The 72,089-nt window shown below is 35.0% G+C and overlaps 1 pseudogene; it reads left to right on the forward strand.

The window, feature by feature from the left end:
• Positions 1-14,797: 14,797 nt before the first annotated feature.
• On the forward strand, positions 14,798-58,951 carry LOC100979823 (piggyBac transposable element-derived protein 3-like; annotated as a pseudogene).
• Positions 58,952-72,089: the final 13,138 nt, after the last annotated feature.

Consider the following 72,089-nt stretch of genomic DNA (forward strand, 5'->3'; position numbering starts at 1 on the left):
CTCACATAGTTTTTCTCTAAAATATAACCTCCTGATAGTTTATCTGATGACAGACTTTTAATCACATGCTTACACCTTAAAATAATCTGGAGAATAATTATTCTAAATTCTATCTGGGGAAAGTGAGACTCAGAATGTGTTAAATCATCAAGGTATGAGAAAGTTATTAATATTTATAAGATTAATCACTAAAAATTTCGATGCAGATATTTCATGACTAATTGTTTTTAATTTCTCATGTGCTTTTTTAAATTTTAAAGGGAGTTTATCTTTATTCAGAAGAAATTCAATTAAATATAAATAAATCTCAATTCATAGAAGAGCATAGTAATGTTAAACAGAAAATGTCATGAATAATTCTAATGTATAAATTATTAAACTAATATGAATGGATTAAATTTCTTTCTTAAAAGAACAAGAATTATATCAAATTTAAAACAACTAATTTCACTACAATAAAACAAAACAAACCCAAATACGGGCTCTTTAAAAGGAATAAACTTCAATTCATATGTCTGCACATATGGTTGCAAACAAAGATACAGAAAAAGATAAATCAGGCAAACACTAACGAAAGAAGAAAAGAAGAGGGACTCTTTATATCAAAGTAGAATTTTAAAAAGAGAGAGTGAATATTAAATGATGAAACAACTGCTATTAAAAATTATATTACTCTATTCTAAAATTATATTCCAGCTCTTCTAAAAGCTACATTTCAGCAAGGTGAAACAAGAAGGTCTTTATAATTTAGGTAATCTAAGAAAATACCATATCTTTAATATTTAGAAAGCAAAAACAATCAGATGCAAAGATAATTATTGAAAGTTCTATTTTAAAAAGGCAATGTGAAGGTATTATTATTTATTTCCCATCTTTTGAAATTCACCAGTAAGAACAGAAACAAAATGGCCAGGTGTGCTGGCTCATGCCTGTAATTCCAGCACTGAACTAAAAATAAAAAAATAATTAGGTGAGCACCTGTAGTCCCAGCTACTCAGGAGGCTGAGGCAGGAGAATCGCTTGAGCCCGGGAGGTGGAGGTTGCAATGAGTGGAGATTGTGTCACTACACTCCAGTCTGGACAAGTGACCAAGAACCTGTCTTAAAAAAAAAAAAGCAACAAAACTAGCTTCTGAAAAATGTCTTTTAAGGCAAATAAGTGAATAGAAATCATGGACAAATGGTGTGTTATCAGAAAAAGGCAAAGTAAAGTCCAATACATGTATAAAATGTTCTGTCCAGGTAATAAAGACATGTAGTTTGAAACAATAACAAGGTACTTTTATGTATCTCATAGGTATTGGTAAATTATGAATATACTCTGCAAGAGAGTGAAAAAATATGCACTCTCATTAACTTTTAGTGGAAGTGTAAATTTGTTTAGATTTTTGGAGAGCAAAACCACAATATCTATTATGATTGTTAAAAATATCTATACCATTGTCCTCTAAAATTCCCCTAGAAATTTCAGTACCATTGAAATTTCAATGTGGAAAACATGTAAACAGAAAATATAATTGGTGGCATTGTATGATTGTAAAAATAATCTATTAAAAGGGCAAGGGTTAATAAAATTATCTATGAGATACAATTATAGGAAAGTGTGGAAATATTATTGGCATGGAAAAATCATCAAAATATGGAACAGCCACTTTACTGAATAATACCAAAGGGCAATTATTTGCATTGTATAAATTGAGGACAACATGGTAGCTGTACTTTCTATATAGAAAAGAAAACATAATCCAACTCCTTTAAAACTTATCATATGTACTTGAGTTGAAATTGCAACTATTACTTAAAGTAGCAAAATCTATCATAGCACTTCAACTATTACTAGGATGTTTTGGGATAAGAAGTTCATTCTGTTTCTAATTTGATTTTTTTATACTCTCAAAAGCACACATGGTAATTGTCAACCAGAGGCAATGTCAGGCAACCGTAGATGTAAGTATGTCAGCACTAGACACTAAAAACATAAATGATATCAGAACCTTTATATTTTCCCCTTAGGTAAATTTCACTCTATGTCTTAATATATTTTGCTCATAAAAAGCTCTGATGTATCTTGGCTTACAGGTACAGTGCCTTTAAAATGTTGTCAATTTTTAAAAATAAGTTAACACTATTTTCTGGTCACTTAAAATGAAGACTTAGAAAACTGCAAAACACCAAGAGTATAGAGACTCTTTTTTTAAAAAAATACCATTTAGATAAGCATGCATACCTCAAGCTATCTGAAATATTTTAAGCTTGAAAACCGGGGGAGATGGCAGTTAACAATTACCATTAAAAAGATAAAACACAATAGTTTAGAAAACTTTATAGGTAAGTATGTTTGAAGTATATTTTATTGTATGCATTTTATTGTCCAACCTCAAAAAAGTTGGAATATGTTTTTGGATTTGGATTTAAGTCTTAATTAAAAAGGAAGCAGAATGTCTTTTCATATGTATTTACAGGTGCTACGAACAAATTCAAAATCTTGTGTATGAACAGAGAGTCAAACCTTGATAACAAGAGGAAGTCAGAGGGTAAAACCTTGATAACAAGAGGAAGTATTTTTCTTTACGTTATGCCAAAATTGATTTAAATATTTTTATATATTCACTTCTAATTTATATTATTTTAATAATACTTAATTATCATCCTTAACAGGTAGATAATATGTGAAAACAATTTTTTGACCATTATTTTAATATTATTTAAAGATATTTATGATTAATTTGCTGTGGAAGATAGTTTTTACTTCCCTACCAGAATTTTTTTAATGTTGACATGAAAATTAATTCATTAATTCATTAAATTAATTTATCAAAGCCAAATCTAGTTTTTTAATAGTTATAATTTGTATATAATTTGCTAAATGAAGTAAATTATATCTAACTCATTTATTAAATGTCAGAAGGTCTAATTAATAGCCATGAAGCTAGGGTTGCCATTGACCAAATGTTTCTTATTGACCTTTCTATTCCCCATGGCCTGTCTACCATTGCCATCTATGCCTGTGCATCTGGTGACTTTGTCCATTTCTTCCCATTTTTACTTCTCATGTGTTAACAACTGACTTTTCCCTTATGCTTTTAGGTGTCAACTCTTAATTGCATATCTAAATACAATGTAATTATCTAACTTTTTATTCCTCACCTCACTTAATTCATTTCAGACACTTTTAAAAGCTAGTTCAGTTTAACACCCATCAGACATATTAGTACAGAATATTTTATGTAAAATTCCTTCATTTAGGCTTTTGAGATTACCTAATTTTAGTAACTATTTTTTCAAAATGTATGTCACTCTTTTTGGTAATTTCTTAAGCAATATTTGATATTTGATAAGTTTGAAGAGTTTGTAGGTCTAAGCATATTTCATTTTTAAAAGAAAAGTACATAGTACTATAATATGTTAAGTGGTCTATAAAATGCTTATGTGTCACTGGATAGGGAATGTTTGATAAGAGTTGTTATGCAAAACAGATGTAGATATGGACATATATATAAAATATACCTATTAGTATATAAGATAAATGAAACAATCATATTCAATTGGCCTTAAAAATTAGTAGCATTATTTTCTTTTTTAAATTTGTGGGTACATAGTAGGTGTCCATATTGGTCATATTTTAAGCATACGAAAATTAATAAGCAAAAGGGGAGCTGGAAGTAGTCTAGCAGCTCTCACTTTTCTAGTAGAAATGTTGATGGAATTGATAATACTTAAGGAAATATTAATATTGCCTAAGATGGAAATGGCAATGTAAGTTAAAGGAGTAAACATGACAAACCACAGTTAGAAAAAAGGATGAAATGTTTCCAACAAACAAAAATAGTAAATACTCAAGGTAATACCCTGAAAACTCTGACTTGATTATTACCTATTTTATGCATGTAACAAAATATCACATGTACCCCATAGAAATGTACAAATATTATGTATCAATAAAAAGTACTTTGTAGATAAAGAAGATTAAGGATATGATTTATTAATATTTATATTTTTGATTTTTATTTAAAATAATCAACTACTATTGGAAGAAAAAGGCTGCTTTTCCATAATTAAAAATATGGTTTTAAAAAAAATCACTTATGTACTTGAGAGATAAGGAACAAAGGCAAGCAATAATTGATATCTATTCATTTTTCTTTCAACTAACATTACTGAGCACCAGCAGTAAACCAGCTACTGACAGAGGCATGGAACATATAAAATGAATATTATTCCACCACTACTATTAAATAATTTACAGCTCATGAACAGAGGAGAACAGAATATCAAAATAACTGAAGTCATGGATACTGGAGGTTTATTTGTTTAATCACTCATGATAGCCATGTTACTTAACTTGTTTTGCTGAGTTTTCATGTTTGTAAAATAATGACTTCAGTAGGCACTTTATTATATGTTTTCAGATGTATGCACTTAAAATAATTCCTGACATTTCATAGATCCCCAACAAATAATGACTACTTTTATAAACAGAAGAAGCAAAACATTGCAATTAAACAGCTTAGTGATATAACAAGGGATTGAAGAAGTACAAAAAAATAAAGCAACTTCCTTGGGGGTTTTAGACAAGGCCTCCATGCAAGCTAATTTTTGGATAAGAAAACAAGAGTATGATGTACACAGGGGCACAAGATGAGTAAAAATTGTGAACGATCTCCAAGTGTCCATGAAGTCATGAGAAATCCTGCATTAAACCTTTCTTTTTTTTAAATCTAATTTAAGATTAATCTACTCTTTCAATCCACTCTCATCTTTCTTAGTAGTAGATTTTTCCCTAATTCAGAGGGAAAACATAGATAATCTTGTAGGACAGTTTCAACTGTCCATTCCCAAACTTACAAATATATATGTTATATATACATTGACTTTCTTTCTTCCATTCTTAGAAGAGACTTTTCTTTTTCAAAGTCCAACTTTCTAGTTGATATTTGGATCAAATTTCCTTGCTACCTTGTCTAAGATAATATTTAATTAATCATTTTCTATTTTCTGCATATTTTTAATTTTTAGGTTACAACTGGCTCTTAGTGCATGTCATAATTATCATCAAACATGTCCATTTAAAACAAAATGAACAGCAATAATTCTCTCTTTTATATCTCACTGTCACTTTAATTCATGAAAAGGATCCCCAAAAGTAAAATAATATTTTAAAAACCCCAACTATTTCTTTACTTTCTATTTACTCTTTAACCTACCAGATACCACACCCACAACCCCAGTGAAATTGTTCTGAATATTTCTAATGACCTTTCTATTGCCATTTTCAATGAATGTTTTTATTCCTTATCTTATTTTCTTTCATTGTTGACCACTTCCTTCGTGAACATCTTTTGCTCTTGCCTTCCGAGACATCACCCTCTCTTTGTTCTTCTCATTGGTACTCTTAACTCTTTCTTCTCATTCTGAATTTTGTTAGTTCCTTAGTCTCTGTCCTGATCACAGTTGCTGATGTTTCCCATGGTGCCCTTTGTTCTCTTCTCTGTTAACTCAATGTGCTCTTGGTGAGCACTCAGATTTTTTACATGTTTTTAACTACCACTTTTAATTAATAATTCTGAAAAACACATCTGTACCATAAAACGAATCCCTGAGCTCCAGATCCAAATGTTAAATTTTTTAGATGCTTTAGCATATCTTCCCATAGAAAACTAATAATATTCAACTTGTTTCAAAATGAATAAGCTATTTTGAGTCCAAATTTGGTTATTCTCTTGAATCTCATATTTTAAAGAGCAGCATCACTATTTATTCAACCAGCCAAACAAGAAGCTAGAGAGGCTTCAAATTCCTTCCCCACCCTTTAATCTTTTCCCATATCTCGATTTAATCAATCTCTAAATCTTCTAATGTTTTTTTCTTAACATCTCTTATTTTCTACCGAAGCAGCTGTAACTGTAACTTGTGATTCTTGGCTTTGGTTTATTATATCAATAAACAGCCTCTTTACCGTGCACCATTGCTTAAACACGAATGTGTGGGAAATTATATAAGGCCTGACATGAACAAATCTTTGACTATTTATCTATTTTCTCTACTCACTGAAGAAAGAAGTAGGAATTTAGAGATGAGGAAAATAGATGATATAGGAAGAAATTGTAATAGTTAATATGAAAGTTAATAAAGCTTGAACTAGGCAGTAGCATTATGAATGGAAAACAAATAGTGGCATTCAAGAGACCCCTTTGAAGTAGCATTGAGATGCTTTGAGTATCACAAAAAGGGTAAGTTGATATCATCTCCTTGAGATGAAGGCCTGCTTAGCAATAAAATAATAAAAAAACATAGACTACAGACCTATCTGAAAGTATTGCCTTTGGGATTACGCTAATGATATCAGCTCAAGCTATATATTTTCAGGGTTTTTCTACTTAGGAATTAAAAGGTAAATGTCACTGAGAAAAAAGTAGCATGACAGACAATGATCTTAATATTTAGCAAATATATTATGCATTAAATAGAATGGAATTTGAAAAGTAGAGTCTAGAGTCTATAGATGTGGTTCAGAAACTGGAAAATATTTCCGTGCAGAACTGTGACAAATCAAGGTGTTATAGAATCACATCATTTCATCTTAGTTTCTGCAAACATGGAATACTGAGTAGTATACTTACACAAAAGTCAAATAGTATCAAGTTTTCCCAATTCACCAATACAGAAAAAATGAAAACAAATGTTAATGAAATTTCTCAGTTTTAAGTTTCCCTGCTCAATAAAAGGAAAAGTTTTCTTTTTCAACTTTTGATATCTACTACTGTTTCCTAACAGGAAACAGAATAAATTTTTAAAAAGCTAAATAATATTAATGTAAATGTCAGAAATGTGATCATAAGAAAATCTTGGATGTATTAGTTTTTAGTTGCAGGGGCTTACTTACATATATTCATGTACTTTTTTAGTAATGTTATTTCACAGAAAAAAAACTATACAAATTATCATGAAATTTTTCAAACAACTCTCTAACAATTGTGAGTCACAGCTAGGAAGTTCCCTTGAAAAGAGCAAGCAGGGACTGAAATGTAGAAATTGTCAAAAACAAGGTAGGAAAGGCAAGGAAATGGTGATAGAAAGGGGAAATAATGTTATTTCCTATATACCCGCTCTGTTCCACTTTCTGTGTTATGTTTGATTCTTTTATATGTCATCTATTATCTTCAAATCCAGTAAGAAGTGGCATAAATAATTTCAATAAACAGATGAGAACTGGAATTTCAGAGAGCTCCATTTACTTTCTGTAAGTTTCAGAAAGTAGCTGAGATAGTTCAGACTGTTTTCAAAGCCTGCTTGCTTTCCACATACTAGGCTATCTAGAGGATGTAAAATTAAAAGTGATTAATAAGCCAAATTCAACCTATTGAGAGGTGAAGCCAGCTGGACTTCCTGGGTCGAGTGGGGACTTGGAGAACTTTTCTGTCTGGCTAGAGGATTGTAAATGCACCAATCAGCACTCTGTGTCTAGCTAAAGGATTGTAAGTGCACCAGTCAGCACTCTGTAAAAATGCACCAATCAGTGCTCTGTGTCTAGCTAAAGGATTGTAAATGCACCAATCAGCACTCTGTAAAAACGCAGCAATCAACACTGTGTGTCTAGCTAAAGGATTGTAAATGCACTAATCAGCACTCTGTAAAAACACATGAATCAGCACTCTGTGTCTAGCTAAAGGATTGTAAATGCACCAATCAGCACTCTGTAAAATGGACTAATCAGTGCTCTATAAAATGGACCAATCAGCAGGATGTGGGTGGGGCCAAATAAGAGAATAAAAGCTGCCACCCCAGCCAGCAGTGGCAACCCGCTGGGGTCCCCTTCCACATTGTGAAAGCTTTGTTCTTTTGCACTTCACAATAAATCTTGCTGCTGCTCACTCTTTGGGTCCACACTACCTTTATGAGCTGTAACACTCACGGGGAGGGTCTGCAGCTTCGTTCCTGAAGTCAGCGAGACCACGAGCCCACCAGGAGGAACAAACAACTCCGGACCTGCCACCTTTAAGAGGTGTAACACTCACTGTGAAGGTCTGCAGCTTCACTCCTGAAGTCAGTGAGACCACGAACCCACTGGGAGGAACAAACAACTCCGGATGCACCACCTTTAAGAGCCGTAACACTCACTGTGAAGGTCTGCAGCTTCACTCCTGAAGTCAGCAAGACCACGAACCCACCAGAAGGAAGAAACTCTGGACACACCTGAACATCTGAAGGAACAAACTCCAGACACACTATCTTTAAGAGCTGTAATACTCACCACGAGGGTCTGCAGCTTCATTCTTGAAGTCAGCAAGACCAAGAACCCACCGGAAGGAATAAATTCTGGACACACTATTAGGTTGTAGTTGATTTAAAACATGAAAGGATAAATGTAACATCCAATATTTGTATTGCTAGTTTATCATTGCTACTATTTCCACTTCTTTAACTAGTTCCAACCCACCTGGTTAAGTTTGTTTTGCATGTTACAAATATAAAAGACGTTTAAAAGAAACAACAACCCTATCTTCTTTTTGATCTAGAAGCAAATAAGAATATGATAAAATTTCAGAAAATCAAGAAAAATCCAAATAAAATAAACTCAGCTCTAGTGGGCTCATTTCAACATACTAGAGTTAGGAAATTCTCTTTGAGGTAGGATTAAGCTTACTTCATGAACACTCAATTTATTTCTACTGTAAAACCACTCTTGGTGTAATGTAGCTGCCATTCATTAACATCAGAATTCTCCCAGTAGGTCTGGGATATTTAAATGTAGCAGCAGCATTCTAAAGTGGAGGCTGATTTAACCTATCAATCCCGCCACTGGATACTACCTAAAGGAAAATAAGTCACTGTATCAAAAAGACACCTGTACATGTATGTTTATTGCAGCTCCATTCATAATTGCAAAGATATGGAACTCAGAAAACGTGGTGTGTGTGTGAGAGTGTGTGTGTGTATACAATGGAATACTAATCAGCCTCAATAAGGAATGGAATAATGTCTTTTGCAGCCACTTGGTTGGAACTGGAGGCCATTATTATAAGTAAAGTAATTCAGGAATGAAAAACCATATACTGCACGTTCTCACTTATAAATGGGAGCTAAGCTATGGGTATTCAAAGACATGCAGTGTCATATAATGGACAGTGGAGATTCAGAAAGGGAGAGGCTAGTGAAGAGGGGTGAAAGATGAAAAACTACCTATTGGGTAAAATGTACACTACTAAGTTGATGGGTGCACTGAAATGCTAGTCTTCATCACTATACAATTCATCCATGTAACCAAACACCACTTGTATCCCTAAAGTTACTGAAATTTTAAAAAGGTGCTAAGAAGAAAAAAAATTGAGGCTGAAGATATGAGTCATCTCACACAAATGAGAAATTCGACTGCAAACTTTGATTAGGAAATCAAGTGGCCAGGAATTACAAAAATTATTTCAGAAACTTATTACACTGCGTATCATTTCTGCATATCCAGTTCTGATCTCTGATTGATAATACAATCTCATACTACTTCCTTTCTGTGATTAGGTTGTTAGTTTAAACCCCAGTAGTTACTAGGCCTAGTTTCCTTCCTTGCTGCTCATCAACCATAGGCACTCATATTAGGACTGCTAACACTTCTATCTCCATCACACTAACCCCAGAACAAGAGTACGATGTTCTAGTTTGAGCTCTCATTTCTGTGGTGCACAGAATATAAGCTAAGACATCTCAAAATGTAATTTTCCAAGATACAAGATGAAACTAGAAACAAACCATTTCAATAAATCCTAGAATGATAACTCTATGATTGATTTTAAGGCCATATAACAGTATGGCCAAGTACATGTCTTATTGATATTTATAGCATTTGACACAGCTCATAGCTTTCATAAAATAGATGTTTTATAATCAAGTGATTATTTGAAAAGAAATATCAGTGGCAGTCAGAGTTTATAAAGCTAAACAAAAAAGCTATCTCTGGTTGATACAAGCAGCAAATGAATACACTGAAAGATTTGCAGAAGAGGTTGGGAAATGAAACTTATATAATGGGTAGGAATAAAAAAGACTAGGTGGAAATGAGAACCACAGAATGGTTCCAGAGGATGAGCTCCATGGAGACACCATAGCCACTATTTTGAATGACAAATACCATAGCTTGCCCATCACCATGACCCATGCTGAACATTTAACTTTGCAAGTAGCACCATTCCCACGTTTGTCCCTAGAAGCTGGATGTGAATACCACAATTTGGCCACAGGTGTTTTTCTGACCATGTCTCAGATGTTCTGTTAATTTAAACGTTTTATTGTATCAGGCTTTAGTGGTTAAAGAGGGGCTCTTTGAAGTATTTTACTTGAGAAGATGAATGGAAGATGTTTTAAGTCTTTAAAAGACACATATTGACTAATTTTATCTTACTTTAGATGATGGAACAAATACTATTGAGTATAATTTATGAGAACACAGGATTTTTTTTTCAATATAGAGAAATCCAAAATTAAAATGGGCAAAATCTTTGCTACTAGAAGTAATCGTGCAGGAATGAGATGGTCACCTCCTAGAGATAACACAGAACAAATTACTGTTTGAGTGTGAGATTGGACCACATAACTGCTGAGAGTAACTCACTCTAGGTCTCCATAGTGCTTTGATCTCTGCCGTTGAATTTCATGTAAAGTAGTTTATATAGTTTACATTGCTAATTGGCCTTCAAGATGAAAGCAATTTTACATTTGTACAGAAGAACAAAATTTGCCTCCAGCCTTTTGAAAATAATTATTTATGTGTAATGACATATCATAATTATTTCTTACTGCTTTCCTTAGTATTTATGGTGTTGACAGGTATATTTCAGCTTGATGTGGCTATTGGCTTTGGAAACTGAATATTTTAATTTTCATTCAGATAGATTGTTAGATATAGAATATTTTGGCCAGGCACGGTGGCTCACGGCTGTAATCCCAGCACTTTGGGAGGCCAAGGTGAGTGGATCACGAGGTCAGGAGATCGAGACCATCCTGGCTAACATGGTGAAACCCCATCTCTACTAAAAAATACAAAAAATTAGCCAGGCGTGGTGGCGGGCGCCTGTAGTCCCAGCTACTTGGGGGTGCTGAGGCAGGAGAATGGCGTGAACTCCGGAGGCACAGCTTGCAGTGAGCTGAGATCACGCCACTGCGCTCTAGCCTGGGTGACAGAGTGAGACTGCATCTCAAAAAAGAAAAAAAAAGAATATTTCCTGTACTTTTTTTTGAATAATTATTTGGCTTTTTAAAAGTAATTCCAAAAGTACAGAAAAGTTGAAATACAGTACTAATTCCTGATTACCCTTTGCTCAAGTTTCCAAATAGTTAATATGTTCCTATATTTGATTAATCATTATTTTCATTCTCTCCGTGTGTTCATGTGAGTAGGTATGTATTATTAAAGAAAAATTACATTAATAAATTCAAAAAAACAAATAAGACTTTGTTCAAGAATACTGCAATAGGAAAGAGAGATTGAATTCAACTTTACAGAAACAAAAGGTTGGAGAATTTTTAAATGCTTAGGTGAGCTAGTGGGAAAGTACTGAAGCACATTATGGGGGAGGTTGGTCAAAGTAATTAGACCATCTGTGTTTGCTAATGCGTGTTTATCTAAGTTGGGATCCTACCCCTGCAAGGAAACTGAGAGTTAAGAGTGCTATCTTTCTTAATGAATTACATTTCAAAGGGATCATTTCCAGGTTCTTGAGAAAGACATTCTTGAGTTGTAAAACTGTAAAACTAGCAAGAAACTAGATGATTTACATAATGGGCAGAAACAATTTACAATTTTAAGTTTTCTGAAGGAAGTGCCCTAAGAAAAGTGAATTTAGGCACCTATGGTCAGGAAGAAATCTGTTTAAAGTTTGGCAAAGCTGAAGGGAACTGAAAGGCCATCTTGGTCAATGTGTGTATATATGGGTCTTGGCAATAGCACAATTATGGCATATAGGGTTCAAAACAACAAATGTACATACACATGCATACATCTACACACATATATATGCATGTGGATGTGTGTATATTTATACTTTTTTCAGAAATGTTTCAGAGTAAGAAACAGACATGACACCCCTTCACCTCTAAATACTCCAGTATTCTTTCATAAAAACAATATAATTATCTTACAGACAATCTCATGCACACATTTTCTTATATTTAATAACTATAGTATAATTGTTAAAATCAGGACGTTACTGCATATGATTTTCACAACAACCCTAGACTGCAAAGTTACTGATAGGCTACATTTTTACTAATGAAGGAAACATGCATATTGGCATTTGGCTCCAAGACTGGGGACCAGAGATATTACATAGATTTTTTTCTATTTTAGTAAAGAACAACTCTAAGATTTACTACATATGGCTTCCTTTACGGCAAACCATGTTGAACAGCAATTGATAGTGGTTATGCATGTTTGTAATAAATGTGAAGATGTGTGTTTTAGTAAACTCAAGACAGTGTGTTTTCCATCAAGGTCTCTAGAATTTTGGAATTCTTTACTACTTCTGGCTGTGTCAGAAAATAGAGTAGTTTGAATTTAAATGCTTGTGGTGAAACCCATATGTTGTATTACACATTTGCCAGGTTGCTGTAGGAAGCTCAACAAAACCAAAGGAGTCCCTTCCATTATTAATGAATCTCTAGGCTCTTAGGCACATTCTGTGAGCCATAGAAATAAATGAAATATTCATTAAAACACTTAAACTATTAATATTATAGCAACAAAGATAAAAGAAATAACATGGTTTAATTAATAACCTCTCTTTGGATTGAGTTATCATGCTACAATTTTCTGAGAAAAAAAACAACAATTAAAATAATTCCTCAAAAACTTAGAAGATATATTATGTTCTTTGTGTTCATAAGTCTGTTGTTTGGCTACCTACAGAAATGTACCGATGTCAGAGTAAGAATTTTAATATATAAGCAAACATTAGTAAGGAAGACAAGGAAACCATTCTTTCTTTCTTTCTTTCTTTTTCTTTTTTTTCTTTCTCCTTCCTTCCTTCCTCCCTCCCTCCTTCCCTCCCTCCCTATCTTCCTTCTTTCTTTCCTTCCTTCCTTCTTTCCTCCCTCTCTCCATCCCTCCCTCCCTTCTTTCTCTCACTCTCTCACTCTTTCACTCAGGCTAGAGTGCAGTGGTGTGATCTCCACTCACTACAACCTCCCCCTCCAGGGTTTAAGCAATTCTCATGCCTCAGCCTCCCAAGTAGCTGGGATTACAGGTGTGCACCACCACACTTGCCTAATTTGTGTATTTTTAGTAGAGATGGGGTTTCGCCATGTTGGCCAGGCTGGTCTCAAACTCCTGGCCTCAAGTGATGCGCCCACTTCAGCCTCCCAAAATTTGGGGATTAATTAGTCAGTGAGCCACCATGCCTGTCCCATTTTTCTATTTTTAATAAATCTGCATTTGTTAACATCTAGACACACACTAATACAACTGACCCTGAACACCACGGATTTGAATAGCATGGGTCCACTTATATGTGAATTTTATTTCACTTCTGCCACCCCTGAGAGCAAGGCCAATCATTTCTCTTTCTCCTTCTCCTCGGCCTACTCAATGTGAAGATGATAAAGATGAAGACCTTTGTGATGATTCACTTCCACTTAATAAATAATAAATACATTTTTCTACCTTATGATTTTCTTAATAACATGTTCTTTTCTCTAGCTTTCTTTATTGTAAGAACACAGTATATAATACATATAACACAAAAAATATATGTTAATCAAATTTATGTTATCAGTAACACTTCTGGCCAACTGCAGGCAATTAGTAGTTAAGTGTTTGGGTGATCGAAAGTTATACATGGATTTTCAACTGCATGGTGCCCAGCACCCCTAACCCCCAACATTGTTTAAGGGTCAATTGTATAAGATATCTGAATTGTTGAGTAAGTATTTTTCAAAGTTTCTGTTAGAAGTCAGCAAATCTTTTTTTTAAAGGGTTAGAGAGTAAATATCTCGGTTTTGCATGCTATGTGTGGTCTCAATCATATATTCTTCTTCGAATTTTGTTAAAAATTTGTAAAAATATGAAAACAATTTTTAGTGTAAGGGCCATACCAAAGTATGCCAGGTATCAGATTTGACACATGGGTTTAGCCTGGTTGCTAATCAATGACCTAGAGCATATGTTACAGTCCACTGAAGAAAATTAGACATCATTTATTTTATATGAGGTTAGTAGAGGTTCTTAAAATTTTCTCTAAAGAATTATTTGTCTTCATGTGATCAAATACAATCAGTGGCAAAAATTCCAAAATGTATGCTACTGCTGGTCCTATTGTCAAAATGACTACCAAACTAATGATTCTATTAACACATTAGTGCTGAATAAAATGGAAGTCTGAATTTAAGTTTAATAAATATGAAATTAGTGTTTATCAACCTAGTGGCATTCTTCTATATGTGAACCCAATCTCTTTAAAATCACTATGAATCAATATATAATTGAACATGAACAAGCAGTACAAAGATTTCCTAGTTATTACATATATGTGCATCCAAGTACTATTATAATTTCTACTTAACCTACAATAATACTTATTGTTAAGCAATCTTGGTTGCAAAGGGAAAAAGCCTGACCTGAGGAAGGCAAATATTATGGTATATTTTACTCACTAATGTGTAATTAGTGTTTAGAAGAATCCTTGGTACTGAAGATACTAAATAAATATTAAATAAATGGATAGAAAAAAGTTCTGATAATCAGACCACCAAGAGCAGTAAGGACTTGTTAGAGAGAAAATCAGACCTGAAGTCATAAAGTTACCAAAGAGAAAATCATGACAAGATTCAGACTTAAGGGAGAAGACAGAGACCACCAGAAGAGGGATACACGGCAGGAATTGGAGCAGAGTAGAAATTCAGAAGTCCCAGTTCTGCAACTGGACATGAGAACACAAGAGAATCATGCTAAATCTCTGACTATCTGCTGGTCTCGAAATCTTCGTTTTCCTTGGTGGAGCAGAATTGGCTTCAAAGTATGCCTTGAGTTGAACCTACAAGTGGGGATCTTGTGGCCTGCAAGTTGGGATCCCCTAAAAGTGGGGATCAAGTCCCATCCCTTGAAAAAGGAGATTTTTGATTCACGGAAGTCAGCCCAGAGTCTGACACCTAGCAGTTGCTTACTACTTTACTTATTAAAGAAGCAACTCTGTGGGAAAGAGAGTCAAGCAGATCATAAAGCTGTATTTTTTTCTTTTCACATATTTATAAAGTATCACATAATTTGTATGAAATAGTTACCAAATATATTGAGATTCACAATGGCTGCCAATTTAGTAATTAATATATTTTAGTTACAATGCTTTCTGATGAATATTTTTACAAGTGTTTTATCCACTTTGCTACTTTAATAAATGTGGCATACTGAACATCATTTCTTTTCGATGATGATTTCATGTTGTTAATTTAATTACTCATTAATTGCTAATAATGATTTTGATATTAATGCTTTTGGTCCTAGGACTGGCCTCAATACAAACTATTACCTTTATTTATTTTTATTTAAAAGTATGGTGAGGATGTGATTATAAAATATAAGTTAAACAGAAATATCACATTATAAACATCAGTAAAATGTGTGATTTCTCGAATAATAAATCAGTACAGAAACAAAAGTATTTACTAATTTTGTTCTAGAGACAAGGTTGAGTTTAGACAAGTTTTTATTATTTCAAAACTAGGATTTGGGAAATAAATCACTGAGAAAATAGAGCAATTATGTTAAGAGAAAAATTTTAAACAACTCTGTAGTCCTTTTAGCAATACACAGTGGGTTACAGAGAACAATTGAGTTACTCTTCTGTGTCTCCTGATTTTCCTGAATTTACACTCAGCCTAATGGTTGCAGTATTCCACACAGCACTTAGCATATCATAGTAATCCAGTAAGTAGATTTGAATTGATTTGCTATAAAACCAAGATCTTGGGTGAAGTTACAAACAAATATAATACAGTGGAGCAGTGAAGCTGGTCCCTACCAGCTCACGCAATTGAATCGCTCAATTTTCAGGAAAGATGAGAGACATTATTGAACAATTAAATTGTATAAACTTAAAATTAAATGAATTCTACTACAAACAAATATAATAAACATTCAAAATTCATTACTTCCAAATCATCATATTACATTATACCATCTCTGATCCTCAGGTTGTGAATGGTCTAATATACTTTATAACATAATTTATAACTATATTGTATATCTAATATACTTTATAACATACTTTATAACTATATTGCTGTGCATCTCTTTCCATTTTTGTCTTAAGTGACATCACTTTATAGCATGACATGTACCATGGTGGTAGCATTTACAACAAGAGAATTGGCAAATGCTACAAGCTGGGCTTATTTTCCCTCAAAGAATCAAAAGTTAAACACTTATGAGCATATCAGTCTTCATAGTGGACAAACATATTTTTCTGTCTATTTGTAGCATGATCATATAACCGAGATAAGTCTTAGAGAGAACTTGATCCAAAAGTTTACAAGGTAAAAACATGTGACATGCTCATGCAGATTTATTTATTAAAATTGTTCTTCTAAATTAGGTAAAAACATAGAAATAAACATTAACTAGAAAGGACAGTCTGAATTCTCCATTAAGAAGACTTGATAGGATCAATCAGTCAATATATAATTGCCTGTAAATAGCAGAAAGCCAAATTATTACACTCCCTATGTGTGGATGAATGCAATTAATAAAAGTTCAATTTTTTCTCAGTCAACCACATGATTTTTTTTATTTTAACCCCTGCTTATTGACCACTCTGTTAGCAAGTGTGCAACACATTATCCTGGACATGAGCCAGCTTCACCAATGCCAAGTTGGATCCCATCATTGATACATTCAGGAGCATTTGGTACATTCAATAGAAGTCACAGCTGAGGATTTTTGCCTTCTCTGACCAGCCTATTTATGAGCTTTTCCTCATATGAAAGGAAACAAGTTTGGAAAAGTGACTGTGGCACTCATCGAGGGGAAAATAAAACCTTTAGGGAAGAATCATTTCAAGAATAGAATTTCTAAATTTTTCCCTGTTAACCATTTGATATGTATGAATGTGACAAAAGAAAGAGAAATTAAACAAATACAACTTTCATTTTAAAAGTTCAGATATACAGCTATATTTACAATGGTGTCTATGTGGATATATTTCTGCACAGGCAGAGAAAGATACTGGAGGCATTTCCCACCAAATAGTGACAGTAGTTGTCTCTAGATGTTGTTATATTTGATAATTTTATTTTTGCATTTTAAAATTTACCATTAAAATTTTATAATTAGCATGCATTCTTTAATTATAAAATAAAACAAAGTAAAAAGAAATAAAAGCCAGGCGCGGTGGCTCATGCCTGTAATTTCCACACTTTGGGAGTCCGAAGTGGGAAGATCACCTGAGGTCAGGAGTTCAAGACCAGCCTGGCCAACATGGTGAAACCCCATCTCTACTAAAAAAAAAAAAAAAATACAAAAAAATTATCCGGGCATGGTGGCGGGTGCCTGTAATCCCACCTACTTGGGAGGCTGAGGCAGGAGAATCGGTTGAACCCAAGAGGAGGAGGTTGCAGTGAGCAGAGAATGTACCATTGCACTCTAGCCTGGGCAACAAGACTGAAACTTCATCTCAAAAAATAAAATAAAATAAAATAAATTTTAAAATCTAGAATTTTTTAACATTTAAATTCAGTTTCTTCCAATTTGTTATAAAAAGTTAAGTTGCTCTTAATTTTTGGAAAATTATAGAATTTAAAGAAGCCAATTTTTCTCATAAACACAATCACATTACTTTCTATATTTTAAAAAAACTAAGTAGGAAGCAATCCTATATAATAAATAATTTTCATATGCTACTCTTCCTTTTGCAATTTGAAAGTAAATATATAAAATAATGACTAAAAGCATGAGGTTTGAATGCTGGCAGATGCAGCTTCAAAGTCCCACTATACCATTTACTATGTAAGTAGAGGCAAGCTATTTATCTTTTCTCTCCTTTTTTTTTCAAAATAGAAATAAGTATATGTAACTTGCAGAAATTTCATTAAGATTAAATATGAAATATGTCTAGCATGCCATTAACAACCAATAGCTTCAATATCATTAAAAGAGGAAAAGGTATTTCAGAAATATGCTTACGAAGACTTAAACGGAATTCAGATATTTGGTCTTGAAATTGTTTTAACATTCGAGCCAATTAGAATCACTTTACAAAATTAAATGTTCAGACCTCTGATATTTAGAATGATAGCCATGATTCAAGTGTTCATTACAAAATAAAGAAAATTATGCTGCCAGGATATTTGTATAATCTTTATTGCTCTCATTTCTGCTTCTGTAGTGTTTCTATTCTTCTGAACTGCAGAGAGCAAAGATGCATATGTTGTTCCAGCTGCTGTTGCTTTAGGCTCTCCACATTGGTGTTAACTTGTGAGACTCTGATATACGGAGCCAAGAATATGTTTTAATTTTTTTCACAGCAGATTATATAACAAGCTTTTATGTCACAATATGCAAATCTGGTTATTGCCTGGAAAGATTTCAACAGTGGCTGAAGTTCCATTTAATGAGATACATACAGTCTTCAAATTTTTATTCAGACACCACTATGGGCTGGGCATTATTCCCAGAACTAGGAATCAATGACTAAGACAAATATCCAGATTTTGTGAAGCTTCTCATTTAGTTGTGGGGGAGATAATCATAATAAATATGTAATATACATATAGAGGAAGATAAGAGGTACTGTGGAAAAATAGTGGAAGATAAGGGAAACTATGAGTTAGAATTTACATGTACTTCCAGTCCTTAGAAAAATCATTGCTGATACCATGTCTGCCCACACTATTAAAATTGCAGTCCCTTCTGTAACTTAGACTAAGTTCCCCTAAACTTGCACACTGTTCTGCATAGCAATTATTGCTATTATTAATGTTTTTTTTTTTTTTTGAGACAGGGTCTCGCTCTGTCACCCAGGCTAGAGTGCAGTGGTATGATCTCAGCTCACTGCAGCCTCCACCCTCTAGGTTCAAGTGATTCTCTCGCCTCAGCCTCCCTAGTAGCTGGGATTACAGTCGTGTGCCACCATGCCCGGCTAATTTTTGGTATCTTTAGCAGACACGGGGTTTCACCATGTTGGCCAGGCTGGTCTGGAACTCCTGACCTCAGGTGATCCACCCTGCTCTGCCTCCCAAAGTGTTGGAATTACAGGCATGAGCCACTGTGCCCAGCCTATTATTATTATTTAATACCTTTCTTTGCTCTGCCATTAGAATGTAAACTCTATGAATACAGGAATTTTTCCTGTTTTGTTCTTTGCATCTGTTTTGTTCTCACTTCAGGCAAAACCAGTAATGTTTTGTTCAATAATCTGGTAGAAAATCTTGAAAAGTGCTCAGGGAGTGAATAGTGAAGGACCATGCTAAAGAATTTCAAATTTCTCGTTCTGGGCATTGTGAGCTACTAAACACTTAGAATAATCTGTTTTGCGCTTAGGGAGAGAAGGAATGGAGGAAAGAATAGAGGCCCTGGGCAAAGATGAATGCCTCCCTTTGTAGTGGCAAGGCGGCTGTAGAAGTAGTAATGGAAATGAAAGATGGATAGTTTGTTGTCAATTGGAAATTGGGAGAGAGAAAGGAGAAATTAGGACTTCCAGGCTTCAAGTTTGAATGACTAGATGGATAGTGATTCATTTCTATGGACCACAAAATAAGAAAACAGGAGAAGGGACACATTTGAGAATGTATGTTCAGTTGAAATATTCTGAGTTTGAATAAATACATGTGATACTCTGGTAGAGTAAATATATTTATTTTTATTGTTTTTGAGATGGAATCTCGCTCTGTTGCCCAGGCTGGAGTGCAGTGGTGCAATATCGGCTCACTGCAACCTCCGCCTCCTGGGTTCAAGTGATTCTTCTGCCTCAGCCTCCAGAGTAGCTGGGATTACAGGAGCCTGCCACCACACCCGGCTAATTTTTGTATTTTTAGTAGAGACAGGGTTTCACCATATTGACCAGGCTGGTCTCGAACTCCTGACCATGTGATCCACCTGCCTTGGCCTCCCAAAGTGCTGGAATTACAGCAGTGAGCCATCATGCCCGGCCAGGTAGAGTAAATTTAAAACTGGAGTCCTGAAGATATTAAGATTGGAATTTTTAGGAATTATAAGCATATTGCTACTAGTTGAAGTTAAGAGTTAGGATGAAAAATAACAGTGTTTTATATGCTGGAGGAGAAAGAAAACAAAAAGGAGATGTTTTTAAAAGGCAAAGTGAAATCCCATTGGCAGAACAATTGACAATACAGGTGAAAAGAGCTCTGTGCCTCTAAAATAGGCCAAAAGGATACAATGATGCTTTCTCCTATTCCTGCCAAAGTGGCTATAGGAAACTTCATTTTTCTCATCTTCACTTGGCCTAGGTACATGTGTTCTTAATAATTGCTATAAATAAGCTAACTACTCTTCTTTTGCTCTCCTTTCATGTCTATTTTGCTTAAGGGCTTAGATGGGGTTGCATTCCACCTCAAATCAACTCCAGACCTGGGCTGAAGGCACAAGTCATCCACCACCAGGAGACTCTGCCTTTCATCATCTACCAGATACCTGGATCTGCCTTAAAGGGCAGATCACTCCTACTCTTTTCTAAAGACTTCTATCTGATGCCTTCTCAGTAGAAATTATGTATTAGTACCCCATAGCAGGTTGCAAATAAGTGATTTGGATTCTCTCTTTTAAACTGTACATCCCTTAGGAAAAAGATATGTATGATGAGAGAGGGTTTTCAATTGCTTCCTTTTCCTTCTTTAGTACTCACCTGGAAAACTCACCAGTACAATACATTCTCTTGTCTTCTACAGCTGAGCTGCTGAGCACGTCTTGAGGAAATCACACAACGCTCATAAGGGTCATCACATAGGTAATGTTAGAAACTTTTACTAAAACCTTATTACTGATGAGGAAGGATTTTGCATGCGTTCCATCTGTACTCTTTCATATTTTGCACAATGGCTAGTTCACTTCTTTAGAGATGCCTGGAGGCCCAAACTCCAGCACTCCATCATTCTCAATACTCTTACCTCACAGAGAAAATAGAGGCCATACATTCCCTCAGCTTCTTGCCTACCACTGACATATTTTTTTTTCTATTCTGATCCTGGTTGCTGTTGAAAAATATGATCAAATCCTCTATTAAGCTAACTATTTTAGTAAGTATCATTAATAATACTACTACTATAGTGTCATTATCTCACAAAGTTTCTACCTTATTTATTTTTAATTTTTTTATTTTTTTATGTTTTTATGAGTACATAGTAGGTGTGTATATTTATGGGGTACATGAGATATTTTGACATATTTTGATACATGTATACAACATGAAATAAGCATATCATGGAAAATGGGATATCCATCCCCTCAAGCATTTATTTTTTGAGTTACAAATAGTCCAATTACATTCTTTAACTTATTTTAAATATACAATTAAGTTATTATTGATATAGTCTACCTATTGTGCTATCATCAAATAGTCTTATTCATTCTTTCTAATTTTTTGTAACCATTAATGATTTCCACCTTTTACCCAACCCTCCACTACTTTCCTAACCTCTGGTAATCATCCTTCTACTCTCTATGTCCATGAGTTCAATTGATTTGGTTTTGAGATTCCACAAATAAGTGAGAACATGTGATGTGTGTCTTTTTGTGTCTGGCTTATTTCACTTAACATGATAGAGAGGTGACAGCATGCAGGCAGCCCTTGCTCACTCTCGGCGCCTCCTCAGCCTCGGTGCCCACTCTGGCCACACTTGAGGAGCCCTTCAGCCTGCATCTGGACTGTGGGAGCCCCTCTCTGGGCTGGCTGAGGCTGGAGCTGGCTCCCTTTGCTTGCAGGGAGGTGTCAAGGGAGAGGTGCTGGCGGGAACCGGGGCTACACGTGGTGCTTGTGGACCAGCGTGAGTTCCAGGTGGGCGTGAGCTCATTGCGCCCCAGACTTGGAGCGGCCGGCCGGTGCCGACAGCCCAGGCAGTGAGGGGCTTAGCACCCTGGGACAGCAGCTGCGGAGGGTACGCCGGGTCCCCCAGCAGTGCCGGCCCACCGGGGCTGCACTTGAATCCACGCTGGGCCTCAGCTGCCTCCCCATGGGGCAGGGCTCAGGACCTGCAGCCCACCATGCCAGAGCCTCCTCCCTGCTGTGGACTCCTGCGTGGCCTGAGCCTCCCCGATGAGCACTGCCCCCTGCTCCGCGGTGCCCGGTCCCGGTCCCATCAACTGCCCAAGGGCTGAGGAGTGCGGACACATGGCTTGGGACTGGTGGGCAGCTCTGCCTGCGGCCCTGGCACGGGATCCACTAGGCGAAGCCAGCTGGGCTCCTGAGTTGGGTGGTGACTTGGAGAACCTTTATGTCTAGCTAAAGGATTGTAAACACACCAATCAGCACCCTGTGAATAGAGCACTCATAAACATAAGAATGCAGATATCTCTTTGATTCATCGATTTTCTTTCCTGTAGATATATAGCCAGCAGTGGGATTGGTGGATCACATGGTAGAATTTAGCAGAGAATCCATTAAGTTCCTTAGATTTTATTTGATGGAAGACATTTTATTACTGCTTTGATCTTACTACTTGTCACTGGTCTCTTTAAGTTTTTTATTTCTTCATGGTTCAGTCTTGGAAGATTGTGTACATCCAGGAATTCATTCATTTCCTCTAGGTTTTCCAATTTGTTGTTATATAGTTGTTCATAATAGAATCTAATGATTCTTTGTATTTCTGTGGTATCAATTGTAATATTTCCCTTTTTATCTCTGATTTTATTTGGGTCCTCTCTTTTTTATTATTCTAGCTAAATGTTTGACGATTTTGTTTATCTTTTGAAAAAAGCCAACTTTTCCTTTTGTTTATCTGTATGTTGTTTAGTCTCACTTTTTATCTCTGCTCTGATCTTTATGATTTCTTTTATTCTACTATTTTTGGGTGTTTTTGCTTTTATAGTTTCTTGAGATGTATTGTTAGATTGTATGTTTAGACTTTTTCTATGTTTTATTGCTATAAACTTTCCTCTTAGTACCTCTGATACAGTTTGGCTGTGTCCCCACCCAAATCTCATCTTGAATTGTAGTTCCTATAATCCCCATATGTCATGGGAGGGACCAGGTAAAGATAACTAAATCATGGGAGCTGTTTCTCCCATCCTGTTTTCATGATAGTGAGTTAGTTCTCATGAGATCTGATGGTTTTATGAGGGGCTTTGCCCTTTGCTGGGCTGTTATTCTTCTCCTTCCTGCTGCCTGTGAAGAAGGACATATTTGCTTCCTCTTCTGCCATGACTGTAAGTTTCCTGAGGCTTCTCCAGCCCTGTGGAACTGTGAGTCAATTAACCCCCTTTCCTTTATAAATTACCCAGTCTCTGGTATTTCTTCACAGCAGCATGAGAATGGACTAATACAGTAAATTGGTACAACAGAGAGTGGGATATTGCTGTAAAGATACTCAAAAATGTAGAAACAACTTTGGAACTCTGTAACAGGCAGATGTTGGAACAGTTTGGAGGGCTCAGAAGAAGACAGGAAAATGTGGGAAAGGTTGGAACTTCCTAGAGACTTGTTGAATGGCTTTGACAAAAATGTTGATAATGATATGGACAATGAAGTTCAGGTTGAGATGGTCTCAGATGGAGATGAAGAACTTTTTGGGAACTGGAGTAAAGGTTACTCTTGCTATGCAAATAGACTGGCAATATTTTGCCCCTGCCCTAGAGATCTTTGAAACTTTGAACCTGAGAGAGATAATTCAGAGTTTCTGGTAGAGGAAATTTCTAAGTGGCAAAATGTTCAAGGGGAAGCAGACCATAAAAGTTTGAAAAATTTGCAACCTGATGATGTGATAGAAAAGAAAAACCCACTTTCTGGTGAGAAATTTATGCCTGCTGCAGAAATTTGCATAAGTGACAAGGAGCTAAATGTTAATCACCAAGACAATGGCAGAGAATATCTCCAGAGCATGTCAGAGACCTTCACAACAGCCCTTCCCATCACAAGCCAGGAGGCCTAGGAAGGAAAAATGGTTTCCTGGGCTGGGTCCAGGGCTGCTGTGTGCAGCCCCAGGGCTTGATGTCCTGCATTCCAGCTGCTCTAGCCATACCAAAAAGAGGCCAAGGTACAGCTCAGGTTGTTGTTTCAGATTGGGCAAGCCCCAAGCCTTGGCAGCTTCCACATGGTGTTGGTCTTGCAAATGCATAGAAATCAAGCATTGAGGTTTGTGAAACTCGACTTGGACTTTAGAGGATGTGTGGAAAAGCCTGGATGTCCAGGCAGAACTTTGCTGCAGGGATGGGGCCCTCATAGAGAACCTCTGCTAGGACAGTGCAAAAGGGAAATGTGGGGTTGGAGCCCCCACACAGAGGCCCATAGTGGGGCCTGCCTAGTGGAACTGTGAGAAGAGGGCCACTGTCTTCCAGACCCCAGAGTGGTAGATTTACTGACAGCTTGCACTGTGCACCTGGGAAAGTCACAGACACTCAATATCAGCCTGTGAAAGCAGCCAGGAGAGGGCTGTGCCCTGCAAAGCCACAGGGGTGGAGTGTACCAAGGCCATGGAAGCTCACCTCTTGTATTAGCATAACATGGATGTGAGACTCGGAGTCAAAGGAGATCATTTTGGAACTTTAAGGTTTAATGACTGCCCTATTGGATTTTGGACTTGCATGGTGCCTGTAACCCATTTGTTTTGGCCAATTTCTCCCATTTGGAATGGATGTACTTACCCAATGCCTTTAACCCCTTTATATCTAGGAAGTAACCAACTTGCTTTTGAGTTTATAGGCTCATAGGTGGAAGGGAACTTGCGTTGTCTCAAATGAGACTTTGGACTTCGACTTTTGAGTTAATGCTGGTATGAGTTAAGACTTTGGGGGACTATTGGAAGGGCATGATTGTGTTTTGAATTGTGAGGAAATGAGATTTAGGATGGGCGAGGGTGGAAAGATATGGTTTGGCTGTGTCCCTACCCAAATCTCATCTTGAATTTTCGTTCTCATAATCCCCATGTCATGGGAAGGACAAGGTGGAGATAATTGTTTCATGGGAGTGGTTTCCACCATCCTGATCTTGTGATACTGAGTTAGTTTTCATGAGATCTGATGGTTTCATAAAGGATTTTCCTCTTTGCTGGACTCTCATTCTTCTTCCTGCCACCATGTGAAGAAGTACATGTTTGCTTCCCCTTCCACCATCATTCCAAGTTTCCTGAAGCCTCCCCAGCCCAGTGGAACTGTGAGTTAATTAAACCTCTTTCCTTTATAAATTAACCAGTCTTGGGTATTTTTTTCATAGCAGCATGAGAATGGACAACTAGAACCTCTTTTCCTGTACCCCATAGGTTTTGCTATGTTTTCTTTCCATTTCCATTTCCATTTAATTTTTTTTCTTTCTTTCCTTCTTTTTTTTTTTTTTTTGACAGAGTCTCACCCTGTTGCCAGGCTGGAGTGCAGAGGCACAATCTTGGCTCACTGCAATCTCCGCCTCCCAGGTTCAAGTGATTCTCCTGCCTCAACCTCCTGAGTAGCTGGGACTACATGCACGTGCCACCACACTCAACTAATTTTTGTATTTTTAGTAGAGACAGGGTTTCACCATGTTGGCCAGGATCATCTCGATCTCTTGACCTTGTGATCCACCTGCCTCAGCCCCCAAAGTACTGGGATTACAGGCATGAGCCATCATGCCCGGCCCTTTATTTCCTTCTTAATTTCTTTATTGAACATTGGTCATTTAGGAATATGTGTTTAATTTCCATGTATTGGTAAAATTTCCAAAATTCCTTGTGTTATTGATTTCTAGTTTCATTTCATTTTGGTCAGAAAATATGCTTGGTATAATTTTTACTTTTCTGAATTTGTTGAGGTTGTTTTTGGAGCCTAACATATGGTCTATCCTGAAAACGTTTTAAGTGCTAATGAGAAGACTATGTATTCTGCAGCAGTTGGATGGAGTGTTCTATAAATGTTAGGTCCATTTGTTCTAGAGTATAGTTAACTCTCATGTTTCTTTGTTGATTTTCTGCCTGGATGATCTGTTCATTGCCAGAAATGGGGTGTTGAAATCCCTAACCGTTATTGTAGTGTAGACTATCCCTGCCAATAAATCTAATATTTGTTTTATGTAACTGGGGGCTCCAGTTTTGGGTGCCTATTTGTTTACTATTGTTATATCTTGCTGAATTGACCCACTTATCATGATATAACAACCTTCTATGGGTCTTTTTACAGTTCTTGACTTGAAATCTATCTTATCTGATATAAGCTCAGTTACCCTGGCTCTCTTCAGGTTTTCATTTTTATGAAATATTTTTTCCATCCCCACACTTTCTGTGTGTCTTTACACGTGAAGTGAGTTTCTTCTAGGCAGCATATACGCGGGTCTTGTTTTTTAATCCGTTCAGCCACTTTTAATTGGATAATTTAGTCAATTTATCTTCAATGTCATAATTGATAGTTAAAGCCTTACTACTTTCATTTGTTGCTTGTTTTGTGGGTTGTTTTGTAACTCTTCTCTTATTCTCTTTCATTTTATGGTCTTCCTTTGTGGTTAAATAATTTTGTCTGGTAGTATGCATTAATTTATTCCTTTTTATTATTAGTGTGCCTATTATAGATTTTTGCTTTGTGGTGGTAACCTAAGAAGCATACCAAAAGCATTCTATAATTACAAGTATTTAAAACTGATACCAATGTACTGTGATCACACAAAAAATAAAACAAACAAACAACTCTCTAAAAATCCTGTGCAAACTAACTCCCTTCTCCACCAACATTTTGAATTTTTGATGTCACAATTTACATTTTGTATCACTTAACTTTTATCGAGTTGTTATTTTTTTAATAGTTTTGTCTTTTAGTCTTCTTACTAACAATATAAGTGGTTTAAGTACAATAGTTAAAATATTAGAGTAACAATCATATTAGCTTCCTTTTCTTTCAATTTGAATAGCTTTCATTAGCATTTCTTGTATGACAGGTCTGGTAGCAATAAATCCCCTTAGCTTTTCTATTTCTGGGAAAGTCCTTATTTGTCTTTCATTTCTGAAAAATAACTTTGCTGGGTACAGTGTTCTTGATATAATTTTTTTCTTCAGTATTCTGAATACATTGTTGCACTTCCTCTTTGCGTGTAAGGTTTCTCCTGCAAAGTCTGCCACCAGGTGCATTGGATCTCTCTTACATGTTATTTGCTTCTTTTCCCTTGTTGCTTTCAGGATCCTCTCTTTGTCTTGGACATTTGAGAATTCAATTATAATTTCTGGAAGTATTCTTATTTGGGTTGAATTGGATTGGTGAATGTTGGCCTTCATGTACCTAGATATTTATATATTTCTCCAGATTTTCAAAGGTTTAAAGTTATTATTCATTTGAATAAGCTTACTTACACTTTGTCTTTCTCAGTTCTCTAACTTCAATAAATTGGATACTTGCCATGTTGATGTTGTTCCATAGGACCCATAAGCTTGGTTTAATTTTTCACTATTTTTCTTTTTTCCTCCTCTGATTGTACATTTTCAAATAGTCCATCTTCAAGTTTACTGATTCTTTTTTCTGTTTGATTAGTCCTGCTCTTGATGCCCTCTATTGCATTTTTTTTTATTTCATTCATTGTGTTTAGTAGGTCCAGGATTTCCTTTTTTTAATTTTCATATCTTTGTTAAAATTTCTCTGGCAAATTTTTGAATTAACTATCTGTGTTTTCTTGAAGTTCATCAGGCTTCTTTAAAACAGCTATTTTGTATTCTTTGTATGAGAGATTACACATCTTCATCACTATAGGGCCAGTCTTTAGTGCCTTATTTTGTCCATTTGGTTACATCCTATTTTCCTGTATGTTCTTGATACCTTTGGAAGTGTGATGATGTCTGCCCATTTGGAAGTGTGATGATGTCTGCCCATTAAGTATGTATTTTAGTCTTTACAATCTGACTTTGATTGTGCCTGTCCTTCTTCAGAGGAGCATCTAGGAATTCTAAACTGACTGTTGTATGCCCTGAGCCTATATCTACAGCATCTATCTTAGCATTAGAGGACATTCTTAGCCCAAGTCTAGGAGAGCTGCAAAGGTTGTAGGGTTGACATGGCTTTCTGGCCCTGATGGACCTGGGGAAGGCCCAGTGAGGGTACTAAGGCTGTGTAGGAATGCCGGCCAGGGACCTGAATTCAAAAGGCTGTCTCAGTGTCCCAGATGCACATGTTTCCCTGCAGGTCTCTGCACAAACAGGATGGGTCCTACTCTGCACATACAGAGTATTTCTCAGGAGGGGCCAGAGATGAGACTAGGCCCCTTCAGGATCTGCTGTGGAATGAAGACTGGCATGCCTGTCACATTGGCTTAGATGGGTATGCATCTCCCAGTAGGTTCCTACACAGATGAGCTAGTTCCTCAACTATAGTAGGGGACCTAGAGTTGAGCCTGGGATCTGGTGTGGGACAGAGGCTGAAAGCCTGGTCTCTTCAAAGAGTGGTATGCATTACCCAGCAAGTTCCTACACAGATAGGACATTTCCTTGACTGCAAAGAGAGAGACTAGACTGAAACTGGGCCCCCTTGGAATCTGCTATGGGACAGAGGCTAGAGAGCCTGTCACATTGTCCCAGACAGGTATGAGGCTGTTAGCACATCCCTACACAGATGGGATAGTTTCCAGTTGCAGCAAAAGGGACCAGAGGTGAGATTAGACCTCCTTGGGATCTGTTGTGGGATGGAGGTTGGCAAGCTTGTCTGGAAGGCTTAGAATCTTAGACTGGGAGATATGGGTGAGTCTCCCTCCGGGTCCCTGTGAGAGGGACTCTGAGTTAGGAACTCAGCTAAGGAAAGCTGAAGAAGCACCACAGGACAACATTCAGGTTCACTGCTGAGACTGATGTCAATGGGCTAATAAGCCCTTCCACCAAGGCACTAATGTGCATCATTCCTTGTGGACCCCTTGACAGATGGCTTTGCTTAAAAGCTCAAGGCCAAGTGGGGCTATAGCCAAGCCTCTTGGGGAACTCTCCTGTTTCTGGTCTTGAACCTGTAAGCAAGCTCAGTAGGGAAGATCAGCCACTTTGGTGTTGATCTGTTCTCTCAAAACTACCTTCCTAAGTCTTAGGCTCTACCAGGGTTTCACAAACTCCTACCTGATTCCTGAGACATTTGACTGTGGATGGGTGCAGAAAAAGCTCCACCTTTCAACACTTCCACATTGGAGACAATATTTCACATGAGTTTTGGGAGCAGACATTGAAACTACAGCACAGCTACAGCATAAAGAAATGTAATATAGTTGAGAAAAGTTAGGACAAAGAATGTATGTAGAAACAAAGCTGAAGTTGAGTAAGTAAAAAAAACTGAAGTTGTGTTTAAATTGTAACTTAAAACACAAAAATGAATTAAGAGAGCCAGAAATAGTAAGTAGAAAGTTTCATATTAATGTACTCTCTCTATAATTGCTCTTCTCTCTTCTCTCTTTTGAAAAACAAAATATATATATAAAGCAATAATTGTACACGTATTGTTGGATTAGTAAAATATAGATGCAATATACACAATAATAATAGCACATTAATGGGAAAGAAAACATAGACCTATGTAGGACCAACTTTTTCATATCTCATTGAAATTAAGTTAGTATAAATATAAAGTTGATTCTGATGAGTAAGAATATATATAGTAAGTTCCAGAACAACTGCTAAAAAATACATATTTTACATATATATACTAAAAGATCAAAAAAGAAATTAAAATGTTACACTAGGAAATATTAAGGTAATCCAAAAAGCCATAAAATAGGAATATAGAAACAAAAACATATGAGACATAGAAAACAGAAAGTAAATAGTAATATGCTAATACAACTCCATCAATAATAACATTTAAATATGAGTGAATTAAACAATCCAATTAAAATGCAGAGTTTGTAAAACTGGACACAGAAACAAAAAAACAAAATCCACCTACATGTAGTCTACAGGTGACTCACTTTAGAATCAGAGATTCAAGTTGGTTAAAAATAGCCTAGAGGCCAGGTGTGGTGGCTCACGCCTGTAATCCCAGCACTTTGGGAGTCTGCGGCAGGCGGATCGTGAGGTCAGGAGATCGAGACCATCCTGGCTACCGCAGTGAAACCCCATCTCTACTAAAAATAAAAAAAAAATTAGTCAGGTGTGGTGGGGGGTGCCTGTAGTTCCAGCTATGCCGGAGGCTGAGGCAGGAGAATGGCATGAACCTGGGAGGTGGAGCTTTCAGTGAGCCGAGATTGTGCCACTGCCCTCCAGCCTAGGTGATAGCAAGACTCCATCTCAAAAAATATAAATAAATAAAATAAAATAAAATAAAATAAAATAAAATAAAAGGCTAGAAAACACCAAACACAAGAAAACTGGTGTGTTTATACCTGTATTAGGTAAAACAGACTTTATAATAAAATAGAGATCTACAGGGACATTTCATAATAAGAAGTGCTAATCCATCAGAAAGATACACAAAATATAAACACATATGCACCTAACAGAGGTCCCCAAAATACACAAAATAAAAACTGAAAAAATTGAAATGGAAAATAGAAAAATAACGATAACAAACAGATATTTTAATATCTTATTTTTAATAATGGAGAGGATAGAGAAACCAATCTTGTAAAAGAAGAACAATGTTGGAGAACTAACACATGTAAATTCAATACTTACTACAAAGCTACACCAATCCATTATGTGATTATGTCATAAGGCTAGACACATAGACCAAAGCAATAGGATTGACAGTCAAAAAAAAAAACCCCTAACATCTACAGTTATTTGATTTTTGACTACAGTGCCAAGACAAATCAATGAGGAAGAATAGTCTTTTCAACAGGTGATGCATGTGGGGAAGGAGATTAGCAGAACTTCTTTCCTGAGCACCAATCACAACCCTGCTGATCAAAATAGGATCTGGTCAAAACAGGATGCGGTAAAGAAACTATCCCAAACCAGCTAAAACAAGCATGGTGATAAAAGCAACCTTCTAGTTGCCCTCACTGCTCATTATATGTTAATTATAATGCATTAATAACTAAAAGACACTCCCATCAGCACCATGACAGTTTATAAGTGCCATAGCAATGTCCAGAATTTTCAATATATGGTTTAAAAGGGGAGGAACCCTCAGTTCTGGGGACACCCCATCCTTGTTCTAGAGTATCTGTGAATAACCTGCAACTTATTTAGCATATAATTAAGAATAGCTATAAATATAGCTAGCCAGCAGTCCATGAGTGCTACTCTGCCTATGGTGAAGCCCTGCTCTATGGAGCAGCCATTTTCCTGTGCTCTGTTGCTCTAATAAAGTTGTTTTGCTTTTACTTTACTCTGTTTGCTCACTCTTGAATTCTTTCCTGTATGAAGCCAAAAACTCTACCAGGCTGAGCCCCAGTTTTGGGGTTTGCCTGCATCACTTGGACATTAGATATCCACATGAAAAAGAAATCTGGAGGTCTACTATACGGCATGATGACTATAGTTAACAATGTGTTGTATACTTGGAAGTTGCTAAGACAATGGATTTTAAATGGACTCACTACAAAAAAAGTATTTGAAATGAGGGATATGTCAATTAGTTTGATTTAATCATTCCACAACTTATACATATACCAAAACACCACACTGTTTACCATAGAAATACACAAATTTATCAATTTAAAAAGTTAACTGAATATAGTTGGATATTTTCCTCATATCACACACAGAAACTAACTTAAAACAGAACATGAACCTAAATATTTAAAATAAAACTATAAAATTGCTAGAGGAAAATATGGGAGAATATCTTCATGAGCTTCAGGTAGGTCACAAAACATAAAATATAAAACTTGAAGTATGTCAAAATTAAAACTCTTTTGCTTTAAAAAATTAATATAAATAAAGTGGAAACAAATAGCATAGAATGGGAGAAGATATTTATAAATCATATATTGGATAAAGGACTCATATATATAATACAAATAATTCTTCAACTTAATAATAAAAAAACAAACAATCCAAATAAAAAAATAACAGAGAATCTAAGTAGGTTGGGCGTGGAGGCTCACGCCTGTAATCCCAGCACTTTGGGAGGCCAAGGCAGGCGGGTTACCTGAAGTCGGGAGTTCAAGACCAGTATGACCAACATGGGGAAACCCCATCCCTACTAAAAAATAAAAATAAATAAAAAATTAGCCGGATGTGGTGGCGCATGCCTGTAATCCCAGCTATTTGGGAGGCTGAGGCAGGAGAATCGCTTGAACCCAGGAGGCAGAGGTTGCAATGAGCCGAGATCACGCCATTGCACTCCAGCCTGGGCAACAAGAGCAAAACTCCATCTCAAAAAAAAAAAAAGAATCTAAGTAGACATTTCTCCGAAGAGGATATACAAATGATTAGCACATAAAAAGATGGTAAAAACCATTAGTCATTAGAGAAATGAAAATCAAAATCACGGTGATATACCACTTTTCATTGCTTTGATGGGTATAATCAAAATATCATAATAATCATGTAATAAGAGTTGACAAAGATGTGGAGAAAATGGAACTCATACATTGGTGGTGAGAATGGTGCAGCCACTTTGGAAAATAGTCTGATAGTTCCTCAAAATGTGAAATATAGAGTTCCATATGATTCAGCAACTGCACTCTTAGGTTTATACTAAGAGAAATGAAAACATATTCACATGAAACTTGTTCAGAAATATCCATAGAAGTTCTGTTAGTGATAGCCAAAGAATAGAAACAACCAAAATTTCCGTCAACTGACAGACAAATATTAATAAAATGTAGGATATCAATGCAATGCAATATTATTTGGCAATGAAAAGAAATGAAGTAAAGATGCATACTAAATGTTGATGAACCTTGAAAACATTATGCTAAGTGAAAGAACCCAGTCACAAAATACCACATATTGTGTAATTTCATTAATATGAAATGTTCAAAATAGATCTGTAGAGACAGAATGTAGATTATGGTTGCCTAGGGCTGGGAGGATTACGGCAAATGAGATATGACTGATGATGGATGTGGGGTTTCTTGTTTGAGTGATAAAAGTAATCTAAAATTGAATAATTGGACAACTCTGTGATTGTATTAAAACAGTAGATTGTTTAAAGAAAAAGCAACATCACCAACATCACCACGCACACACACACAAAAACAAAAAACAAAAAACAAAACAAAACAAAAAAAAGAAGGGTTTTTCAAATTCAGTACTATTCATATTTTGGTCCAAATAAGTCTCTGCTGTGAGGGTTGCCTGTGCATTGTGGAAGTTCAGCAGTGTTCCTGACCCCTACCTACTATATGTCAGTAGCAACCTCATGCAGTAATAACAACCAAAAATGCCTTCAGGTATTGTAAAATGTCCCCTAGGTGGAAAATCAACCGCACTTAAGAACTACACATGTAATTGCACAGGACTGAATAATACACATTTTAACCAGTTAACTATGGTCACTTCTAAAGAGATAAAGGGGAGAGTGGCAAGGGTAAGAGGAGGAGACTTTCAATTTTCTCATATACTTTTGTACTTCATGATTGACCTGAGAATTATAATGAGCTAAGTTTTACATGTTTTTTTAGATAATAAAAATTAATGAACTTCCTGTCAAGACTAACAAACTAGCCCACATTGACAATATAGAATGCCATCACAGTAGACCATTTACAGAGTGATGGTGGCTTATGGAGATGGAGATAGTGACAAGTAATTTAAATTTTTGCATATTTTAAATATACTACCTAAAGACTTACTGAGAGATCAGATGTGAAGTGTGAAGAAAACGGAAAGATAAAGCATGTGTTTTGCTTAAGCAACTGGCTCAGTGATAATGCCACTATTGATGTGTGAGAGTTGAGGATGAACAAATTGGGGGCTTTTGTGAGGAGAAGTGAAATCAATAGTTCCATTTGGACAATTAATTTTGAGATCTACAATAGATTTCCACATGGTGATTTAAAAGTAGACAGTCCCAGAGTGGAACAGAATAACAATTTTCATAATGGTCTATGAGAAACAAAGGGTAAAGCCATATTTACTGCTGATTCAAGTTGGAAATTAATAAATAAAATTTAAAACCTAGCTTTAAAACCTAATTTAAAACCTAAAATTTAAAAATTAAATTTAAAACCTAAAACTCATATATTGTTTTATGACAAAAATATCCTATTATATCTTATAATAATAAACAGAGAAACAACAAACAAAAAAGCATAAAGTTAACATGCATTTCTGCTTTTACAGTCCAAAGGTGAAAAATGTTCACTTGGAAATACACACAGAAAAAAATCACAACATAAAAAAAAACTATTTTAAAATAAAAAATTCTACTAAATAAGTAACAAATAAATTAGTACATTAGAAAACATCAATATAAATATTGATTTTATGTTCTGCTGAAGAGAATTAGCTTTGTTGCAATAATGTATTTAGGAAGAAATGGTATAACTCTTGCAACGTCAATATCGGGAGTAAGATTTTGTATTTTTTCATCTCCTCAAACCAAAAACAAAGAGATTGATTCAAAAGACTAATGACATTCTCTTTTCTTGAAAATGAGGAAGAATCACAGTAATCAAAGGAAAATAATATATTTTATTTTCATATTATTATTTCTGCAACATTTATGTTAGCTTACATTTGATCCCTTACAGTGGGACAGGCACTGTATTAAACACTTTAAATGAAACCTATCATTTAATCTTCATAGTAACTCTATGAAATAGGTACCTTATTTTTTAGATAAACAGAGAAAGATATGTTAAATAACTTGCTTATTTCATATGTAACATTGTAGTCTTTGTTCAGACTTTGGCCATTTGATTTCTGAGCCTGTGATTTTTTTCAGACATTGGAGAAGAGGTCACACACAAATTCAAAAAGAGAAAAACAGAAAAAAAAAAACCTTACTATAGTCATGGTCTAGGCATTCAAAGCAGGTGTGAGGGTGTGAAGAAGCAGAAGTTGTGGTTACTTCTACTTTCATTGATGTTTGTTGCTGCTTCCCAATAAAGAGCAGTAGAGCATAGAGACATTGATATAGCAGCCCTTATAAAATTGCAAATCCTTCCTGTTCTGTAGTGAAAATAAATAAAAGTCACTTAGGTTTAAATTCAACCTCGGAAATACAGTCTGTATATTTTATTTTCAAACATATTTACATATTACCTTTATATTCTTTTGATAACATAAGCGTCGTGTATTTTCCTGTCCTACTATAAAAAGTTTCCATGTGATAATCTGGTTGTGAAGACCTATAACTTCAGCTTTCTTTTTTTTTTTTTTAAGTAAAACTAGCCTCAAAATGCAAAATCTGCTTCCTCTAACTGAAGGGATTTAAATTACATTGTGGATAAGATGTTGTAAGCACAGTAGATAAAGCAGTGTTTTATTTCTGAAGTAAATGGACTGAAACAGATGGAAGGGGGAAAAGAGAGTTTTCCTAGAGGCACAGTGTCTGTGTGTCACCAGCTGTTGCTGGGAGATAATGTGCAATGGCAAGTGATGTACAGGAGGAAATCCAAATGCCTCCAGTCCTAGGCTTTGGACTGTTAGGAGAAAAGAGCCTTTCCTTGTGTTCTTTTAATTGAAGGTGAAGCCTGAAATTTGCAATGCCCACTTAAAATGATCCTGCCTTATTTGATTGAAACATAAAACAGGATTCAAAATTGCCTATGTTATTCCAGAGTGGGATTTAGCTCAAACTATATATTTCATGGACGGAGCCATTGGGTGATGGAAGAGGGTAATAGATAAAAGGTAAAAAATGTACTGTATTATTAATCTTGCTATATATTGCCTGTAAATACTTACATTACCTAAATTTAATCAAATATTCCTATTTTAAGTTTTGTTATTTAAATACAAAAATAAACAATGCAATTTTGAACCATAATTGCTTGAATCTGTGTTTTTGGGGAAGCCTAATTTCTACATTAATTGATTGTTTTGGTATTAAAGGCAAAGCCACAAGACATAACGTGGATGATCTTGTAGACCCTATAACATACAAGGCTGAATTTATCTAGGAGTGGTAATTAAACACAGAGACTATTTTCCTCCTCTTTCCTATGTAGATTAGGTTTTTAGGACTGCCATAACAAAGTCTGTTATGCTGCCACAGAGTACATGGCTTAAAAAGGGAAAATTATTTTCTCACAGTTTTAGAGGATAAAAGTAATAGACCAAGGTGTTGGCAAGGTTGTTTCTTCTGAGGCCTCTCTCTTGTAATAGCTATCTTTTTCCGGTGTCTATGTACCGTGTCTCTGTATGTTCTTATCTGCCCTGTTGGATTAGTCTTATTGGATTAAGGCTCACTGTAAGGGCCCTATTTGAATGTAACTGCCTCTTTAAAGGCCCTATCTCCAAAAAATCACATTCTGAGGCATTTCATACCTTCTGTATATTAATTATGGGGAGAAACACAATTTGTCCCATAGCACATACCTACTTACTGCCCACCAAATTAGGGAGGAAAAATTCAGTGAGAACTATCGTCATTACTGTCAAACTTGGAAATACTGAATATCTTGGAATAGTATCTTCTGTGATACTATAACCAAATGTGAAAGATCCACCTTCATCTAAATAAGTAGCTATTTATAGACAAAATTCCTAATAGGCAGATTAAAAAAAAGGGTTTTTGCCTTGCCTAACACATATAAACTTTATCTCCCAAGTCAAAAATAATGAAAGAAAATTTCTAGAGAAAGTAAGAAGTGTTTTAGTGCAATACTGCAAATACATTTGAAGAGGAGAAAAAGGATCTTTCATGAACTAATGAGGTTGCCTAGAGATGTACTACGAATAATCATGAATTGAACAATCAATTCCCAGTGTGTAGAGAGGAAAGAAATATTTAAAATGACACCAACACTTCAATTTATCAAAGAGGAAGCAAATTTTATTTTAAAATTTTAAAATTGTAATTTCTGGTTTTCAAATCATATTTTAAAATGTAGAATTATAGTTACCAATTTTAGCAGCTTGATTTTTTTTTTCTTGAAAAGGTACTTACTTCTCAGTTCTAGTGAAACCAAATTCTAGGAATGATTGAAATATGACAAAGCTTTTTCAGAGTTTTATGATTATTATAGGGTTTTGATACTACTGTAGAAAAGCAAATAAGGATTTATACAATGATGTTTTATGACAGCAAGTGGGTGTAAAATATAGAAAAAATAATGTGAATGAAGCTGACAGACTAGGTGACTTGTCTCTCTTTGTTAGTCCTCAATGACAAACTTTGTGTAATTACCGTACATTTATCAGTCAATTCTTATTTTCCAAATGTTTTCAACAGTCTTGATTATTTTTGTTATTATTGCCTATCTATATTTCACTTTTTTCTCTTTATTTCTTGACCCTTAATTCACATCCTGAAAGAATGGGAAAATAGGAATCAGCAATGTTTGTAAGAATATTACCTTAGGCATTTTGATATAATCATTATCCATTTTGTTTGATGCTTTTAGTCACGTATTAAAAAGTATTTTAAGGTCGGGTGTGGTGACTCACGCCTGTAATCCCAGTACTTCGAGAGGCCAAGGCGAGTGGATCACCTGAGGTCAAGAGTTTGAGACCATCCTGGCCAACATGGAAAAACCCTGTCTCTACTAAAAATACAAAAATTAGCTGGCATGGTGGCACACATCTTGAATCCGGGAGGCGGAGGTTGCAGTGAGCTGAGATCGAGCCACTGCACTCCAGCCTGGGTGACAGAGCAAGACTGTCTCAAAAAAAAAAAAATATTTTAAATTTTCCATTGCTAATTATATCCAAGAAAGGGAGAATATTTTCCTTTAAAAATGACCTGTATATTAAAATTAATATTCCTCTGCTGAATTTGTACATTTCATGATTCTTAAGAGTTAAAAAAAACTAAATGAATGAACATGATATCTAAAAGTATTGTTCACTTTTACGAGCATAATGTCTATGTTTCACATTTTAAGGAAATAACTTTTCTTTAAATTGTACCTTACCCACTGGCTTATAGTAAGCTGCAGACATACCATATTTCACTTCATAATTTATTTTAACCAAGAGTGTTGATAGTATGTAAATGTAAGTAATTTATAGCTGCTAATTACAGAAGCCTAAAAGATAAAAGAAGCTTGAGAAGGCTAATGAGGAAAAAGAGAAAAATATATATATAAAATTAAGTGATTTTAAAATAAGAGAATGTAAAACAATGTAGTGAATATTCTAGGCTTTACAATATTTTGAATTCCAGCTACCTCTAACACCTTCAATATTGAAATTCCCGTGACTCTTTCTGGTTCATCTGATTACACATGATCTAATTAATAATAGAGCTCCTTTATACCACTGATTATCCATCTGTCAAGTGAAAGGATGATATAGGCAGGACAGGCAAGATTTTTGTTCTGAGCCTGCTCCACCGTGACCACACCTGGTTGACTTCCACTGTATTCATTCTCACAGCATATACTGGGCCATGACCATATCATATTATACTTAGTCATGTGTCCATCTGTATTACTCAGGGTTCTTAGAGAAATGAAACCAATAGGACCTATACAGATATACAATATATTATGTGTCATATTACTCAGGATTCTCTAGAGGGACAGAACTAATAGATGTATATATGAAGGGGAATTTATTAAGGAGTTTTGACTCACACGATCACAAGGTGAAGTCCCACAATAGGCCATCTGCAAGCTGAGGAGCAAGGAAGCCAGACCAAGTCCTAAAACCTCAAAAGTGGGGAAGCCAACAGTGCAGCCTTTGGTCTGTGGCTGAAGGCCCAAGAGCTCCTGGTAAAGCACTGGTGTAAAGCCTGAGAGCCCAAAAGCTGAAGAACCTGGAGTCCGATGTTCCAGGACAGGAAGCATCCAGCACAGGAGAAAGAGGAAGGTCGGAAGACCTAGCCAGTCAAGTCCTTTCACGTTCCTCTTCCTGCTTTTATCATAGCTGCACTGGCAGCTGATTAGATAGTGCCCACACAGATTAAGGGTGGGTCTGACTCTCCCAGTCCACTGACTGTAATGTTAATCTCCTTTGACAACGCTCTCACAGACACACCCAGGAACAATACTTTGCATTCTTCAACCCAATCTAATTGACACTCAGTATTAACCATTACATATGTAATAAATTTATTATGGAAATTGGTTTCTGAAATTATGAACACCAAGAAGCCCCACCAGTTTGCAAGCTGGAGCACCAGGAAAGTTGGTGGCATAATTCAGTCTGAGTCTGAAGGCCTGAGAGCCAGGGAGGCTGAAGGCATAAATCTCAGTCTGAGGCTAAAGGCCTATGAAATTGAGGGGGTGCTGCTGCAAGTGCTGGAGTTCAAAAACTCAAGAACCAGGAGCTCTGATGTTCAAGGGCAGAAGAAAGTGGACCTCCTAGCTCAGGAAGAAACAACATACCTTTCCTTATCGTATTGTCCTATTCCGGCAGGCCCCCAAAGGACTGGATGAGGCCCACCCATATTGGTAAGGATAGATCTTCTTTACTCAGTTTACTGATTCAGAAGCTACTGTCTTCCGGAGACCCTCTTACAGAAACACCCAGAAATTATGTTTTACCAAATCTGAGTATCCCTTACCCTAGTTACATTGACACAGTACTTATTTCCAATACCTGGGTTAATAAGGCAAAGTTGCAGAATTTAAATGACTGAAAATTTAAGCTGTTTACAACAGCCTTAACATGTCAGCATCTGAACCACTTCTGAAAAAAAAAAATTAGATCGCAATCATGATTCAAAAAAGAAAGTGATTCATTTAACAAGCCAGGGGCCAAGGAATATGGCAAAACTCAGGGAAGAAGAAACTCTTCATTATATTAGACCAGGAAATGCTGCATAGAAGAGGCAGCATTTGAGTTGAACCATAAAACGTGGACTACCATAAAATTTTAAAATAAGTAAATGAATAAATAAACATTAAAATAGCTGTATTCTATTCCCAGAAATATTTGTCAAGCCAGTTACTGCATTTTAAATGGAATATGAAGACAATGATGTATTCAGAAGCACACTGTGTATATTCATCAAGGGATACTCAGATACTGATTGTGCAGCTAAACAATATTCAGTAGATAGATAACAAAGTGCATTTTTATTATATATAGCAAATATATGTATAAGATGTATTATATTTTAGGTTGAATTTTCAACATGTGTTGCTTGTTTTCACTATCATTTGATCATATATTTAAACCTCAATAAAAATTCAATGTATGTCAGCTAGCCTTTAAAATGTAGTTTTACCTAAGCAAGAAGATGGAATTTTCCAATATAGTTTCCTCTTGTTGAGTTACTATAATGGCATAATTTCAGAAGCAATTTCCAATAAAAGTATTCAGTATTATTTTATAAATTTATGATAATGAGGCATAATTTTCATTAAACTAAATTACCAGGTCAATAATATTACTTCAATTTGCTATAAATACAGTTTTAGAATAACAGCAGGTACACATCAATTCTGAGAAAACTCATACCTGATGCTAGAATATGAGGTAAAAATTGAATGAAGTTGAAATTATTGTTATTTTTAAGTAGCTTCTTTATTAACAGCTGTTCACTTTGAATCACAGTGTGTGAATAGTTCATGTCTATAAACGAGCATTCTGTGATGAGAACGTGCTGGTGTTTCTATCCTATTTTCTATACTACAAATAATACATGGAACTTAGATGTTTCTTAGAAGTAAGTCCTACATTTTATTCTCTTACATAATGTTACTAAGAGTTATAACTTCTTCATAAGCATATATTAATATAATCATTATTTGACCTTGTTTGGTTATTTTAAAAGGAAAGAATTGCTGTAATGAAAGGAAAATTGTTAAGAACTATGTCACAAATATGTCCAGATACTCAGTGCTCACCTTATCTATGTGGAATTGTAAGAATTATTTTCACACGAAAACTTTATATAGTAGGTTTCAACTGATGGGAGAAAGTAAATGATGACCTTGGTAATTGTTCAAATATGCTAACACTTTTCAGTAATATTTGAAAAGGTTTTGTTAGAATTCTGGATGTATATTATAATGCCCATTAACAGGTGGAATGTTGAATTAAATGTAGAATAATTAAATAGTAGGCCACATTTTGAAAAAGAATTACTTAAGAGAATTACCATCTTAAATTGCTATGAATAATAATCCTGAGACACAGGCCAAATTTAAGGCAATGTTACCCATTGCATCCCCTAAGTTTTATTGGAACATTAGTGAGTACATAAGTGTGCATAGTCAGGAAATAAACTATTCCCCTCCAGTGCCAGAGTGGTCAAGAATGACCATGTAAAGAGTGCCATGAAACAGAATCCAACAATTTCCTAAGCTGAGATGCAATAAATGTTTTCCAAGTGTATGCCTCAAAACAGAAAGCCCAATAGCCTCTTCCATAGTTGACTATGCTTAGAGGATTTTGTGAGTCATTCTCCTCATTTTATATCCGGTATCCAAAATTAGATGTGAGATCTCTCAAGTAAGATTTTTTTTTATGTACATCATTAAATGAAATAATCCACTCCAGCTTTGTATGGTGTGGATTACTCCACACAAAATGAACATATACATATGGGTTATAGATACATGTATACATGTTGATTTTGTGTGAAGTAAGGAAAATGTATTTCTACTTTGTTTGAATTGAGTATGGTCCTACGATAAAGAAAGAGGTGTACCATATTTGAGGAAAGAATGGTAAATTTCAATATTCAATTATATTCTCTATCTACTATTTACTTCTCTAAATCGATTATGTGATTTGGTTAAAAATAACTACACAGCGTTGTCCATATTTTGTTTCTATAGTACCATTTGATTCAGAAGTCTATTTTATTGAACTAGATATTCAACACACACACCAACTTCTGCAAATGATGAGTAGATTTTCTTGGCAGACTTGCCTAGGTAGTTTTAAAAATGAATCCAGGCATTGACTGGTGTGTTTTAATTGCTATAATTTGAATAATTAATTCTATGTTTAGAAAATGAGTTCAAGGTGGTGTGTGACTAACCATGTTTAATGAAGTCATTACCTGATTAAATAGCATTTCATGCCCATGACTGATTATATCCAAATGCTAATCAGTTTGATTTAAATTGTCTATATATATTTGAATTTGTTACACTTTTGTGTTACATATGAAGGGAACTACCTTAATATTCTATTATTGATAATTGTTTATATTCTTGGATTTATCTTTACTAGAAGTACAGTATAGGGAAAAGTGTTTCAACTCCACTAGAAACAACATCTGCAGAGAATGTTCATGGCCTAGAAAATGATTTCATTTCGGAAAGCAGGGCTTTTAATCAAAGGGACTAGTTCCATTAAGAAGAAAGTTTTTTTTAATGATAAATCAGATGGCTGAATTTCTGAGGGGCTTTTTAATATATCAAGTCTACCTCTAATCTTCACAGGTAGGAGGACATGTCAACCTCTCCATGCAGTTTTGAGAAAGTGAGTGATTTTAAATAAAAGAAGTTTGAACTAAATTTAATAATAGAATTCAAGAGTGTGAATAGATGTATTTTAGAAGATGGATACCAGCTGTTTTTCTTCTACACTAAGTATAGAACAAGATAAAACAAAATTAAACTAAGAAATTAGATATTCTGGGTTTTAGGATTGCTTTGAAAGCACAGATTAACTCTGTTATATACTAAAAATGGATTACTGAGCTTGGGAATACAACACTTTTGTAGGAAATCTTAATATCTGAATAATTTCTAATGTAGTTTACTTATATAACTGCCTACCTGAAGTATATCAATACTTCATTTCTACATTAAATAGTCAAGAACTTTTCAAGGCTGCTTTATACAGCAAGTAAACATAGTGTTGTGAGAAAATTCTCATATTTTCAAGGCAAAAACAAACTTCAGAGTAAAACAGGCCATTGTTTACACTGTGAACTCAGCTCTATTGACAAAGATCTCTGGCACTACAACAAATACATTAAATTCATACATACACGTGCATGCCCATATGCATCAATGTTCTTCCACTACAGTTTGAAAAATGTGTTCCATTTTGTAAATTCTCACATCTGAGGATAATAGATTTTTCTATAGTTACTAGGAAACTGCTGCCAATTTCTGAATAATGCATGCAAAAACTTTGAAATTTTAAAAATGTACAGACAGATCAGGGTGTGTATTATGGGATGTTTAGTAACATCTCTGGTCTTTACCAACTAGATGCTAGTAGCATCCCTGCCTTCATGTCATGACAATCAAAAATGACCACATACATTTTCAAACTGTCTTGGGAGGTAGTGTTGGTGGTGACAAAATTTCACTCAGTTGAAAATCATTCAGATAACATTTAGATAATAAGTAATCTCTATCAGCAGCAGGTTTAGTTAATATTTATAAATATAAAATTATGACCTAGAGTTATTATATGATAATTAATATAAAAAATAAAACTAATTTAGTCCTTTGCATATAAGACTACCCAAGAAATACCTTTATGTAAGTGGATAAATGAATTAATGAATTAATTAACATTAATATGATTAAACGAATAGAAGAAAAATAAAACTTACACTGAATATCACAATCTGAAGTCATCTTTAAAAGATACTGATAAAGTTTGTATCTGTTGCTGCTTAACTCTAAAATGGATTTTCTTATGTGTTATTTAAACATAGATAGAAGTCACATGCACATAACCACACTACATTTTTAAATTTCTCTAAATTTTCCAAGTTTTCTAGATATTCAGAAATAGCAAAAATAATTTAAATTTTTTATCAGTGTTTTACATTTTCAATTGTTAGTTCATTTTTATAACTTTTTGCAACAATGATAAATTTGATTTTAAATCCTTTTCTGCTTTTTCTCTGTTATTCCCTGCTTTGCAGTGGATATTAATAATGTGAGGTACACATATGTGACTAATAAGAATAGGAAGAAACTTTGATTAATTATCCTAGGTTTGCCAACTTGTTTTTTAAAATCACATTTTTTTTCCTTCTGTCATGAGTCTAAGCTTCTACATTTTTAAGACTTTCTTTCCTAATGCCTTAGAGAAGATCATATCAGCTGGATGGGGTGGGTCACACCTGTAATCCTGGCACTTTGCAAGGCCAACATTGTAGGATTGCTCGAGCCCAGGAGCACAGAAGCCCAGGAGTTTGAGATCAGCCTAGGCAATGTGGCAAGAATCACATTTTATTAAAATATATATAAGATTTGCTTTAAAAAAAGAAATAGAAATAATAATACGATTATATTCATCTTTGTTAAAACACTCCAAGGTGACATTCTAACTGACTGAACTAACTCATAATAAGAGGAGTGTTTCCTACATGAAAGCACACGTTACCAAGGAAATGGGAGACAGTTAAAAATATTTAAAGTTTTTTGGTCTCTTACATCACATTAATCTACCTGAGAAAACCCGGGTTGTATGAGATAATTATCTTTCATTCTTTTTTTAATAACAGAAACCATTAATTATAATAAGGATGGCTTTGAAACACTGGAGAGCAGAGCTTAAGAGTAAGTAATATTAGTATCCATCTTCCAAGGCTACAATAATTTAGTTTTGCACTGGAATTACCCTAAATAAACCAAATAGACATTGAGTCCTTTTTGAGAACAATAAATTTTCTTTCCTACATATTTCTTATCCATAACAATTTCTTTGACTTCCAAGTTAATTACTTGTTATTTCTGCCTACTCTTTATAGTTTCCTCTTCAGTCACTATGAATATTATGATAGGCAAATTCCAAGATGGCTCCCAAGATTCTACTGCCTGATATACATACCTTATATAATCCCTTCCCTTGAGTGCAAGCAGAGCCTGTGAATATGATGGAACCCTTTCCACTGATTATATTGCAATATATGGACTAAGGAATTTTTCAGATATAATGAAGATCCCTAAACAGCTAAATTTGAAATAAAAGGGAAATAATATTATCTTGGATAGACCAGACCTAATCAATTAGTTCTTAAAAGAGACAAGTAGCAGCATAAAATGCTCTGTTCCTGGCATGAAGAAAGGAAATAGGCATACTATGAACCAGTGGACTTTCTTCTGGAGAAAGTTACCTAGCTAGTACCTTAAGAGTGGCCTCTGGGAACTAAGAGTGATCTCCAATCAAAGCACAGCAAGAAAACAACAGTGACTTCAGTCCTACAACCACAAGAAACAAATTATACCAACAACCTGAATGAGATTAAGAGAACTCCAAGCTAATGATGAGACTGCTGCCACTGCCCAAAACTTGGCATAGCCTTGTGAAACCCTGAGCAGTAAACCTATCTCAGACATCTGAGCTACAGAAACTGTGAGATGATAAATGAGTGTGGCAGTCAACTGCAAAGTTTGCACTAACTTGTTACCCTGCAATAGAATATTAGTACAGACTTCTGGTAATCAAATATTGCCTTAGAAGCAAGATAACTCTACTCCTCCCTACAGAAAACCAAAAACAAATATATAACATTGACAGTATCACCAGATATGCTAGAACTCAAATATGAGGATGAGACCATTCCCAGGCCACACAGAAGTAAAACATCTGAGGAGACGGTAAGATAATCAAACTTCCGAAGGAATGGTACCAGCTCCTCTTTGTACCTCTGGTAGAATTCGGCTGTGAATCCATCTGGTCCTGGACTTTTTTTGGTTGGTAAGCAAAACTATTCCAATCAATAGGAAAAGAGGGAATCCTCCCTAACTCATTTTATGAGACCAGCATCATCCTGATACCAAAGCCTGGCAGAGACACAACCAAAAAACAGAATTTTAGACCAATATCCTTGATGAACATTGATGCAAAAATCCTCAATAAAATGCTGACAAACCGAATCCAGCAGCACATCAAAAAGCTTATCCACCATGATCAAGTGGGCTTCATCCCTGGAATGCAAGTCTGGTTTAACATACACAAATCAATAAATGTAATCCAGCATATAAACAGAGCCAAAGACAAAAACCACATGATTATCTCAATAGATGCAGAAAAGGCCTTTGACAAAATTCATAAACACTTCATGCTAAAAACTCTCAAGAAATTAGGTATTGATGGGACGTATCTCAAAATAATAAGAGCTATCTATGACAAACCCACAGCCAATATCATACTGAATGGGCAAAAACTGGAAGCATTCCCTTTGAAAACTGGCACAAGACAGGGATGCCCTCTCTCACCACTCCTGTTCAACATAGTGTTGGAAGTTGTGGCCAGGGCAATCAGGCAGGAGAAGGAAATAAAGGGTATTCAGTAAGGAACAGAGGAAGGCAAATTGTCCCTGTTTGCAGATGACATGATTGTATATCTAGAAAACCCAATTGTCTCAGCCCAAAATCTCCTTAAGCTGATAAGCAACTTCAGCAAAGTCTCAGGATACAAAATCGAAGTACAAAAATCACAAGCATTCTTATACACGAATAACAGACAAACAGAGAGCCAAATCATGAGTGAACTCCCATTCACAATTGCTTCAAAGAGAATAAAATACCTAGGAATCCAACTTACAAGGGATGTGAAGGACCTCTTCAAGGAGAACAACAAACCACTGCTCAGTGAAATAAAAGAGGATACAAACAAATGGAAGAACATTCCATGCTCATGGGTAGGAAGAATCAATATCATGAAAATTGCCCTACTGCCCAAGGTAATTTATAGATTCAATGCCATCCCCATCAAGCTACCAATGACTTTCTTCTCAGAATTGGAAAAAACTACTTTAAAGTTCATATGGAACCAAAAAAGAGCTCACATTGCCAAGTCAATCCTAAGCCAAAAGAACGAAGCTGGAGGCATCACGCTACCTGACTTCAAACTATACTACAAGGCTACAGTAACCAAAACAGCATGGTACTGGTACCAAAACAGAGATATAGACCAATGGAACAGAACAGAGCCCTCAGAAATGATGTCTCATATCTACAACTATCTGATCTTTGACAAACCTGACAAAAACAAGCAATGGGGAAAGGATTCCCTATTTTATAAATGGTGCTGGGAAAACTGGCTAGCCATATGTAGAAAGCTGAAACTGGATTCCTTCCTTACACCTTATACAAAAATTAATTCAAGATGGATTAAAGACTTACATGTTAGACCTAAAACCATAAAAACCCTAGAAGAAAACCTAGGCAATACCATTCAGGACATAGGCATGGGCAAGGACTTCATGTCTAAAACACCAAAAGCAATGGCAACAGAAGCCAAAGTTCACAAATGGGATCTAATTAAACTAAAGAGCTTCTGCACAGCAAAAGAAACTACCATCAGAGTGAACAGGCAACCTACAGAACAGGAGAAAATTTTCGCAACCTACTCATCTGACAAAGGGCTAATATCCAGAATCTACAAAGAACACAAACAAATTTACAAGAAAAAACAAACAACCCCATCAAAAAGTGGGCAAGGGATATTAACAGACACTTCTCAAAAGAAGACATTTATGCAATGAAAAAACACATGAAAAAATGCTCACCATCACTGGCCATCAGAGAAATGCAAATCAAAACCATAATGAGATACCATCTCACCACCAGTTAGAATGGCGATCATTAAAAAGTCAGGAAACAACAGGTGCTGGAGAGGATGTGGAGAAATAGGAACAATTTTACACTGTTGGTGGGACTGTAAACTAGTTCAAGCATTGTGGAAGTCAGTGTGGCGATTTCTCAGGGATCTAGAACTAGAAATACCATTTGACCCAGCCATCCCATTACTGGGTATATACCCAGAGGATTATAAATCATGCTACTATAAAGACACATGCACACATATGTTTATAGCGGCACTATTCACAATAGCAAAGGCTTGGAACCAACCTAAGTGTCCAACAACGATAGACTGGATGAAGAAAATGTGGCACATATACACCATGGAATACTATGCAGCCATAAAAAATGATGAGTTCATGTCCTTTGTAGGGACATGGATGAAACTGGAAACCATCATTCTCAGCAAACTATCACAATGACAAAAAAGCAAACACCGCATATTCTCACTCACAGATGGGAACTGAACAATGAGAACACATGGACACAGGAAGGGGAACATCACACACTGCGGACTGTTGTGGGGTGGGGGTAGGGGGGAGGGATAGCATTAGGAGATATACCTAATGCTAAATGACGAGTTACTGAGTGCAGCACACCAACATGGCACATGTTACATACATATGTAACAAACCTGCAGGTTGTGCACATGTACCCTAAAACTTAAAGTATAATAATAATAAAATTAAAAAGAAAAAGAAAATCAAACTTCCACATATATGACATCCCTCCCCGCAATCTGCCCAGGACCAAGCACATGAAAAAATTTCCCTGAATGATAGTGTCTATACTGGAAAAAGTGAACAACCAGCTACTCCACTATCTTGGGTTCCCTGGCAGGATACCTACTGCTGCATGAACCCATGGGAAGCATTGGGAGTGCCTGAAGGGGGAAATATCCCTAAAAATAGCCAGAGTCAAAGTGGGAAGGCAAAACCATCCTCAGACCTGAAATCTCTGCTCTGTGACTAGATTAGAGGCAATGCCAAACCTGAGCAGCGCTTCAGCAGCACCATGCACTAAGCAGGTTCACGCCACAGATGTTCTGGGCGAAAACCCCTAACCAGCCTTTTCACACTATCAGAGCATAACTAAATGAAATATATACTGAAAAATCACAGAATATTGACAAAACACAAAGTTGTTTCTCTGAGAAAATAAACAAAAGCAACATGACTTTAGCTAGATTAAGAAAAAAGAGAAAAGACCCAAATAAAAGCAGAAATGAAAAAATAAACATAACAACTAAGAATTACTAGAGACTATTATTAACCCCTATACACAAGAAATTGGAAAACCTAGAAGAAATAGATAAATATCTGGACATACACAACCTTCTAAGATTGAACCATAAAGCAATATAATATCTCAACAAACTCATAATGAATAATGAGATCAAAACCTTTATAAACAGTCTCCCATCAACAAAAATTCCAGGACCTGGCCTGAAAGTTTTACTGCAGAATTCCACCAAACATTTAAAAAAGAACCAATACCAGTTATACTCAAACTCCTTAAAAAAAATTGAAGAGTGAGAAATACTTCCAAACTCAGTCTATTAGGCCAGCATTACCTTGACAGCAAAACCAGAAAAAGAGACAACAACAACAAAAAGAAAATTTCAGTCCAATATACAGGTGAACATAGATTCATAAGTCTTCAACAAAATACTAGTAAACAAAATCCAACAGCTTATCAAAAAGATAATACAACATGATCAAGTGGATTTTATTCCAGGGATACAAGGACGTCTCAACAAACACAAATCAATAAATGTGATTCACCACATAAACAGAATTAAAAACAAAAACCATATGATTATCTCAATAGATGCAGAAGAAGCATTGATAAAATTCAGTATCCCTTCATGATAGAAACCCTAAACATACTATGCATAGAAGAAACATACCTCAAAATAATGTAAGTTATACATTAAAAAACCCACAGCCAACATAATACTAAGTGGGAAAAAGTTGAAAGCATCCCTCCTAAGAACTGGCACTAGACAAAGTTGCCTACTTTCACCAATTTATCCAGCTACTCATCTTCCACGATCATTTAGTTTACACATTACTCTAAAATTATTTGAAGTTAACTAAGTGAATTCAACCAATGCATTATTCTTTTTAATAATGGTGACAAATACATTGTATTATGTTTTTCACACTGAATGTTGCAAAAGGCATGTGCCTATATATTTATCATTTTTTAAAAAGTGAATAAATGACATGTAAAGCCTTCTTCACAATATCAGATCAAAATTATTTGCTTATTATGTGTAAGATGGTGGTGATATCTAACAAATTTTGACTTCTTTCTTTTAGTATACAAATTAAACATCTGGAAGTAAATTATTTTCTTAGCTGATAGAGATACTACTTCATTTGTTTGTGTATACTTGATAGCCTATCTAAAAATTCAGATTAATGTTTATATTAGATTATAAAAACAGTCATAATTCATTGCTGCTCAATCATCAAGAGATGAAATCTATTTGCCCTTTAATTTGGTTATCTCAAGACTTCCTCTGACAAATAGAATTTCTTAGAAGCAATTTTATGACATTTCTAAGACAGGCTTCAAGAACCATTGCAAGCTTCCTCTTTTGCTCTTGGAACCCTGGTTGTCACCACTATCCCATTTGAGGGCCCCATATAACAGTGATCCCCAGTTGACTCACCCCCCAAGGTGTTATCAGTTAAGCCGACGTGAACTTTGCACAAATTGTCAGTACAGAATCATGAGCCAAATAAATGCTTTTTTAAAAAAGACATTGTGTTTGGGATGCTTTGTTGTACTGGAAAAACTGATTATACAATGTTCTAAATAGCAAATTATAGCCTATAACACAAACACACTCACATATTACTTCTTTGACCAATAATTATTATTATACTTTTTAAAACAACCAAGACCTTCAGATAAAAATAATTAAATTTACCCCAAATCTGTTACTGATTTATAGCTTAGCAATCATAATAGGGTCCAAAACCAGGAATTGTTTTCATAGAATTATAATACAATTCTTAGAAAACTACATACTTCTACCACAGCAAAAATAATTGTCCATCCAAATTGAAGCAATTAATAAATAGTATATAAATATATATGTGTATAAATCACATCACCATGAAATATAGCCTATATTTATTAACTATTAACATTCAGATATATAAAGGACATATGAATGTTGAAATGATTTATTTTTATCAATGTTGTTTTGCAAAGCTCCACAACTTAATTTTCTAGATTGAGTGATGAATTCTACAGCTCAAATATTTTCTGTTCCATTTGAAATAATCAAGCTGCATAGTATGGATATTTTAACAATATTAAGTTTTTTAGTCTATGAACACAGGATGTTTTTCCATTTATCTATATTTTCTTTAATTTCTTTTATCAATGTTTTATAATATTCAATGTTTAATGCTTTCTTCTCTTTGGTTGAGTGTTTTATTCTTTTTGTTACTATTGTGAATGGGACTGCTTTCTTAATTTTGTTTCTGGATAGTTAATTGTTTTTGTATAGAAATGTGAGTGACTTTTATAAACAAATTTTGTATCCTGGAATTTTACTAACTTAGTTTATTAGTTCTGACAGTTCCTTGCAAGTATTTAGGGTTTATTATGTATATAATACTGTCTTCAGACAGATAATTTTACTTCTTGCTTTCAAATTTGTTACTTTTTATATCCATACTACCCCAAATGATCTACAGAGTCAGTGTAATTCCTATCAAAGTCCCAGTGTCATTCTTTATTGAAATGGAAAAAAAAACCTATAATTCATAAAGAACCAAAGAAGACTCTGAATAGCTAAATAAATCCTAAACAAAAGAATAAAGCTGGAAGCATCAAACTTTCTGATTTCAAAATATATTATAAAACTGCAGTTATCCCAATAATATGGCACTGGCATAAAAACAGCATATAGACCAATACAACAAAATAGGTAGCCCAGAAATAAATCCATGTATCTCAGGTCAAGTAATCTTCAACAAAAATGTCAAGAACACAAAATGGAGAAATATACTCTCTTCAGCAAATGGTATTGGAAAAACTGGATATTCAGATGCTGAAGAATGAAATTGTTTCCTTTTTTCACACCATATACAAAATTAATTCAAAATTAATTGAAGAATTAAATGTAAGATCTGAAACTGTGAAGCTACCAGAAGAAAACTTAGAGGAAGGGAAATACCTTCTTGACATTGGTCTACACAATATTTTTGTTTGTTTGTTTGACAACAAAAGCACAGGCAACAGAAAAAAAAATAGAAAAGTGAGATTTCATCACACTAAAAAGCTCTTGCACAGCAAAGGAAACAATCAACAAAGTAAAAAGGCAACCTATGGAATTGGAGAAAACATTTGCAAGCCATATATTGAATGAGGAGTTAATATAGAAAATATGTGGGGAATTTATACAACTCAATAGCAAAAAAACAAATAACTATTTACAAAATGGGCAAAAGACTTAAACTGACATTTCTCAAAAGAAGGCACATAAATGACCAACGGGTATATGAAAAAGTGCTCATCACCAATAATCATCAGAAAAATACAAAGCAAAGCCATAATGTGATAATGCCTCAAACTTGTTATAATGGCTCCTATCAGAGAGATGCATGAAAAAAAACGTTGGTAAGGATGTGGTGAAAAGAGAAGTCTTGTACACTCTTGGTAAGTATGTAAGTTAGTACAGTCATTATGGAAGACAGTATAGAGGTTTCTCAAAAATATTAAAAATAGAAATACCTTGAAGAGGACCTTTATTTCCCTTGTTAGCTGTTTTCCTAGATATTTTATTTCCTTTGTAGCAATTGTGAGTGGGAGTTCATTCATGATATGGCTCTCTGCTTGTCTATTCTTGGTGTATAGGAATGCTTGTGATTTTTGCACATTGATTTTGTATCCTTGACTTTACTGAAGTTGCTTATCAGCTTAAGAAGGTTTTGGGCTGAGACAATGGGGTTTTCTAGATACAGGATCATGTTGTCTGCAAACAGAGACAGTTTGACTTCTTCTCTTCCTATTTGAATATGCTTTATTTCTTTCTTAATTGCCCTGGCCGGAACTTCCAATAATCTGTTGAATAGGAATGGTGAGTGAGGGCATCCTTGTCTTGTGCCAGTTTTCAAGGAGAATGCTTCCAGCTGCTGCCATTGGCTGTGGGTTTGTCATATATGGCTCTTATTATTTTGAGATATGTTCCAGGAATATCTAGCTTATTGAGAGTTTTTAACATGAAGGGAGGTTGAATTTTATTGAAGGCCTTTTCTGTGTCTATTGAGATAATCATGTGATTTTTGTCTTTGGTTCTGTTTAAGTGATGAATTACATTTATTGATTTGCATATGTTGAACCAGACTTGCATCCCAGGGATGAAGATGACTTGATCATGTTGGATAAGCTTTTTGATGTGCTGCTATATTAAGTTTGCCAGTATTTTACTGAGGATTTTTGCATCAATGTTCATCAGGGATATTGGCCTGAGGTTTTTTTGTTGTTGTTGTATCTCTGCCAGAGTTTGATATCAAGATGATGCTGCCTTCATATATCTTCAAGAAATCTGACGAAAACAAGCAATGGGGAAAGGATTCCCTATTTAATAATTGGTGCTGGGAAAACTGGCTAGCCATATGCAGAAAATTGATTTTGGACCCCATCCTTAAACCTTATACAAAAATTAACTCAAGATGAATTAAACACTTAAAAGTAAACCCACAACTATAAGAACTCTAGAAGAAAATCTAGGCAATACCATTCAGGACATAGGCAGGGACAAAGATTTTATGATGAAACCATCAAAAGCAATTGCAACAAAAGCAAAAATGGACAAATGGGAGCGAATTAAACTAAAGAGCTTCTACACAGCAAAATAAACTGTCATTAAAGTGAACAGACAACCTACAGAATGGAAGAAAATTTTTGCAATCTACCCGTCTGACAAAGGTCTAATATCCAGAATCCACAAGAAACTTAAATTTACAAGAAAAAAATAACTCTATTAAAAAGTGAGCAAAGGACATGAACAGATACTTCTCAAAAGAAGATATTTATACAGCCAACAAACATATGAAAACAAGCTCAACAACACTGATCATTAGAGAAATGCAAATCAAAACTACAAAGGCATATTGTCACATGCCAGTCAGAATGGTGATTATTAAAAAGTCAAGAAACAACAGGTGCTGGCAAGGCTGTGGAGAAATAGGATAACTTTTATATGTTGGGAGCAATGTAAATTAGTTCAACCGTTGTGGAAGACAGTGTCATGATTCTTCAAAGACCTAGAACCAGAAATGCAATTTGATCCAGCAATCCCATTACTGAGTATATACCCAAGGGAATATAAATCATCCTATTATAAAGATACATGCACATGTACGTTCATTGCAGCACTATTCACAATAGCAAAGACATGGAACCAACCCAAATGCCCATCAATGATAGACTGGATAAAGAAAATGTGGTACATATGTACCAGGGAATACTATGCAGCCATAAAAAGGAATGAGGTCATGTATTATGCAAGAACATGGATGGAGCTGAAAGCCATTATACTCAGCAAATAAACACAGGAACAGAAAACCAAACACTACATCTTCTCACTTATAAGTGGGAGCTAAACAATGAGATCACATGGACACAGGGAGGGGAACAACACACACTGGGGCCTGTCAGGAAGGCAGGGGAAAGAAGAACATTAGGATAAATAGCTAATGCATGTGGGGCTTAATATCTAGGCAATGGGTTGATAGGTGCAGCAAACTACCATGGCACACATTTACCTATGTAACAAACCCGCACATCCTGTGCATGTATCCTGGAACTTAAAATAAAATACAAATATAATAAATATAATATATAACATAATAAATATAATAATAAAAATAAAATAAAAATATAACTACCATATGACTCAGCAAACCTACTGCTTGGTATATTTTCCAAGGAAATGAAATCAGCATACTGAACATGCACCTCCATGTTTATTGAAGCATTATTCACAATAGTCAAGATTTGAAAACCCCGTGTACATCGATGGGTGGTTAAAAGGATATTAACATATATATGTATATATACCTATACATGTGTATACCTGTTGGAATATTTCTTAGCCTTAAAATGAAGGAAATCTTATTATTTGCAACAACATGGATGAAACTGGAGGACATTTTGAGTACATTATGTTAAATGAAATAAGCAAGGCACAGAATGACAAATACCTCATGATCTCACTTATAAGTGGAATCTAAAAGAAAACAAACTCATAGAGTTTTCCAAAGGCTGGGGGTGAGAGGAAGGAGAAAGACTGGAGAAATGGCACAAATTTTGATTATGCAGGGTAAATAAATTTTTAAGATCTAATGTACAGCATGGTTACTGTGGTTAACAATATTGTATTTCATGCTTGGAATTTCCTAAGAGGATAGATCTTAAATGTTCTCATAAAAACAAGAATAAAAAAGTAAAAAAAGTTAACTATCCAAAGTCATGGAAATAATGTTTAACTTGCTTGTGATGATTATTTCACTACATATTTATACATTAAATGATAAAATTGTACACTTTAAATATATATAATTTTTAACTGTCAAATATACATCAATAAACTAAAAAAATTTGTAAAAATCCTCTAATTTCTTTGAATATGCAGTCATAAGTATTTAAAAAGCTAGAAATATTTAGCAAGCAAACAGGCTAGAATCATTTGAAGATTACATTAATACATATCAATGAAAGAAATAATACTCCTCATCTATGTAACTTTATTCTTTAGACTATAGCTATATATAAGCAAAACATCTTAAAAGCCAATATAATTTCTCTATAAAATTTGAAATAGTTGTTCCTAATTGGTTAAGAATTTACATCTTTTAAAATCATTGATTCCTTCATGATGTGTAGTCTTAAGCGTTGGAAAAAATGTAAGAGAAACTAACATGAAGTATTTGAAAAGCATGAAAGTAAAAAATTGAGATTTTAATTCATTCAGCTTAGATAAAACAATGAATTAAGAATACGTGGCCTGGCGCAGTGGCTCACGCCTGTAATCCCAGCACTTTGGGAGGCCGAGGCGGGCGGATCACGAGGTCAGGAGATTGAGACCATCCTGCCTAACACGGTGAAACCCTGTCTCTACTGAAAATACAAAAACAAACAAAAAAAATTAGCTGGGCGTGGTGACCGGCGCCTGTAGTCCCAGCTACTCAGGGGGCTGAGGCAGGAGAATGGCGTGAACTCAGCAGGCGGAGCTTGCAGTGAGCCAAAATCGGGCCACAGCAGAACTCCAGCCTGGGCGACAGAGCGAGACTCCGTCTACAAAAAAAAAAAAAAAAAGTAAAACACTATATTTTTAAATATATACTTGTTAAACAAGTATATCTATATAATGTATACATCCTGTTATATATATTATTTATATGTTATATATATTATTTATATATGTTATATACATATTTGTTATATATTATATATATATATATAACAAAGGAAAACATATTAATAATAGTCACAAAGTATGGAAAGGAAGAATAATGTCCTAAAATTAAATTGAACAAATATATTATCATGAAGTTGGAAGTATTCTTTGGCCTGCTAGCCATTAAACTTATGCCTGGTGTTCCATCATTGGAATGCCTAGCATTTGGGAGTTATTTATATCCTACTCCGCAAGGTCGTCATCTAGGTCTGATTTTTCACACATCTCTGCCTCCTGAGGGTACATGTTATCACATGGTGCACAGAGTTAGTCACTGCTGCAGATGCTGGTGTGCTGGGAGCTTGTAAAAAAGTGATGTGAGTTTTCGGAAACATTTTTGAGGAAGTATCCAAAGACAGGTACAGGCCAGGTGCAGTGGCTCACACCTGTAATCCTAACACTTTGGGAGGCTGAAGTGGGCGGATCACTGGAGGTCAGAAGTTCAAGACCAGCCTGGCCAAAATGGTGAAATCCCTTTTCTACTAAAAAAAAAAAAAAATATATATATATATATATATATATATACACACACACACACACACACAAATTACCCGGCCATGGTGGCAGGCGCCTGCAATCCAGCTACTAAGGAGGCCGAGGCAGGAGAATCGCTTGAATCCTGGAGGCAGAGGTTTTGGTGAGCTGAGATAGTATCACTGCACTCCATGGGTGGCAGAGCAAGACTCCCTCTCAAAAAAAAACAAAACAAAAACCCACAAACAAACAAAAAAAGACAGGTACATATAACTTTACTGAACTATAACCTACACTAGTAATTTTTTATTACTTCTCTACTCATTTTGCTATTGTGCTGTAAAAAGAAAATATCTAAATTATTACTGTTGCATTAGTCATGGGTTTTACATTTTTCGCGTTCTATTTTTGGAAGACTAGGCAAAACCACTACCACTAGGACTAATAATACCTTTTTTTTTCATTTTCGTCCCAAGATGCTGCAAACTCTAAATTTACATGAAACAATTGACCTTTTAAAGACAGATAACAGCAAGTGCTATAGTGACACAATCACCTGAAAATGCTACAGCACCTGTTTCTGATGAGGACTCAGGAGATAAAGAAGGTGGAACAAGAAATAATCCACCAGGTTCTTTGTTGCCTGCAACTGCATATCTTATTCAAGATGGCTCTGATGCTGGATCTGACTGAGATGATTCCTCATATGCACCTAAAGATGACTCTCCTGATGAATTTTCATCTACATCTACTGCGCAGCAACCTCCACCATCAAAGAGGAGGAAAGTGACCAAAATTGTTTGCAAAGGGATAAAAGCTGGCCTAACTGTACAGCCCATAAGAGGTAGAGTTACAGAATCACCAAACGATTTCTTCACCAAAATGAGAACTCCCATAGAAATTCTTGAACTTTTTCATGATGATGAGGTTGTTGAATTCATTGTCAAGGACTCCAACTTATGTGCTCGAAGTAAGGATGTACATCTTGGCTTGACTACCTCCAAATTCAAATCTTTTTTGGAAATTATTTTTCTGAGTGGTTACATCTCAGTTCCTAGAAGGCATATGTTTGGGGAACAAAAACAGATGCACATAATGTACTGGCATAATGTACTGCCATGAGACGTGACTGTTTTGAACTACATTTTCTAATTTGCATGTTGCTGACAATGCAAATTTAGATCCAATGGACCAGTTTTCCGAGTGGTGACCTCTTGCAAGCAAACTCAATGAGAGATGTATGAAATTTGTTCCAAATGAAACATATTTCAGCTTTGATGAATCCAGGGTTCCTTATTTTGGTTGTCAGGGGTGCAAATAATTTATCTGGGGAAAGCCCATTCGGTTTGGCTGTAAGATTTGGTGTGGTACCACATGTCTGGGCTACATTGCGGGTTTCAGCTTTATCAGGGTAAAAACCCTGATACTAAACATGAGGAATCTGGTGTTGGTGCCTCACTTGTCCTTCACTTTGGTGAGGCAATTACAGAGACACACCCTGGACAATACCATTTTGTATTTGATAACTTTTTCACCAGTATTGCACTTCTTGATAAACTCAGTTCAATGGGACCTCAGGCAACAGGTACAGTGAGAAAGTATTGCATTGACAAGGCTCCACTGGAATCAGCTGCAGCTCTAAAGAAAAAAAGATAGAGGCAAATTCAATTATCGAATTGATGGCAAAGGCAGTACTGTCTGCAGGTGGAATGATAACAGTGTTGTCACTATTGCCTCATCTGGTGCTGGTATTGATCCCCTGTGTCTTGTCAGTTGTTATTCCCAGAAACTGAAAAAGAAGATCCAAGGTCAGCAGCCAAGCATGATCAAAGTGTGTATAACCAGTTCATGGGAGTCATACACACAGCAGATGAAAACATTAATAAGTACCAGGCATCAATCCGTGGAAATAAATGATATCAAGCCCTCTTTTGTTCTGTTTCAAATTGGTCTTAGAAAATGCTTGGCAATTGCATAAAGCATACGATGAGAAGCCAGTGGATTTTCCGGAGTTTCATCGACGTGTGGTATGCCATTATTTGAAGACCCATGGTCATCGTCTAGAACCTGGCCGAAAAAGAAGACCTTCTCAGAAGCATAACACTGACTCATATTATGACGGCATAAATCACGGGATAGTCAAACAGGGAATGCAAATGTGGTATGCTGAGTGTCATAAGAACAACACTTTTCAATGTGAAAAATGTGATGTTACCTTGCATGTGAAGCATTCTGTTGAACATCACACTGGACAGCAGGTTTCACCACCCCCTGAGACAAGAAACATGATTTTATACATTATGTACAATGTAGCAAGGATTTTGCCTAGTGTTCCATTTTTTGAATGCCACATAACTCAACAATACAACATAATAAAAATTTTTCCTTTTCAAATTCTTGTGTCTTGAACTTTTCTAGGTAACATAAATGAATTTCATGCACAAATTTAAAAAATTGCAACCTCAGGCATAAACGGATTAATCTATTCAGGATTTGACAGTTCAAATTATAGTAAAATATTCACCTGGAGAATTTTAAAATATATGTGAACAAAAGCAAATATAAATGCTGTAACCGAAATTGTATCTTTTAAATATGAAATAAAATTAGAGATCATTTGAGTTAACGATATCTGTAAAAAATATTTAAAAATTACAGAATTGCTTCTTAACATATTTCTAGATTAAAATAGAGATACATAATAATACCTGACAAGCTTCCTTTTCAATTCATATTAAACTACTTTTTTGCCCATTTCTGCTCAAAAGTTATTTCCAGAGAGGTCTTCTCTGACTACACAATATAAAATAAAATGCCATCTCCTCAGTCCCCTTTCATTTAACCAGTTTATTTTTTCTCCAATTACTCTTATAATCATCACACGTATAAAATACTTTATTTTCTTTAATCTATCTCTTCTTACCAGAATATAAGCTCCATGAGGGCAGAGATTTTTACTCATCAAATAAACAGTACCAAAAATATTTGGCATGCCACAAATTTTTGAGAAATGTGTAAATAAATAACCAAAATCAATGCTGAAAATGTTTTAAAAGAATGAACTGAAGAGAACAGCAAGAAAGAATTAAACCTTAGTACAGTGGCACTACAGTAGATAGATGACCCCTAGACATAATAGACATTAGCTATCACAGCAAAGAGTAACCAACATGAAAATAGAGACTTGGGCCAGAGCAACAGGGAAGCAGGTGGGTGAGTTATGCACTAAAGTTAGATTTCCTTCATTTTGTAGAGAGACTGTTTATCATTCAAAACGTTTAAGTAGGGAAAAACCCACATGTACAATAGAAATCATCCTCTTTGAGAAAAAATAAAATAAATTGAGACAGATCACCATACACTAAAAGAATTACACTGCTGGGCATGGTGGCTTACGCCTATAATCCCAGCACTTTGAGAGGCCGAGGCAGGTGGGTCATTCTGAGCTCAGGACTTCAAGACCAGCCTGGGCAACATGGCAAAAAACCATTTGTACAAAAAAGAAAAAGAGAAAGAAAAAATTATCCGGGCGTGGTGGCTCACACTTATAGTGCCAACTACTCGGGATGCTGAGACTGAAGAATCCCTTAAGCCAAGGAAACAGAGTTTGCAGTGAGTCGAGATCATGCCACTGCACTTCAGCCTGGGTGAGAACCTATCAAAAAAAAAAAAAAAAAAAGGATTACACAGAATCCTCTAAGGCAGTATATAACTGAATATAAATTTTTATATTTTTAGTCAATTATTTTTAATTGACAAATAAATATATATATTTATGGTGTACAATATGATGTTTTGAAATATATATTATGGAATGATTAAATCAAGCTAATTAACACATGCATTATCTCAGAGACATCACTGATTTGTGGTGAGAATACTTAAAATCTACTCTCTTAATATTCAAGTCTACAAAACATTGTTACTAACTATATTTGCAATTTTATACAATGGATCTCTTTGAAATTATTTCTTCTAACTGAAATTTTGTGTCCTTTGACCAAAGTCTCTCAAATCCTGTTTTCCCCTCAGCTCTTGATTACTGCTGTTCAACTCTGCTTTCGTGAGCCTGACTTTTTCAGATTCAACACAAGTGAGATCATGTAAAATTTATCTTTCTATTCCTGGCTTATTTCACTTAACATTATGTTCTTAACATTTATCCATATTGTTGCAAATGTCAGGATTTCCTTCATTTGTAAGGGTGACTTATATTCTACAGGACTTGTATTCATTCATCTTCTGATTAAAGAAGCCAGTCAAAATCTCTTCAGTTTTAACTAACAGATCCACGTCCAGAATCCCTACAAAATGTTCATCACATTCTCTAATTTTTATGTTATTTTGTTTCCATATTATACATTCTAAAAGCAAGATTGTAAAATAAATTACTGACAATAAAATTTATATACATTATTACTAAAAAAGGCAAAGTGAGCTAAATAAGTGTTTTTTAAGTATATAAATATTTAGGTAGCATAGCAAAAAATACCAAAATAAGGCCTTGTGTCTGCATTTGGCTAGGAAGCCATCACTTATGTTTATTACTTTCCTTTTCCAATCACTATTTCTATGTTTTCTCTGGCCCCAGATGATAGGGATTTTGGCTCAGAGATGTGATTAAACTTTATTCCTGTGAGACCTGAACTCTTGGTAGAGTTATTTGTACAATGATTTAGTGGTATTTTATTAAATTTTACCACTGGTTATGGTTACAGAGGATGGCCCTAAAGAACAAAACTATTCATATCATTAATACTCCTTTCATTTCTCCTTCATTTGTACCTTTTATTATATGTTTCCCATCCTGCAGGGTAATTTTAGCCATCCATGATAGTGTCCATACAGTACCTTAAGTAAAAGCCCTCAACCATACTAAGTTTGGTACCAGTCCTCTAATCATATCATTTGCAGGCCCCTGGCCATCTGGCCAAACCTTAACATTTGACACCAAATTGATGTACAGGATACCTTAGGCTATCTTTCCTTCTAAGAGAAATAGACAATGAGATACACCACTGGAAGTTTTGCCTTAGAAGAATTTTGAAAGGATTATGTGGTTTTCCAGGGTCTCCTCTTTATAAGTATGTAAAGTAAGAGCATGTCATTTTATGTTTTGCCAGAGTATTGTTTATCAGACTCACAATTTTATTTTTATTTCTCACATGATCATGGACAGTACTCGTTAAGTCCAGAAGTGCATATTATGGAAAAGATGTTAGATGTTAGTATGGGTAGAGTTACTTGTTAATTAAATTTATCTGTGGTTTCAGTAGTAGCTCAGGTCTGGTCCCAGGCACTTCACTTTATTTTAAGATAGCGTGTTACTGGATATGTTTGATATTATGGGCTAGATAAATATCATCCTGTATATTATGGGCAGCTAGCTCCCTTTGTATAATGACATGGAGCAGGATAAGTCTCCCTCTACCAGTGCCCAATATATAATGAAGAGCCATTTTGCAGAAGAAAATAGTCTTCTTCTTGGTTAAATAGTAAAATATTGTGTATTAAAAATAGCTAGAAGACACATTTTGAATATTCTCAACATGAAGAAATACTAAATGCATGAAGTAACAGATACATTACCTACCTTGATTGTATCATTATACAACATAGATGTGCATCAAAATGCCAAACTGTACCCTACACATTTCTACAATTACAATGTGTCAATTGAAAACATAAAAACAAAATAAAGTAGTTACTACTTGATTAAGGGGCATTACTTTGCTATAAAAGCCAAGGGACCTCTGTTGTGATTTCTATCACCTCATCTGCCACAGACTCTCAGAACATCATTGTATTATTTGAATCACAAGGTCAGGGCTGCTTTTACTGGAGTCGGAACCATGTGGAGATCTTTCTCTTCTTTCAAACCCCTACTGTGAGTTGGTGGCCTTTTGGTAAATCAGATGGCATGAAGAAAAAGAAAAACTTGCAAATTACTTCCAAAAGGTAAAGAAGTCCAATGAGTAAATTTCTTTCTCCTTCATTAGTGATGATTATGCGAAGTATAATGGATATCCTGCCATAGTTCAGACCACAGAAACTTCACTGAGGTAACAGTCCCCTGTATGTTTGTGTGACATATCTACATCTTCCAACATGCAAGTGTCTCACCAAAACTTTCAGGTCATTTTCTATTTTCTGCTCTTGTAGTCATGTGGGAGTGATGTCATCAGCTGAAATTATCATGTAACAATTAAGGTTTCTGTAGAAAAAATTGTGGCATAGCCCAAGAGCTGATGTAACTCTAGTACAAAATGATCTGCTTCTCTTTCATAAGCAAATGTGAAATGAAGACATTTTAAATACAAAAAACAGAAGAGAGAATTCACTATCAACAGACCTTCAATTAAAAAAAAAATCTTAAAAGGAAGTTTTGATTGGCATTTACCTAATGATCAGTGATGTTGAGCATTTTTTCATACATTTGTTGGCAAATCAAAACCACAATGAGATTACCATCTCACACCAGTCACAATGGATATTAACAAAAAGTCAAAAAATAACAGATGCTGGTGAGATTGTGGAGAAAAACGAATGCTTATACACGGCTGGTGGAAATGTAAATTAGCTCAGTCATTGCCAAAGGCAGTGTGGCAATTTCTGAAATAACAAAACAGAATTACCATTCAATCCAGCCATCCCATTACTGGGTATATACACAAAGAAAAATAAATCACTCTACCATAAAGAGACATGCACACGTATATTCACAATAGCAAAGACATGGAATCAACCTAAATGCCCATCAATGGTAGATTGGATAAAGAAAATGTGGTATATATACACCATGGAATACTACACAGCCACAGAAGAGAATAAGATCACATCCTTTGCAGCAACATGGATGCAGCTAGAGGCCATAATTCTAAGCAAACTAACATAGGAAAAGAAAACCAAATACCATAAGCTCTTCCTTATAAGTAGGGGTTGAACACTGAGAACACATGGACACAAATAAGGGAAAAATAGACAACAGGGCCTACTTTAGACTGGAGGGTGGGAGGTGAAGATCAAAAACCTACCTATTCGATACTATGCTTATTAAATGGGTGATGAAATCATCTGTACACCAAACCCCTGTGACACATAATTTACCTATATAAGCAACCTGCACATGTACCCCTGAACCTAAAATAAAAGTAAAAAAAAAGAAAGTTCATCAAATATAAATAAATAAGATATGTGAGAGAAAATTGTATGGGCACACATACAATAATTATCTTAATTATAATAATATTTTAAATAATTATTAATTATTACTATATATAATATATAATATGTATACAATATAAAATATAATATTATATATACAATATAAAATATAATATTATATATACAATATAAAATATAATATTATATATACAATATAAAATATAATATATAACTATATATACACAATATAAAATACAATTTATAATATATTACTTCATAATAATTATTTTAAATCTCTAGTAAATATAACTTTCTAATGTAAAAATAAGTTAATGTGAGTTTATAGAATATGTAACAATAAAATTACATGATGACAATAGCAAAGGAAATGGAAGGAAGCAATATTTTTGATGAGTACAATATAATCCATGAATCCATTTAAGTCTAAAACTACATTCTCCACTTTTTGTACAAACACTTTCAGAATTCTTTGCCCAAATATAAGATGCAAATTGTAGACTTTTTACAAATTAACAAATCCCTGATGTTGTTTTGCAGGTACATCTTCTCACATGGGTTGACTTTGTTATTATCATCTAGAATTTTACTGTGACCTGGTTTAAGTTGTCACTATAGAGAGCATTGCAGAGTAACTCCCTCAGGTTAGAAAGCTTTGGCATGGTCAGAGCTTTGCTCTGGCAACCAAATGAGACTAATTAGGTGTTATGCTTTTTGTATTCTGAATCTCCAAATCTCCATTCCACTTATCAGTTGTCCACTCTTTGCTGACAGGCTACTACATTTCACATAAAAGACTTTGTGGGCCAGGCGTGGTGGCTCGTGCCTGTAATCCCAGTACTTTGGGAGTTTGAGGCAGGTGGATCGTCTGAGGTTAGGAGTTCGAGACAAGCCTGGCCAACATGGTGAAACCCTGTCTCTACTAAAAAAACAAAAAAAAAATAGCTGGGCATAGTGGCAGGTGCCTGTAATCCCAGCTACTCGGGAGGCTAAGGCAGGAGAATGGCTTGAACCCAGGAGGCAGAGGTTGCAGTGAGCCGAGATCACCCCATTGCACTCCAGCCTGGGTGACAAGAGGGAGACTTCGTCTCAAAAAACAAACAAACAAAAAAAAGATTTTGTTGCCCTTTGAACTCAACTAACACTGTAAATGTATAGAATATACTTTAACCTTAATTCTTAGTTATCTTACTCCTGAGACTCTAACTACCAGTTTCTTTTAGCACAGTTATAAGGAGCCTGGGTTTGTACTCACACTTTGTATTAAAGTTTTCTATTACTGCCTAACAACTGCCTTCCAATTTAGTGGCATGAAATAGCAATAACTATTCATTATTTCTCCCTATTGTATAATTTGTGCAGGAGTCAACAGAGGCATTGTGATAGTTGCCTATTGTTGCTGTTACAGGTTAACAAAAACTAAGAGGCTTAAAACAACAAAAATTTATTTTCTTACAGCTTGGCTCCTAGGTTCATGACTCCTTCTTCACATCACTTCACTCCAATATCTTGCTTTTTACATGAATATAACTTTTCTTACACTAGTAAGAAATGTGCCTGTATATTTACATGAATATAACAGTTCTTACACGTTATATTCATGAAAATTACTACTTTTCTTACTACTGTAAGAAATGTGTCTCAGACTCTTTGCCTCTCTGTAAGAACCTACGGGATTCTTATCTAAGAATAAAGAAGTTGAGCCCTATTTAAGGCTCAACTAGGATAATCTTCCTATCTCAAGATCTTTTACTTAGTCACATCTGCAAAGTTCCTTTTGACATAAAAGATGTCATTCACAGTTCCCAGGAATTAGGGTGCAGAAATTTTTCAGGGGACCATTATTCAGCCTACTGATGGTGGCTTGTCTCTGTTCCATATGGTGTTGTCTACAGCCACAACCAGGACTGGAGGATCCCATATGGCTACTCCCATGTTTTTTAGAGCCTTACCTGGCATGACTATATTATGGCTGGGCATCCATTGGTCCTTTCTGTTTCATGAATTCTTTTATCACTCAAAGCTGTGATTCAAGCTTTTTTTCATGGGGGCTGAATCCCAATAAGGTGAAAATGGAACCTACTAGGATCTCTGAAGCTCAAGCCCTACAAGTCATACAGTGTCATTCTTCATTCATTCTGTTGATCAAAATCAGTCACAAGAGCAGCCCAGATTTGAGGAGAAAGGAGCTGACTTTATCTTTTTATGAGTTGAGTGGCATAAGCATACAAGAATCAGAGAAATTATTAGTGTTCATTTTTGTAGTCTACCACACTTTGAACTAAGAATTTAGAGATTTGATCTTATAATTTTTAAAAATTTTTAAATTAACTTTTAAGTTCCATGACAAGGAATCACATCACACTACAGCCTCAAATTTATATCTTTTGTTCTGTCTTAAAGAAGCTATAATTCATTTCATTCAAAGTCTTTCCTTCACTGGCTACTTGATTTCAGGTGATTACTGATGGGATTTTAGCTTAACGATTATTACATGCTGTGTTGTGTGAAGTTCTCATTCTGAAGCACTAATGGAGTTCCATTGTTTTTACCTAGTAGTTAGACACATCTAGGCTCTAAACTGATAGATTTTCCAATTTCCCTTAAGGTTTGTTATGTAATCCGTTCCTGGAAGAGCTGCAGTCGATTGTTTTAACTTGTTTTAATTACCACCAACCTCCTCCACTAAACTCATCCCCATCATTCCTAACTTTAAAACACGCACATACCACCCTCCACCCCCAAACACATTTACTCAAGGGCTATTTGTGTGAGTGTGGGTGTGTCCATGGGTGTTTGTTTTAATATGTTGCTTCTTGGTGGATTTTTTTTAAAAAATGAGATCTAACTACAGACTACTCTTATATAAAAATCCAAAACATGGACCAAATGCAGTGAAAGAAAGGGCATATTATGTCTTATTCTTTCATATACTTCAAAGACAGTAACAAGTTATAAATATCACTTCCTCTATTTAATTGTAAGATGCCAGTTCATTATAAACAACTTTAGCCTTCTAAAGATAGGTTTCCTGGGACACATCAGTGATATATCTATTTGTATAAATTAAGGAAGAAAGATGATTTATTAAACACAAGCTACAATCAAACAAATATCCCATTTGATGCATTATTAGTATAACAATTTTTAATGTACAAAGACATTTCATGATTGACTTTTGATGGAAAATCTGATATTAGAATTTGACAGGTGATTTGTTTTTACTAATTCCCTTTGGAAGCCTCTTTAGCTTTTTTCCAAAAAAATCTGTAATTTCATGAGTCCTTGGAATATGTTGACAGTGAAGTTCTACTAATATCCAAATACTTTTAGAATATAAATCTTTGTAATTGTCCACATTACATATATTTAAATAAATACAGTTTAGTACTATAAAATCAGTTTAAATAATATGGAGTTCTAAACATGGAAAAATCATCATAGTTTTTTAATATAAAATTCTAAGAGCAATGTATGTAATGTTTACTTTAAGAAATTTACTGAATTTATCTATCTCTCTAGGAGTATTTTCAGTGGATTTTATGAAATGTATTAAATTACATTTGCATTTGGATTACAATTTACACATATACTTCACTCCATCTCTATTCTTAGTGAATTGCAAAATAACAGGAAAACCTAAAAGATATTTTACCTTTCTCTAAGAAGAATTTGGTTATTGACAGGTACTTCATTGAATTGATTTGTTTATATTGCATAATTCTGTAAAATGCGTGCATATGTATTGAGTTTAGATACATTTTCAGCTGACACTAATACATACAACTTTAAAAGGTATCATAGAGGTTGAAAAATTCAACTTGAACTTGTAATCTAACAATCGTGATATCATGGACTGTTATATTTAGAAGGGGTTTTCAAGTGCATTTATTTTAGTACCTACTAAGTGTTTTAATCACTACAAATTCAAAGTTTATGTTTTAACTCATGCTTTGACAAATCTCTAATCACAGTAGTGTCTTATTTTGCTTGTTTTGTTTTTCTGACTACTCACTTTTATTTCCTCAACTAATATATTTAATTTTGGTTTCCATCATGTCAGTCACCTCGCCATATATACCTTAATTTTTCAAAGGTTTATTGAAAATGTCATACCAAGGATTAAACATTAGTTGATGTTTAACCCCTTTAAAATGTAATTGGATGATTCTTTACCATAATCTAGGTAATATAATTTTGAAAATCTAAAACTGAGCTTCCTTACCTTCCTCCCTCTCTCCTTCTACCCTCCCATCCTATGTTCCCTCCACCCTTCTTCATTTTCTTCCTTCCATTCTTCCTTCTTCTTAACTCACTGAAATATTTCACTCCTTTCTTCCTCATAATTACTCTTCTTTGCGTTTTTAATTTTGCGGGGGCGGGGATGGATATGTAATGACAGTTGTAATGCTATGTGAAAACTGTATAGAACTTTTTATTCATTCAACAAGTATTTCTTGAGTGCTTTATTAGTTTTCTGTTGCTGAAACAAATAACCACAATTTAGTAGCATAAGACAACATGAATTTATTCTCTTATAATTCTGGAGATAAGAAGTCCAGAATGGATTAGCAGTTTAGAGCTTTTCTTCTGAAAAATTTAGGGGATAATTTGTATCCTTGCCCTTTTCAATTTCTAGAGACAGCCTGTATTCCTTGGCCTCTTCTTTGCCATTACTACAACCTCTTGCTTCATCATTACATCTCCTGTTCACTCTGATCCTCCTGCCTCCCTCTTTCAAGGGCCTTTGTTATTACACTGGCCCACCAAGATAATCCACCATAAATTCTATATCAAAATCCATAACACAATCATGTTTGAAAAATCCCTTTTTACTATGTAAGGTAATATAGTCACCAGTTAAGGGGATTCGAATGCAAACATCTTTGGGGGCAGGCATTATTTAGCCTAACACAAGTGCCTAATATGGTCCTGCAATAGTCAGAAAGCTGGAGATACAGTTTTAAACAAACATTATATTCTGTATCAGTGGCCCTTACATTCTAGAGGATAAAAAGTATACAGCATAATGACTGAATTTAAAACTCTGATATGTTGTTTGGTGTAGGGAGAGTCTAAGATGACCCTGAATGACCTCTGTCTCCTAATATTTATGCCTTTCTGTATTCCCCTCCAATCGAGTGTGGACAGAACCCAAAGATTCCCTTCCTAGGAATGGGATATGGCTATAATGATGGAATTCCATTTTCTGGAGTAGGTTACAGAAAGACTGTGGGTTCAATTTCTTTTTCTTTTTCTTTTTCAGAGATGAGGTTCTCTCTAGGTTGCCCAGGCTGGAGTGCAGCGGCTATTCGTAGGCACCATCCCACTACTGATCAATACTGGAGTTTTGACCTGCTCTGTTTCCTACCTGGGGTGGTTAACCCCTTCTCAGGTAACCTGGTGATCCCAGCTCCCAAGAAGTCACCATATTGATCCTGAACTTTGTGCAAACACTGATCAGCATAGTGCACTACAGCCCAGAACTCCTGGACTCAAGTTATCCTACTGCCTTAGCCTCCAGAGTAGTTGGGACTATAGGTATGCACCATTGCACACATCTGTAGGCTCCATTTTGCTCACTCATTTTCACTCACTCACTAGCTTGTTCTGAATGAAACTACCTGACAAGTTGTGAGATTCTCTCTGGAGAGTCCTATGTGGCAAGAAGCTGAGGGAAGCCTGGAGCCAACAACCAGTAAGGAACTAAGGTCCTTTATTCAACAACTCACTAGGAACTAAAGTGTGCCAACAGTTATATGAGTGGGCTTATTAACATCCTCTCCTCAGCTGCAGCTTTGTGAGGAACTCTGACCTGGGGGTACCCAGCTAATCTGCACCCAGGCTTGTAAGCCACAGAAACTATGAGATAAATGCTTGATGTTTACATTACTAAATTCTGGGGTCATTTGCTATGTAGCAATAGATAACTAATGCAGATTTTATTTAAATTTGGATTTGAATGCCATAGAGAAAGGCAAATAAATTACCAGTGGAAGGTGTCCAGGATCTTGGCATTTTGAACAAAGAATTGGAAAAAAATGCACAAGCAAAGCAATGAAAGAATGAAGCAACAAAAGCAGAGATTTATTGAAAATAAAAGCACACGCCAGGTGGGAGCAGGCCTGAGCAAGTGGCTCAAGAGCCCGGTTACAGAATTTTCTGGGATTTTAATATCCTCTAGAGGTTTCCCATTGGTTAATTTGTATACGACCTATGCAAATGAGAGGATAAAGTGAGGTTATAAAGTAATTTACTTGATGTACACCCTATGCAAATGAAGAGGGTGTTTTCTGCCATAGCTGAAGTTACGAAGTTATTTACTTGGTCATAGAAAGTTTTTTTTTTTTTTTTTCATTTGATTTACTTCTAGGTTTACTGCCCCCAAGACCCTATTTTCCTGCCTGAATAGAGAAGGTAAATATATTCATAATTTATGTATCTCCTGTTGTGGGACAACAATACACCCACAGTAAATATTTTAAAAAACACAATTATCCTATTGTTTTAATCTCATTTTTTAAAAAAGATCTCAATTAAAAACAATTATCATATCCACAATAAATACAATGAAGTGAAAAAAATAGTGTCCTGTGATAGCAAATAACTGAGAAACTGAATTAACTATGAAATCAGGGAAGTTTCTCTTTGAATATCCTTTGTAATTCAAGAATTAAAAAAAGAAAGGAAGTAGCCATGTAAAGATTAGAGACAGTGTTTCATATACAATAAATGATTATGCATAGAAGCTAGAAGTGGGAATGAGCATAGTCTTCGAATATTAAAACAAAAACAAACAAAATATCCAAAGAGAATAATCAAAGATGAATCCTAATTTTTGTTTGAACACATTGGTAAATATTATCTCATTTATTTAAATATTATAAAGAAAAAATAAGTTTTAAAGCATAGAGACAATTAAAAGTCCAGCTTCGACCATAATATATTTGATTCAAAACATTCAATTATAGATGTCAAATAGGAACTTCTTAAAGACATCAAGTTCTTTTATTCATTAGTTAGTTAACAAATATTCACCCTGTGTGAAAGATGTGGCAGCTCACAAGAATTCTGAGAAAGATGCGTTAAAAAGCCAACAGCATATAGATGGTGTATCAATTAGATATTCTATCCCTGTAAGTAACAAAATGCTTAACAAATAGTTGTTTAAATAGCAGGAGTTAATTTTTCTCACATAGCAAGTATTTTGAAGGTAAAGGCTTGCTAACATTGGCTCAAGGACTCAAAAATGTCAGGAATCTGTGTTTCTGGGCATTTGTTGGTTTATTTGTTTGCTTTTTGATCTCCTGCTCACAGTAGCAGGTTCACTTACTTTAGGAATCTCTAATCTTACACTTGTGCAATTCTTTGAAAGTAAAAAAGTTGATAAAAAATTTTTGATTTACTCTCATGAAACTACATTATCTCGGTTTTTCACAAAAATATCATTCAATTCATTATTGAAACATGGTTTATGATAGCTGGTATTAGTTCTGCTTTCTAGCTTCTTGGATCTGCAATTATGGTAAACATATCTTTTCCATGAGATGGATATTCGACATTAGTCTGCACTGAGCCTAGAACAAAGATCTGTAGCACTCTATAGAACTCTATTAGGATCATTAGCAATAGCAATAATTGGTATGTGGGGTGTGTGTGTGTGTGTGTGTGTGTGTGTGTGTAAAATTTTCAAATTAATTTTCATTGCAGAATTTGAAATCGAATCAAATTCATGATTCCAGAAAAATCTAAATCTTAATAAGGTTTTTACCAAACTTGATTTTAAAGGTGAGAATTCCATTAAAATGTATTTAAATATCATTCCAATGTAGAAATGTTATTATTTATAGGCAACATTTATCTGAGTTCTGTTTTCCAAATTATCTATTGCCATTCAGTGGGGTTTTTTTTTTGTTGTTTATTTTGTTCTCTTTTTCTATAAAACATATATTTTATAACAATTAATTATTTTTAATCTATTTTCAGGGATGTATTTCAATATTAATTCATATTTCCTGCTTCTCTAGGGGTGGCATGAAATTCAAGAATATGAAATTTCCTTGCTCTGACATTCATTTATTCATTATTTGACCATTAAAAACTTATTATATCTTCTCCATGTGAACAGATAGGGAATAATTATCCCATATTCAGATAATAATTTGGATAATAAAAGTACATACTACACAGTATTATTAACAATAGCTAAAATTATTTAAGGATTATTTATTTCAAGGCATCATTCTAAGCACTTTAGCTGTATTATTTCATCTTATCATCATAGCAACCCATAGAATAAGTATACTGATAACCCCATTTAATAGATGAAAAATATGTAAATAATTTGCCCCGGATACACAGTTT

The sequence above is a fragment of the Pan paniscus genome, chromosome 3, assembly GCF_029289425.2.
Source record: "Pan paniscus chromosome 3, NHGRI_mPanPan1-v2.0_pri, whole genome shotgun sequence".
Taxonomy (NCBI): domain Eukaryota; kingdom Metazoa; phylum Chordata; class Mammalia; order Primates; family Hominidae; genus Pan; species Pan paniscus.